The 72,089-nt window shown below is 35.5% G+C and overlaps 1 protein-coding gene across 2 annotated transcripts; it reads right to left on the bottom strand.

Annotated features, from left to right (window-relative positions):
• Nucleotides 1-23,721: 23,721 nt before the first annotated feature.
• Nucleotides 23,722-28,187, bottom strand: LOC120351929. 2 transcript variants are annotated; one of them, XM_039430845.1, is made up of 3 exons: nt 27,823-28,187; nt 27,244-27,307; nt 23,722-26,143 (listed from the first exon to the last, which is right to left on the bottom strand). In XM_039430845.1, exons 1-3 carry the CDS (start codon nt 27,982-27,984, stop codon nt 24,363-24,365), a joined length of 2,007 nt encoding a protein of 668 aa, XP_039286779.1. In that variant the 5' UTR covers nt 27,985-28,187; the 3' UTR covers nt 23,722-24,362. The 2 variants fall into 2 exon arrangements, with proteins under 2 accessions (XP_039286779.1, XP_039286783.1); XM_039430849.1 differs by lacking the exon at nt 27,244-27,307 and having other exon boundaries at nt 27,823-28,133.
• Nucleotides 28,188-72,089: the final 43,902 nt, after the last annotated feature.

Genomic DNA, 72,089 nt, shown 5'->3' on the forward strand with positions numbered 1-72,089 from the left:
CACACTGTTCATGTCCTGGTGAAGAAGATGACGATGATGAGGTTAATCACATCTGCAAACTTTGTAAATAAAATACTTTGTGAAAATATCAATCAACACTTATTATAATAACTTACAGTACAATAAATTACAGATTTTGATACCAAAAAGCTTGTATATATGATGTTTTTTTTCAAATTTCCTTCAATTGACCTTTCTAATATAATAAGGATTCTTTCCAGCTCTCAATATGGATATTTTGAAAAATAATTACAAGAGCACCATCTTACCCCACGGGATACCCCATCTTACCCCATATCTGGGGTAAGATGGGGTTTTTGTAATACTTTTTTGAAATTGCTCTATTCTTTATAAAAAGTTAGATATTTTTATGGGGATAGGCTATTTTTTTATCATAGTAAATGATCTACTCTAAACTTTGGTATAGAGTTTGATTTTTTAGGTATTCTGAAAAAGATGTGAAAAAAAGAAAATCCTTAAATGCCCCATCTTACCCCACCTTCCCCTAGTAGTTCTGTGAACAGTAGACCTCACGCAGTATTCTCATCCACAAGTACCTGATTGAAACTATAGACCTTAAGGAAATACAGCAATAGGAATAGACTGGCTTCTCCACACATCTGTGTAATCACTTGTCAGCTAATTTATGATGAATAATTATTCTATAGTCTGATTTTTACTCTAATATTGGCGTAAGAAGGAGGCTCCTTTTTCCTTTTATATTATCTTTGAAATGCAAAATTTCTCACTTCGCTCAGTCAACTATAGTAGTAATCTACTGGAAGTTGCTATAGTTTATCAAGTAAGAACCACGCTATCTACGATTCCAGTTTATGGATGTCAATTTTGTTCTTATTTATTGTAATTTTGGAGAATATGAACAACTTGATATTATCGTAGAAGGAATATACCATAAGATGATTTCCCATGGTATAAGTAGTATGTCCTTCCCATGGTATAAGTAGTATGTCCATAAAATTTATGTCCCAGATTTCAAGCCGATTTTTGGTCAACTCAAGTCGATTACTGTCGACTATATTGTCGACTATTAGGCTCCTGTTTTGGCCAGGTGGGAGTGTAAGAACGGCACAGTATGAGAGACTACCAGCGTCACATAGCTTCACGAAAAATCTGGTGTGGTACACTCACACAACTTTCTTTGCTCATTGGACTGTAAGCCTCATTCTTAAACGAGAATAATTCAGGGGAATAACATAATGAGGATTGGCGGCAACATATTTGAAACTATACGATCAGACTACTGTATATGTGTATATACTAGTAGTTCTGTGAACAGTAGACCTCACGCAGTATTCTCATCCAGAAGTACCTGATTGAAACTACCTTACCTTATCTTATGGAAATACAGCAATAGACTGGCTTCTCCACACATCTGCGTAATCACTTGTCAGCTGATTTATGATGAATAATTCTATAGTCTGATTCTTACTCTAATATTGGCGTATGAAGGATGCTCCTTTTTCCTTTTATGTTACCCTTGAAATGCAAAATTTCCAAAAACCTTGTATATACGTCGACGCGCAATTAAAAAAGGAACATACCTGTCGAATTTCATGAAAATCTATTACCGCGTTTGCCGTAAATGCGCAACATGTAAACATTTAAACATTAAGAGAAATGCCAAACCGTCGACTTGAATCACCACGCTTTCTACGATTCCAGTTTATGGATGTCAATTTTGTTCTCATTTATTGTAATTTTGGAGAATATAAACAACTTGATATTATCGTAGAAGGAATATATTATATAAGAACCACGCTATCTACGATTCCAGTTTATGGATGTCAATTTTGTTCTTATTTATTGTAATTTTGGAGAATATGAACAACTTGATATTATCGTAGAAGGAATATACCATAAGATGATTTCCCATGGTATAAGTAGTAGTTTATGTCCCAGATTACAAGCCGATTTTTGGTCAACTCAAGTCGATTACAGTCGACTATATTGTCGACTATTAGGCTCCTGTTTTGGCCAGGTGGGAGTGTAAGAACGGCACAGTATGAGAGACTACCAGCGTCACATAGCTTCACGAAAAAATCTGGTGTGGCGCACTCACACAACTTTCCTTGCCGTTGTGAAAATTGATCACCTGACGCTAGTGTTCCCGCGCATCTCAAGTCTACTATTCAGTGATTTGAGCCAGCTGGTGACAGGGTAATAACGCTGGAGACACACATGAGGTCTGCTATCTCTTCATAGTGAATGATTTTATAGAATCAACAATAATTTGCAATTGAATAATCACATTTTCTCGAATTTAAAGCTTATTTTCAATTTTAGGTGAAAATGTTACTGAACATTAATTGTAGAGATTTTCATGCTCAATCTACTCCACTTGATTTTTTTTTTTTTTGTTTCAATTGTATCTGAAGCCTGATAATTGGGATTCTATTTGCATTGAAGGGGCGGAGCTCCTGAAATTTTTACAGATATGGGACTTGTGGCAGTTGATAGAGCTTATCGATGACTATTTTAGGTATGAATTTGATCAAAATCGTTGGAGCCGTTTCCGAGAAAATCACGAAAAATCCTGTTTTTGACAACATTTTCGCCATTTTAGCCGCCATCTTGAATTGCATTTGATCGAAATTGTTCGTGTCGGATCCTTATAGTGAAAGGACCTTGAGTTCCAAATTTCAAGTCATTCCTTTAATTGAGAGATGAGATATCGTGTACACAGACGCACATACACTCATACACACACACACACAACACACACACACACACACACACACACACACACACACACACACACACAACACACACACACACACCACACAACACACACACACACCACACACACACACACACACACACACACACACACACCACCACACCACACACACACACACACACACACACACACACACACACACAACACACACACACACACACAACACACACACACACACACACACACCACACACACACACACACATACATACATACATACCAATACCCAAAAACCATTTTTTTGGACTCAGGGGACCTTCAAACGTATAGAAATTTAGAAATTGGGGTACCTTAATTTTTTTTCGGAAAGCAATACTTTCCTATGGTAATAGGGCAAGGAAAGAAAAAGAACTACTAGGACTATCGGCTTCAATTAACATTGAAATTTGGAAGATAACGCTTATGCGCTTATAAACGCTCATAATACCATGAGATATCTATTTATGTCATCTTTTTTCAATGATTCAACAATTTGAATAGGCTCTAATTGAGTGTTTACATGGCTACCTGTATCAACTGAATCGTGTACATTTTTGAAAATAAATTTCAAATTTATTGGATTTATCTTCATAGACCAAAGACTAGCGACATCATCATTTACTCCTGCAAATAATACAAAGGGACATACAATTGAAGAGATTATTGGGGGTGCAGCTTGGTACAAACGCAGGGAGCTTTTGCAGCTGTTCAACGTGTTGTTTCTATTCTTCACAGCTTCAGAAAATTAAATGCTGAAAATAATGCTCCTGATGAATATATTTTCGATGATCTATCAACGAGTAGATTAAAGAGAGTGAAAAACAAACGATTATGATGTGTCTCTTGAATCAATGAGAAAAGAATAATGGTAGTACTCTTTTCTCTATGCTTAGATCTAACATCTTACCGACTCGACTAGCACCTCCTACACCATCAATCTAAATAAGTGTCGAACAAGAAAGCATGACATGGTGCCTCCATGCCGTGAATGGGGATGACCCAGACCATTGTGCTGTGCTGCATTCACACAACATTCGAAAAATATAAATGTAGCAGCCGTTTCTTTGTGTGCTGTGAGAACTAGACTATATTATTTGGCTTTTCTACGAATTGGCGTTAAACCATCATGTTGGCGGCTCCTTTACTTCTTACCTGGAGCTTCACTGGAAAATGGATTTCTGCAAACAAATAAAGAGGCTACTGATAAAAGCTCTCCTTGAAGGATGTCAATAATTTTTGCTCTTCTACACTATTTCTTCGCACTTCCAAGCTTGAATGAGTTAACACATCAATACGATTTTAAAATCACTTAAAGAAGCAAAAGTTTGATAGGTTAATTACGTATTAAATTAATTGAGTTGATTAAATTAATTAAATTACGTTAGTTACGTGTGTGGATGATTGTTTTTCTCATGCGCGTGATATAGAGTATGGGGTTCCACAGGGCTCGGTACTCGGCCCGTTATTGTTTATCATAATGGTGAATGATATTTCTTTATGCATGGAAAACCAGATTGTAAGCTACGCCGATGACACATCATTGTTCTTCAGTAATGTTGATTTGGAATTGCTGAGGACCCAGATGAGCAGTGCCTATGAGAATGTATCGGCTTGGTTCCAGGCTAACTACCTTTCTTTGAATGTAGCGAAAACGCAGACAATGATTTTTAATCTGAGAAACGTGACGAATGAAATTGAAACCGTTAAAGTCCTTGGTATAATGTTGGATACCAAGCTAACTTGGACAAGTCACATTGATTGGGTGTGTGGACGACTCAGCAGGGTGGTGTTTCTGTTAAACGACTGAAAAATCTTGTTCCTCATCAGTATTTGAAGATTTCATACTTTAGGTTTTTCCAGAGTGTAATGATGTACGGGCTTATTCTCTGGGGTGGGACAGCTAAAGTGGGAAGAATTCTATTACTACAGAAAAAAGTACAGAGAATAATGACTGGTTCAGACTACTATGCGCATTGTCGTCCTCTTTTTAAATCACAACATATTATGACAGTGTTCAGTTTGTATGTTATGCTCCTTCTGATAAAAGTAAAAAATGAGTTGCATACTTTGAAGTGTAGATCAGAAATGCATAGGCACGACACTAGACAGAGTAATTATTTGAATGTTCCCTATGTAAGATTGAGAAAGTTGCAGTCAATCTGACGTTCTATCAATAAGAGCGTTCAATAGATTACCGTTGTGTTCCAGGAATCTGAGTATATCTGTTTTCAAAACAAATGCGAAAAGGATGCTTTTAGAGAACCCACTGTACAGTGTTGGAGAGTTCTTTGATCTCCCTTGTGATATTGTAAATAATTTCTTCCAAGCTGACTGATATATTTAAATAATTACGAGAATTGTTATGTTATATATTGATTGATGTTTATAGGTATGTTGTAACCTGTATTTTTATATATTGAGATGTTTATATGTGACATGGCCTACTGTACTATTTCAAGTATTTATCGGCTAATAAATATATTTTTATTTATATTTCTATTTCTATTTTTTGCCAATATTCATACTAACAAGTGCAATGAATTAATATTATCTCCACAAAGTCTCCAAAAATATTCATCAGTACAATCTACGCAAAGTTGGAAAACTTATTTTCCAGCGTACATCCTTTTCTAGTAGAATATCCCACAGCTTGCACTATACAATGTATAACTCCATCATAATGATTTGAAATCAGCTCCACTTATGTCTCATGAGATATTTCATAGCAGGACGGTAGATGCCTATCGGTGGCTCTTTTTTCGAGCCAATTGAACTTTCCAGACAATAAATCCTGAGGAGAATCAACAGTATTATCGTCGTCATTATAATCTGTGCGCCGGTTTCATCTGCAGATAACATGGCAAGTGATGTGCTAATCGCTGTAGGGGAAAACACACTGAATGGCGGCCTTAGCGGTGCTGCGAGTGCGTGAGAGAGCGAAATGACTGTGTAGCGCAGGGCTGCAACCCCTTTTTAGGTTAGTACCGGTCAGGGAGTCGCTGATAATAGGGAATGGCGGAGGGAAATCGGCGTTTTCCTGCGACAGTTCCGGCCTCGGAGAGCAAAATGGCCGCTCTCGTCTAATTTACGATCGGATGCGATATTTAATTGTTCTCCATTCAGTTTTAATGCTCCTGAATCATGAACCCCTCGCCATAATGCCTTGCCAACGCTTGTTCATTCATATGAATCTAGCAAACATCTTTCAGCATTGAACCCGTAAAGCATCCTGTGATACTCTGGCAATTTAAGCTCGCTCCGCTATTATTACAGGTTCACATCCTCCATTTCAGCACATTTACTTTTTATTGCTTCAGTGCCGAATTCTGCAAGTTTCAAGTGTGTAGAAGGCTATTTCTTATGTTGCCAACTCACTTGAAAAGAACTGTATAGTGATCGGTGTAGTTTAAATGATCGGTTTCAACCTTATTAAAATACATCTTTCGATTTCCAATAGCTTATTCTCAGAGGATACTACGGATTTCATGGGTGGAGAGAGTGACCAATGTAGAAGTGATGAGACGCATACGCAAGGAAAAAGAAGTAATTATGACAATTGAGAGAAGAAAACTGCTATACATGGGACATGTTATGAGAGGAGAAAAATATCAACTGCTTCAAGTTATTATGCAGGGGAAAGTCCAAGGAAAGAGATCCGTAGGAAGGAGACGAAACTCATGGCTGAAGAACCTTCGGGATTGGTTTGGATGCAGCAATAATGACCTATTTCGATCTGCGGTCTCAAAAGTAAAAATCGCCTTGATGATTGCCAACCTTCGAAACGGAGACGGCACCTAAAGACGAAGATTCTCAGAGGAAAATATTGTCCACAATAAATTATATATAATAAAGGAAAGAGTTGGCTTATACACGTACGGGATAGGAAATTCATGAATGACGCATTATCACGCCTGAACAACTGGACTGATCAACTTGAAATTTTGTGTGTAGATTCTTAATTCACCAAAGTTTTAAAATATTGAAAATATTAGTAGGTCAAGTTTTCAGTTTTTCCAGTTTTTAATAAGACCCTTTCGGAGCACGGGTTACCTGCTAGTTAACAATAATGAAGATTAAAAAGTATAGAAGCTCTCTTAATGTAGCTAATCTCATCCAATAAATGTTCATTTCCTTATTCTAAGAAATGGCAAATTTCTCATTCGGATTTCATAATTAATTGTGAAACATCTATTTTTCAATCAACTTCTGATTAGGCCTTCAATAGAAAGTCATGAAATTCAGTCTTGATCAAGAAATGCAGTTTGTCCAAGGATTTTCCTAGCCAAAGACTATCAATTGCAAGAACATATAAATAATAATAATAATAATAATAAATTTTATTGCCAAAAACAATGCATACAAAATAACACTTAATCATCTAGAGCATAATCTAATAATACAATTATGAATATTATATACATTTAATTCTCTTGACAATAAATACTCTCATGCAAGGGAAGCTTCCCTGCACGCATGGAGGAGTTGCTGCAGACCCTAGAAACTCTCTTATAGTAAAAAAATCATTTTGTTTATCGAATTCCTTACATAATGTATCCAGTAATTATAACTAGGAAATGAAAAAAAAGGCATTGAGAAACAAAAATAAAAGTTATACAACAAATAAAGAATAAGATGAAAGCTAACAACAGAGAAAATAGTAATTAAAATAACTTTTAGAATTTGAGAAATGTGATCTCTCACTGAACAACAAAAAACATAGCTTCGACCGCCTCTGGAAGAAGACCGAATAGCCACTCTCTGATCAATCTACTGTACAAGGGGTACGATTGGCAAGAACTTACATTGTCAGGCAAATTATTGAAGAATTTTGGACCTAAGAACAAGGAAGATTTTTGGAACATGGTGGATCTTGGTCTTGGCAATTGAGCTCTATTGCCATGTCGCGATGAAGATCGAATAGTATCCACAACTGCGCCAGCATTGCCACTCCTATTAAAGAACATCTGCAAAACTCTAAAAACGTACATATATCTAAGTGGCAGAATATTTAAATTTAAAAAGAGAGGAAAGGATTCATGCAATCTTGTTTTCTTCATCATTATTCTCACAAAAGACTTCTGTAATCCAGATAGCGGCTTCACATGAGTATGATAAGTACTACCCCAACAAGTAATAGCATAGTTTAGTCTGGAGTGCACAAATGCAAAATAAATCTGCCTCATGACACTCAATGGACACAGAGATCTCAAAAAATAGAATTTGCGCATGAACATGTATAAATAGTTTTTGAGAGATAGGATGTGCTGCTTAAAACTGAGCTTTTCATCGACCATTAAACCTAAATATCTTACAACATCCGTTTGTGGAAAACTGCTACAAGGACAATCAATTGAATGATGTTTAATGGAAGTGAGCATTTGAAAACCTTGAGACAGTGAAAAATTAACAATTACAGAATTTTCAATATTCAGACTTAGCCTATTACAGGTGAACCACAATGACAGCATTTTAACATCGTAAGTAACACTCTCCATCAGCAATTGAGTTGTTTTTTCACCGTAGGTTAGAGCCGTATCATCCGCAAAAGCTGTAAACTCTCCTTTGAATGATGAAGAGTACAGATCATTAATGAAGATAAGAAACAATATTGGCCCAAGGACCGAACCTTGTGGTACTCCACTATCAATTTTCCTCAGTGAACTTTTTGACCATTGAGGAAAACATATTGATGCCTTTCTTCCAGATACGATGCAAACACTTATGTACCAGTCCTCTTATTCCAACCCTTTCCATCTTCCTGAGGAGAATATCATGATTAACCGTGTCAAATGCCTTTCTTATATCAAGGAAGACACCTGTGACTCGGTTTTTATCATTAGAGTTCAAACTATTATGAACCAGCATCATGAACCTCCGAAGTGCCATCTCAGTGCTCAGACCTTCCCTAAAACCAAATTGGACATCAGAAATCACATTCAGCTTATCCATGAAATAATCAATCTAATTTTACAATTTTTTCAAACACCTTTGAAAAAACTGACAACAAAGATATTGGTCGGTAATTGCCAATCGAAGCAGCTTGTCCCTTCTTGAAGATGGGAGTAACTCTAGCGATTTTCATATTTTGTGGAAAAATGCCCTCTGCGAATGATTTGTTGAAAATGTAAGCCAGCACAGGAGAAATAACATGTGAAATTGTCTTGACCAGAGCTGTAGAAATAACATCATCACCTGTCGCTGTACCTCCTTTCAGTCTTGAGATAAATAATTCTACTTCTTCACAAGATACTGGAGACCAAAAGAAAGAATTTGAAACGTGATTGCATTAAAAACTCTATCATATGCTTCCTTTTGGTCTGTACTGGGAGCAATAAGGGAAGTCGACAATGAATTAGGCACATTAACAAAATACTCATTGTTCAGCAATAACTTTTGGTTCGTCAACAGTTTTACCATTAATCTGGAGACTCTTTACACAATTTTCGCCTTATTATTGCCAGCTAAAGAGTTAATGACTCTCCACTGAGCTCTGGAATTATCCTTGACCTTCTCAAACAGCCTACTGTAGCTGTCATGGATAAGCTGTAGCTGTCATGGATAAGCTGAATGTGATAGCTTATCTCTATTCAATATTGCCAGACATAGCCCATCCGTCATCCAAGGTTTCAGTTTCTTCAAGCGGCGATCACTAGGAAGAGCAAGAGTTGCAATCGAATCATTCATCAATTGCCAGGATTGATTACAGAATATAAACTGAGTAGTTCATGAGAGAAAATTCATCAGAAAAATTAATATGAATACGGTATTTAATATGAAAGTTCTGAAGCACAAGCAAACTGAAAGGAGCGTCTGAGAAGCTTGAAAAAACTACCTTATTAAAATGTCAATAAAAACAAAAAAGTCAACATTTCTAATTTGAAGTATTGTTCTAATTTTTTCCCCCTTGAGAATGAATTTTCCCATTCATTTTCAAATGCATTCTTGATAATAACTCTGGCTAAATGGGGACGTGCCGACCCCCATTAAGCGTACACTGATGACGTAGATTTTGAAGTTTTTCTCCATGCTTTGCAGCAAAGTAATCGAAATGCTACCAAATTTGGAGAATCGGTCCTTGAGATACGACCTCTCCCAACCGTTTGGTTGATCAATCTATTGATCAGGAGTTTTTCGAAATGGTAGGCTTCTGTGGCGCACTCTTTATTATATTTCCCTATAGTTTTAGAAGAAGCAACTATGTTATTTTCATATTGATGAAACCTATCAATGTTCAATTCTCCAATCAACGATCGGATGTGATATTTAATTATTGTGTTCCCCACTCCTGCTGAATCATTAACCTCCCCCCCTCCCAAGGGGTGGAAGGGTGAAACAAGACTTCACCATAATCCCTTGCCAAGTCTTGTTTTATTCTCTTAGTGTTAATGTCAGATTCTCGCCATCTATACTTAAATATACTTATTTTCAAGTGATTATACCATTGTACTCTCAATTTAACCAATGAGTGGACCACCAACATTTTAAACCAATGTGTTGGTAGTTAGGATGAGTGGAAGATCAAATTGAGGCTAAACCCAATCTGAATGATGACGCCGAAGAGCAACATTTGGAATTGAACAGGAACAGTGCCTCCTAACAAGCGCAGAAAGATAATTGCCGTGACCGCAGAGGTCTAATCGTTGTGGGCATTGTTGGTCCCTGATGAGTGAACGCACATCAGGGTGGAGGGTTGCCAAGATAATCAGCAGTTGTTTGTCTAGTGTTAACAGCAACAATGGTTTTGTAGGGTAGCGCTCGATGTATCTTATTCCGGGGTTAATTGATCGGAGGGGGATGATCTCAACCGCCCCACAAATCTGGAACGTAGATACGGGCCATTGAACACGCTTTAACATCGTTCCCTTCACAAAGGAAGACCGAATGCAACGTAACTAAGCGGAGAGTATCGGCTTTACCCCCCTCCCACCACCCTCGAGGTCTGATACTCCATTAATTCTGCCTTCCATCCCCATCTCGATTCTCATCCCCCGGGGATTGCACTGAGCACGCCGCCAGCTAATCTTCGCCTATCACTATCGAATTACTCGCTTCCCGCTCGATAGACACTCCTTTCATTTACTTTCTCTACTCTGTACTTTAGTTGACTATTAGTGAATTTAACTAATGGATAAATATACTTATTCTGCATTGATGAACTGACATGTTTGAACGATTGCACATTCTTTGTAGTCTTCTGACTTGTACGAATATTATATCCACTGTATCTCATTAGACATTCAATATAATGTAGGCCTATGAACTACATTCATTTCAAACCTCGTCCTCATTCAATAATTTCTCACGTTTGTCATTTATTGGAAGATATGTTTGTATTGTGAGATCAGAAGCTGGGGCAAGGTGGATATAAAATATAATTTTCAATTACTATAATGGCTTAGAATCCAGCAGCAATTCTCTAAACTCTGAATGATTTGGATGGAAATTCACAGTAGATTGATGTTCCGCACTTCAGTATGACCTGGAGTACATCGTGGAAGTTTGAGTACCAATATCATCTTTACTTGAAGTGTGTACACTATTTTATTAGTACAAGCTACTTTGGGGCGAAAGCTTTCCACCATTAACTGCAAACAAATAATACCTACTGAATAATTCAACTGCATTCTGGATGTTGAAGCTGCCTGTTGTATACATTATTTTAATGATCGAGCTGATCTATTGAAAGCAAACATCACAAAATGTTAATGCTTCTAGATCCTGATAGAATCAACAACTCCCTTCTTTTAATATTCTTGTATGACGCAGTGAAACTAAACTAACGGCTAGCGGCTATCCATTGAAACTAAATTGTTACATCAATAAATTATGAGGCGCTCAGTCGCTCTGTAGTAATGTATGCTTTATTCGTATATCTTTACGGCTAAGATAAGAGAGGGTGAGTTTAGAGAAGTTTACTGCCAAAGCGATCCGAAAATTAAGTTTGTGAACCATTACTATAATGGCAGCTGTCACCACCTACAATTTAGACGGCATTTTTGTTTACATGATTGGCGTTGTCATTCACGGCTTGATGCATCCTCCCAAACGAGAAATTTTGCGGTGATAAGAGAGTGAGTGTGTGTACTTTTAGACTGAAAACTAATCCCAAAATACGTCTGAAGATGAGCTCTCTTCACGGTTCATCAAAAAAGACATCTAAAATGAGTTTATTAATAGACAAATAAGTAGTGGAGGCTACTTTTAAGTGGCAGCTGCGTGGTAGCTATATAGCAAAGTGAAGTCTATTGCGTATTCTTAAACAACACGTCAATATTCACATAACAATCTGTCAGCTCCAGCTTTCGACAGTCATCAACCTCCATCATACTATAACAGCCAAATACGAGAGTCGAATCCTAAAATCATTGGGTCTTTCAACACACTCCATGAGTCGTACACAATTCAACGCCTCCCACCTCAATCTAATTGAAACGTCAAATGAATCAATCGGAGAAAATTGAGATACTTATTTCCAATTCCAGCCAGAAACTCACTTTTTCAAATCTCTCATTCATTATCTTTATCAAATCATCCATCTATTCAGATTGGCAAAATTGTACATTGTAATAGAATGTTAGCAAATCTAATTATTCTCATTTTGTTTTAGGGACCAATTAGTGGTTATTTAAACATCCTAGTATTCAAGATTGTACATTTTAATAGAATGATAGAAAGTCTTATAACATTTCCATGTTGTTTTTTGGGAAAAATTCGTGGTTGATGGAGTTCATGAACTCAAAATAATTGGTAATCTCCTAAATATTTAGTTAGGTTTAGTAGACAGCATAGGTCAGATATAAGTCATTCAGTATGAATGATGATAAAAGGATTGAGCAAAAGACATTGAACCATTCAAATTTAAATCTTGTTCATGAGGTACGTTTCCTGAATTTGGAAAATAGTTTTAAAGACGACAAATGATCTTAATTTGACTTCACAGACAGGTCTTCCAATAACAACAACTCAAGATCAAGGAAGGTATCAGCACAAAGTAAAAGAAGTGTTCCTTCTTCGTGGTACCAGACTTTGAAGATGATTTGTTTGTTCCTTATCAAATGCACATTCCTCTCGGGGTTGTCAACGAGCACACATTTGTCAAATTAAGAGATGGTCGACTTAGTGGGCCATCGACACATTCGAGCAACTAATGCGTAAAAGTGACTCTTAGCATGTGACTGCCTGTCACCCACCACACCGAACCGCATTAATAATGACTTGGAAGAACACGTCTCCAGGGGTCAGACCACCGGGAAAACTCAAATTGTTGACCTCTGTCAAACTACCACTTTTAACCAACACGCTTATCCCAATTCAAACGTGTCTGAAGATTCAATTTAATTATTGTTATACATTTCACAGGTATGTTGATGCTGATGTTGAAGATGCTGATGCAGAGTGCAATGAGCTCAATTGCAACAAACAGATATTTTTATCGAACAATGTCACATACAGAAGAATAAATGGTGATACCATAAACTAAATACATGAATTCCATTCCTCATGCACACAATACAATTCAAGAGAAAACATTATAGAATCATTTTATTATCATAGATAATCCATGAGATTTGTGAAAATTTGGATTAATAAGGGATGAAATATGTTAGTTAGGTAGGTTAAAAGTGTAATATTAGACATTAGAGTATTAAAGTTGCTTTTATATTAAAGTTGTCAACAAAATATTGTCTAGTATGTAAATAGTAAAGTAATTTGTTGAAAAATCAGTTGAAAACTCTGGTGTAAATCAAACTAGAAACTCTTTAGTGCAATTTTGCAAACTACATAACTTTGATGAACAGACCTCTTAAAAAATTAGAATTTCACAATACATGATGGGTTCTGGGTGAATATCTAGGGTAAGATACCCAGATACCCAGCTTTGTGTAGTCCGCTCTCTGGAACAAATCACCACCTCCTGTTTATGTCTGGAAACACTTCTACTGAAGAATAGTACTGTAAGATTGTATGGGATATTATCCATATTTTTAAAGAGATATTGTTCAATTTGAGAAATATTATTCCCGTCCGTGTAAGTAGATATCCAATGGTTCAATATTCTTTATATTTTCATCTGTTTATCAAAGACAGAGTTGAGATTGCAATAATGTATAACATTCCTGAGCATCTCAACAACCTAGTGGTCACAGATATACTGAACAAGGTATACAGATATACAAATAGATATACAAGGTCAGAGATATTCTACACACACACTTACTGAATCGATTTCATCCCTTGTTTGTGCCTAAACGATCAGCGGGAGATCCTGTCAATTCAAACAGCAGAACTCCTTAGTCATGATCTATTGATTAACAGAGCTGAAGCCTCTTGGGGAGTAACAATCATTAGACAAATATCAGAGAAGCTCCGATCTGATCATTTACTAAATTGATGGAGTTTTTGGATGGTTGTTGTCAATTTTCAAAAGGAGTAGGATAGAATGCCATTGTTGACGTGTTACTGTTTGATAAGTGATGTCCTCTCTGCCACATAATTATGGAGAAGGACTTACTTAGTACAGGCAAGAGGACTGCACAGAAAATCAATCTTTAAAAGAATAGAAACATGATATGTGGCTGCAAAATGTTAAATAAGCTTATTATAGAAGGTTTCTCATATTTTGTTTAATTTTGTATGTTTTTTATTTTTTTAGCCAAATTTTTGAAGGAAAGAAACATGCTATAAGGTTGTGAAAACTATACCATAGGATTATAGAAGGTTGCTAATATTTTGTTCAATTTTATTTGTTTTAATTTTTCCAGTATCACACTACGAACTTCAATTCTATCTTGAGTGTACGCTGACATGTACTTTACGATATTTTATGCATTGCATGATTTTGTAGTGTTTTTTGACGAAAAAACTGAGCTTAATATTAATCATTCAACCTACTTCAGTGGATTGATCCCAGTTCATACTATCATAGAAAAAAGGTAGCATAGGTTATAGCTTGTATCTTCATATGTCTATATTCTTATCTTTTCCCGTAAGGTCATGTCAGAGGCCCTGAAATTGATCATTTGCGACCTGAACTACATAACTACCATACTTAAACTACAAAACTACAAATTCTATCAGTATCAGCATAGTACTATGTACAGATGCCAGCGCACAAACCTAGGTTTTGCTGGCATTGTCAGATTGAAAACGAGCTATCTTTAGTTTGAGAATCTATGTGTTGATTGGAATCTTATTATGTATCTCTTATCTATTATTTCATGATTCATACATTGTATCGTTTTCAATTTGATGAAATATATTTGAATTTGAAAACTCTGACACCAGACCTGAGCCAGCAAGTTCACTCGTTATCATTATTATTATTTACATATGATTATGAATAATTTCATTAGCAAAGAAATGGAAGCAGATTTAATGAAAAATTTCAAAAATGTCCTTAAAAGTATCTTGGATATTAACCACCCGGAAGGTGTGGTTTTAGATGCTTATTAAATCCTAATAGCTTTCCATTTGCCTTCCTAACAGCTGTTAAGTGTCCGTCTTCCAAGTTTCGTTTTACACGCTTTGGGGGTGATGGCGGCAACAGGAGATCACTCATCCTCTCAGGATGTCGACAGCGGTGAGGTCCTTGCCGATCTAATTTATTGCTTGCAAATGCCTCAAAGACAGACCTACTAATGCTGCTCCGCCCAAATACACAGCAGACGTGCCAATAAGCTGAAAATATGTGAGCCACCCATACTAAATGACTGGACTAGACCACATCTAGAACCCAGAGCGTCTTTTCAGGACCTACCCGGTTGTTCTATGATTCTATCTAGTATCGTTGCTAGTCTCTCATGAGTCAAAGAAAACTCTACGTTTCAAAGAAAACTCAGTATGAGCAATGTGATCGCTCCATTGCTTCTAAACAATTATCCAAAGTTAGTTTTAATCAGTTTCCTTTCTGGCAATAATTGACAGTTTTTGTAGGAGGAATATGTTATTTTCAAGAGATTATTATTGTTTGCTTAGCATGTTGCAAAAGTCTTGTAATGGTGTATAGTGAAAACAATCTCCCACGTGATTATCACGTAGCAAAATCAAGCGACAAGTTACAATTTGAAACCATATCAATCTTCCTATATACACTAAGGCTCAACTCACACTTATGTGACTCAAGTCGAGAAGAGACTGCGACTCTAGTCTCTTCTCGACGCAGCATGTGTTTTCAAATGGTGACACTCAGACCAGTCGATTCTAATCTCCGCGACTGTGAGACTGAGTCGAGCGTCGACTCGACATATATGTCGATCCTCGACTTTTACGTAGTACCGTGCATTTTTAATGAAAGTAAGGTTATGTTTCATGAAAGTGATGTTTTAGCATTTTAGATAAGACAATAATACGAATTAGGTAAGACAATATATTCATAATAATTATTATGAAATTCATTACATGCAAATTAGTTACGAATTAGATATTATATGTTTAATAAAGTATGGTTAGAAAATAGAGTAGCATGGAACTGAAGTAAAGACCGTGGGGTCCCATCTGACCGAATCCCAAAAGGTCGAAGAGTATACTTTCCCATATGGTCGAATCCCATCTAGCCGATGAGATTCGATCAATTGCGACGAACTACAACATTTTTCTATCAATATGGGATTCGACTGTTTGAGAATAGGTCATTGCCAAATGACCGATTCCCATTTGGTCGAAATTATTATTTTGTCGCAAAAGATCGAAAATTGAAGAATCCCAAATGGTAGAATTGAAACTTATACTTTCCCAAATGGTCGAATCCCAAATGATCGAAAAGTTTTAATAGTAATCTCATTTGGCCGAAAATCTCAACTGTCGCAAAAGGTCGAAGATTTGATTTTCCCATCTGACCGATTCTCAAACAGTCGAATCCCATTTGATAGAAAAATGTTGTAGTTCGTCGCAAATGATCGAATCTCATCGGCTAGATCATAATAGTAATCATATCTAGCCGATGAGATTCGACCATATGGGAAAGTATACTTTCGACCTTTTGGGATTCGACTATTTGCGACAAACTACAAAACTCTTCTACCTAATAGGATTCGACCATTTGCGACGAACTACAACATTTTTCTATCAAATGGGATTCGACTGTTTGAGAATCGGTCAGATGGGAAAATCAAATCTTCGACCTTTTGCGACAGTTGAGATTTTCGGCCAAATGAGATTACTATTAAAACTTTTCGATCATTTGGGATTCGACCATTTGGGAAAGTACAAGTTTCAATTCTACCATTTGGGATTCTTCAATTTTCGATCTTTTGCGACAAAATAATAATTTCGACCAAATTGGAATCGGTCATTTGGCATGCCACCGTAAAGACAATGAGCGAAAAAGTCGTAAGGTCGAAAGACTGGAGTATCCTTGACTGGAGTTGTACGAATTTGAGCCGATGTAGTGTGAGTTGAGCCTTACATTATGATCTGATAAAATACGAAAAGTGTAAGCTTAAGGCTGTGCAAAGGCTAAAAATAAACTTTCTACTCGTGATATTTTTCCAAGTTTTTCGATTTGTATATCATCAAGCTATCAAAATGAAAAAGTTTTCTCAGGAAAACATTTTTTTCCGATCATTACATTTTGAGATATGAGCGACTGAAGTTTGAATTTTCGGGACAGAACATTTCAAATTCGGTACGATATAAATCCATGAGATTTAGAGGATGGATTCTTCATGGTATTGTTGATCTAGTAAAACAAAAATTTTCTGAAAATATCAATTTTTGGAAAAGTTATTCAATTTACCAAAAATAACTCAACTAAAAGTTATTTTTAGTAAATTGAATAACTATCTTAAAAATTGATATTTTCAAAAAAAAATTTTTTTACTTGATCAACAATACCACGAAGAATCTATCCTCTGAATCTCATGGATTCATCTCTTACCGAATTTGAAATGTTCTGTCCCAAAAATGTAAACTTTAGGCGCTCATATCTCAAAAATTAATGATCAGAAAAAATGTTTTCCTGAAACAAAAAGAAAACTTTTTCATTTTGATAGCTTGATGATATACAAATCAAAAAACTTTAGAAAATATCACGAGTGAAAAGGTTATTTTTAGCCTTTGCACAGCCTTAAAGTTACGAGATGCAGTCGAGAACACTCAATATTTTTTAATAAATAAATAAACATTATTATTTTGCATACAGCAGATGCAAATTTGAACACAACACTTTTTGCTGATTTGTTTTCCAATGATAATTGACTTCTATTATGAATACTATTGCGACATAATAGTTAGCCTCTAGTTAGTTTTTATAGCCAAGTTCTGGAGGCAAATTGATTTTCAAACTAAATTAGAAAGTTTATCACTTTTTTCCTGAGTATAAGCGGGTTGGTAGCAACAAAACAGATCCTACCATTCTATTCTCAAAGTTTTCGTAAATTGACTTGGCTTTCTTTTCCATCTTTGCTGCTAAACCCTTGCAAAGTAATCGCTAAGTAAGAAGAAACGGGGAACTTTCGCTCGGCAAGCAGAGGGGACGAAATTGATCCAATCAAAGAGCAGCTCTGTCGGCTCCTAATTTCGCTCCCCTTCTTGTTTGCGCAGCAGCTCAGCAAAGTTTTTGTTGGAGTCGGGGGAGCACATCTTTAAATTGCTCCGCTTTTAGTGAAAACTCTGCTGGCATCCCCGGGGGGAAACGAACTAACCGTTTTCTTAGCCAAGGCACGATTCCACTTTATCTTATAGTTTATTATACCGCAATCCAACAGTCGTCCAACACTCTTACGCCATTCGCCATTCTGTTCAACTGCTTCCCATCCCCCACCTCTCAACATCCTACACTTGAGCATTAGCGTGATTTGAATACCGCTCCTTCCTTTATTTTGCTACTTAGTGCTTCTGTTATGACTCACAAACTTGCATTATGCTATTAGACCGTGATGGTATCAGTTCAGAATCGTAAAGATGATGAACATTGCATAACGTACATAATATCTGTTATCTTTTCGTGATTATATGAAGAAACAGAAAATGAATGTTAGGTGTCGTCTGTGTAATGGGTAAAGGAGGGGAACATATTGATAATTTATTATTTATTTCGATTAACCACAGACTTTTGTGATTAAAGTAGTTTTATGACAGACTTTTATGAAGTTTGTTTTTTGATATCAAGCCCTTTCTCCAATAAAAAGATCATTCATTTCGAAATTTATTGATTCTTGTAGGGACAGTATTGTTCTAAATTTATTGATTCTTGTAGGGACAGTATTGCACTTTCTATGGAAGTGCATGATATATTCTGTATATAAGCTCACATGAGTCACAGAGTGTTATGTTAATGATATCCATGATTAGATAATATGTCAGTAAGATAGATAATGGTACGGGTAATGAGGTGTTCCCTCTAATTAGATAGATAATTGAAATGATAATGAGACTGATAATGGCATTCCTGTTGAAACTATTATCGCGATATTAATAATTCATGAATGAACTAATGAAACTATTTGTACTGTATTGATGTTATGTTGTATTGTATACCGTTAAAGGAGTCTGTCCATTTTTTTGTCGAAATAAAACTTATTATTAAACCATCGAGTCCAGACAGTTTATCAGCGTTTGTTTGTTTCTTCTTTTTCACATTATTACATATAATACCCTCTAACTAGATTTTTTGCACTATTTATAGATTTAATCCCTCTACACTACATCATAGTCTCCCAGTACTGTATGTGTAAACAGGGCGATAGTGTTACCTGACTTGTTTTGTACTCCATAACTAGAGTTCTTAGGATGTAATCTTAAAAAGAAAATCGATAAATGAATAAAATCACTTATGGGTGTAGAGTAACACAAGTAATTCCAAAATTTGTTTTATCCTCACAGCTATAGAGAGATAGAAGTTATATTCGGAGAATGAACTTCTTTAAACTTGAATTTCAAAAAACACTTTTGAAGTGAAAATACACTTACTTTTGTAGGTAGTGACGATCGTTTCGACCTGTTGTTGGTCATCATCAGACTGTGGGAATTCACTCAGATGACCGTCATCTGATGATGACCAACAACAGGTCGAAACGATCGTCACTACAAAAGTAAGTGTATTTTCACTTCAAAAGTGTTTTTTAAAATCCAAGTTTAATTTTAACAGTGAAAAAGTATGGATATACAACAGAGGAACTTCTTTAGTTCATTTTAGAATTTTCTTTGGAAGCTCAATCACCAGATCGTAGTTGATATACAACAATACAACCACACATTTAATAAACAATATACGATATTTTCCTTGTTTCTGTCTAGCAGGTAACCCGTGCTCCGCAAGGGTTTAATCGAAAACTTGACAAACTGGACCTACTGAGATCTTGAAGAATTTAGAATAGGCCTATAACCATCCACATTAGTTCAGCTGAAGATGTGGTAGGTGTTACCATGAAACCTGGTTCTGTAATATGAATTAATTTTTGAATGAATAATTTTTTTACCATGAAACCTGGTTCTGTAATATGAATTAATTTTCGAATGAATACATTTTTTACCATGAAACCTGGATCTGTAATATGAATTAATTTTTAATAAATTTAGTGGTATTGACAACTTCAACGCCTTATTCTTTCATCCTCAGTCAATTAAGCATCTATATGCAAAATTTCAGTTTAGTAGTTCAGACGTGATGATTGCGTCATTCGTGAATTTCCTATCCCCTACATGTATAAGCCGAATCTTTTCTTCATTATATTATAATATTTAATGCCTAGATGAGATTTTTGCTTGTGCGTGGGTAATGGAAAGTGCGTTTGTAAATTGAATTGATGAGATGATTTAACGTCCATATCACCGGCGGGATTCGAACCCAGACCGAATTTTGTAACGCTCCTTACCACCAGACCAACCCGGCTGGCACTTTTCGCACTTTTTACGCCAAACACGCTTCTTTAATCAATCAGAAAAGTTGAATCAGCTAGTCCTAGAATAATTTATTATAGGCTGCTGAAAAAAAAAACACTTTTAAAAATCAAAACTGGCCGTTAATGATTCGTGATTAGCAATATCAAATAAAAAAAATACAATGTTAATGATTAATGACAACTTCGTTAGCAAATAATGTCGAAAGTCTAAAATAAAAGCGCAGTTTGGTAATAGAGTGCTTGAGTGTTGCCAGAGGGGGCCCTAAACGTCTCCTGATATGCCTCCCGCCCCCACTTCCACTGCCATCCATTATCGATTGCCGACGTGGCAGGGAAACGGGAGGGGGACAATAGGGGTGGAGGTTGATGAGAGGGGTAATATGGGGGGGGGTTCAGGCGTCGCGACGCAGACGCACAACACAGCAGACGCCATCACTGAACAGGAGGGATGAGTGACGGTGCAGTGAGGGGACGCGGAGTAGCGGTAATCATCCCTCTTTTTCAAGCGTTTTCCGCTTGTGCAATTTGAACAGTTTTTATGACGGGGTTCAATTATTATCATAAGAAATTCATCTTGGGAGAAAACCTACTCAATATCGTTAGGGGATTCTTGCAACGTCATTAATAAAGTGAGGATATTTTTTATTTAATTTATGTCTTAGCACAATCTTTAACTATAACTCATTTTAAAGCATTCTTGACTGCTTTTTCTTATACATCATTCAAGTACTATATCCATTTTCAATCTTTGTTTTTAATATTATTAAGTGAAGTTTTTAATATTATATTATCTAAGTGAAAAGTTGAAAAAAACTCATTTTCTACTCAATAAAACTACCTGCTTCCCATTTTATGGTGAAAATTGTCTTCATAGTAACGTAGAATGAGCAAAATCCACCTATGCGTTCTCTATGGCTTTATATTATCGTTTGACTCTCACAGAGTTTTTTTCTATTACAAATTTTTCAGAAGAAAAAACTATTCTCCATTTATGAGCAGTTGTAAAAAATTGGAAAGTTCAAAGAACCTTATTTTCTACCCATGAATACTTGAAAACCATCTTCCACCCACCTGTCTTGATAAATATTTTAAAAAACTGCTTTCTCCCAATTTTATGGAGAAAAATTTTATCATGGAATGAGCAAAACCTATTTATGTTACTCCATGGCTTTATATTATTGTTAGACTATTTCAAAAATATCATGTGAGTGACTCGTGTATGGCAACTCTTGTACTCTAGAATTTAAATTTGTGAAGAGTCGAAACATTAAATCATAACAATCACATTACAAAAAACCTATAGCGTATAAATTATAAGCTTATTTGAGTGATCTTTCCCTTATAAGAACCGACCTACGAATGTCATGATTGGCATATTTTATGGATTTCAGAAGGTTAGGCCAGTGGTTTGAAGGATCCTGTACGCATGGCGTGATATCTGAAAAATATTGGTGATACAGTCCTATAGAAAACAAGACTACAAGACTACGTTATTCTATATTCTACGTTTCTGAGATCCATGAGATCAACAAATTTAATCAAAACTCATAAATCAACAAATATTATTCTAATCAACATTCATATTACGGCTAATATTTGTATTTCAGTTATCAGAAACATCTTTAACATTTCTTTATACTATGTAGGTATAGTATGTAGTAAAGAATACTTATACAATCATAAAAAAGAATAACCGATTCTATATACTTTATCGCATATAATTTTGTAAACTACTCGAAAAAGATAATTTCTTCCAATAATAAATATTGGCTCAAGAATAAAATGTATCTACTACTCCAAATTATTAGACCTCATACTAAAATAATTATTTGTAACTACCAACATTAACAGCTCACTTTCTGAAAATCACTCTTCCTGGTATCATTCCACCTACATTTCCAATTAAAAATATGATCAACGCACTAATTATTTATCGATATTAATAATTCGATAAAATGCGTCCGAAAAACTGTGATAATGCCACACCCATCAGATAATTCCTGCTTTTAATTTGAACGAGATTATATCAAGTGCTGTTTATTATGAAACTGGAAGCATCAGTTTGTGCATGGAAACGCCGTTGCGATAATCTGTAGTTGATTATCGGAACAGATAAGGGGTGATAATAGAAGGGTGGAGAGGGGTGAGGAGAAGCGCATAATCTCTCGTCAGAGCGGCGCGGTTTAATTCGCGCAAGGCGCGGCCTCGGCTGTTATTATTCCATTAGTAATTAAAACGTTCCAAATCTCTTTGGTAAACTCAATTAATATGGAACTTAAATAAGAGTAGGATCGATTATAAACGAGGGAGATTGATTGAATATTCAATTAGAGCTGAAATGGAGCCTCGCTTCCCCCTCATCACTCTATTTTCAGGGAGCGTGAGTGGGTGAGAAAGAGCGAAGGGAAAGAGAGAGTGATCGAGTGAGAGAGAGAGAGAAAGTGTGTGTGTGTGTGTGTGTGTGTGAGAGAGAGAGAGAGAGAGAGAGAGAGAGAGAGCAAAGGGAAAGAAAGAAAGAAGAGCGAAAACAGCAGCGAACTAATTCCTAACAAGTCCTGTGATAACAGACAGAATGAAGTTGGTCTCCGTCATTTGCCATGCAAACCTAATTGTCGCGGTATCCTATCCTCCAGCGTTGAACATGAATATGATGAGCCTTACTACAGCAGCCTGCTTGAATATTAGTTCGCTCAAACACATTAAAATACTCATGATCTTCAAGAATATTATTCTATCGCCTCTACTTACCTATTAGATTACTGAAACTCGAAATCAATACTATTCATACATTTCCATAATCAGTACACTCACTAACAAATAAGTCAATAAAGTCAATAGTTATAAAGTTCATGAAGTAAATAATATAGTCAATACATTATTGTTAATCTATTTCTCTATCCATGAATAACTACTAGTTAATAATTCGTTTTTGAACTATTCTTGACAATACTACAGTCCAGTCCAATTTTTGAATAATCAATTCAAAAAATCAGACTGTAGTATCGTCAAAAAACGCCTAAAAACGAAACATTTCTATTATTGTGATGTTCATCACATTACCAATGAGTAAGTGAACTAACATAATTTTTCATCTTTTTGTGATGCTTTTATCAATGAATATTTGATTTGTTTAACTTCATTCAATGTGGCTATGAATTTTATTTTTCTGTAAAAGATCATATCAAAGCTTATATCAACTACATTAACTATATTACTATGGATAATATGGGCATATATTATGGGTGATTTAGTTCTGTAATATCAAGTGGTTCAAGATGCTGATGATCTTACAATGTTACAAAGTTCATTACGTTTTTATGCGGGACTGCTTCTATGATCTTTATTGAGCGACTGTATTATGTCTTAATTTTAATTTTCTTGATTGACAAGGGATAACAGATGCTCAAGTTTCTCACTTTCCAAGGCTCTCTTCAAAAACATCAGACTACATTTGTTCTACCTTCATATTTAGAAGAAACCTTCACAGTTCTAGTATATCTTAGTAGACTGCTGCATGTTTTGCGGGAAAAGTAAACAATCTGATTTGCATCAGATTGAGCCTTGCATAACGCTCTTCTTTATACTTCTTTACGCTCTTATTTACCTTCTTTCTCCCTAATCGGCATTGCTTCTTTGAAAAATATTCTCAGTAATAGTTTGATAATAAATTCTTCCATATAATTTCAAACTTTTTATAAAAAATAGTCTGGAGAGTGATACTTTAAATTGCTGAGTTTTATCTTGGATTTATCCGATAATAAAACGGTTCGGTCTTACTATTCATGATTATACAGATGAATTGCCATTTTCGTCCATCATAAGAACTGACTTTTTGCAGTTTGAAGGTGTGACATCAGCACTGGAGTTATTATTATTTATTTCTTCTTTCGGTTTCGTTTTTGAAACATCCTCACGACTTGAAAATGTTTTAGTTTTTGATAATGAGTTCAAAATGTTTGTGACTATCTTAATTTTATTCAGATCCTGAACGTCTTGATTTCTCTTTTTACTGCTGTCTCTTTCAATATTTTCGTCATCTAAAATTCCTAAACTGTCTCTCTCAGAGCTTGGAATAGTTTCTCTCTTCCTTTTCTCCTCTATTTCGTTCATTTCACCTTGTGGAATCACACTTTCTGAAACTTTTCTTTTCAAATTTCTCAACAAAAGTTTATCGCATTCTTTCATTTTTGACGTAAGTTTATTCCGGAGGATTTCATATTCATTTTTCAATTCTTCTGAAGCATTTGCAGGAGTTCTTCGCTGACGTAGATCACAGGAGCTCACGAAAGAGCCCAAGGAAATTGGCTGATTATTAAAGTTTTTGACTAATTTCTCATTCACTTTGATCGGATTATCACCACTTGGAGATTGATGCGTATTTAACCATTTCTGTGAATTGTCACCATGTAATAAACTCTTCTTATGATCTTTTAGTCTACCAGTCATGTTGATGATCTCATTCATAATTTTTTGGCTGACAACATCATAACTCAAAGATTTTTGACGATTTTCAATGCACCCTATTGCACATAAACTCCGGCTTTCTCCAAGTTTTACAGCCTTCCGATCATGATAATTCTTTTTTAGTTGTTGACATCTTATTGGCATTCTTCTACTATTGGTGGTCCTGTTCGATCGACGAGTTTGGATATTTGAAGAGCTGTGACACTTTGGACTGTCTAAACGTTTTGTTTGAGTAATTTGTTTGGAAAGATTGATCGTGTTATGCGATTGAGAATGACTATCATTCACGCTGTTGATTGTTGAATTATTTTTAGCAATGATTTTCTTTTGCGGCTTGAGAGAAGTCGTCTTTCTGTGTACACATAATCTGGGAAGCATTTGCCACCTCTTCACCTTCTGTACGCTAAATTTTTTGCTATTTTCGTAACTTGGTAACGAATCATCACTCACACCAAAAAGTGATAATGAGGAACTGCCAACTGAATTCTGATCTGAAATAGCATGTATAGATTTGATTTTTCCCACTTTTTGTATTACCTTATTCTTAGAAGCTTTATTTGCTTCTTCTAAATTTCCTCCAGTAAGTCGCTGATTGAAGTTTTTCACTTCCGGTCTAGTTTTGTTCTTTTGAATTGCTATTCTTTTAGAAAATAAGTTTTGAGATACCATGGGCTTGGAAGCTTTCCTCTCGTCTTTTTTGACATTATCCACTTTTTCTTTGGTTAAATTATCTCGAATTGGAACTTCCAATATCGGCTCTTGATTGATATAAATTACCCTTCCAATATCATCATATTTTCCCTCTCCTTCAGTTATTTCTTCATCAGTCACTTCATTTGAAGACTCCCTCAAGGTGGATGTGGAAGGCACAGAGCTCACATCATTGTACTTTTCAGTGTCTCTCAGTAAACTGAAACGATCAAAATCATTCACAAGACAGTAATTAACCAAAATGTCTCTTTCTAATCGTTCTGAACTCATAATTTCATTTTTGATAGGCTGTTGTTGATCAATTCCTTTTACATCTCCAATAGAATCCAGGTTGAATTTTGAGTTTACAAGTGGTGATGATAATAAATCTGAATCTATTGTAGTTGACGACTCTGTAAACATTCATAGAAATGGTTAGTTGTGGGAAATCCATAAAAATCTGATAAATTTGTGGAATAACAACATTCTTACAAAATATAATTCAACAGGCTGAAACAGAAGAACCGTTTCTCATCCCAAGAGAAGTTGCTTTTCTTTCATTTCTTGGGAAAACCTCAACGTACACCTTCAAGTAACTGATCTTGAAGTTGCATAGTGTATGTTTCAAGAATATATGATTCATCTAAGATGAGGTTTTTGGAATGCAATATAATATTTGATCAAAATATTGACAGATAGATGAGAATATTAATTTATAATAGACAAATAGAATATCAATTCATTGAACGGATCAAAATAGCTTTGATCTTCTACACATCAGAATAGAGAACAAGATGGATGTTATCAGAGACAAACGAATATCTACTTCTAGTATTCCTAGTATTCTATATATTTCATGGTATTCCTTTTTTTCTAGGATGTTCTAGAAGCTGGCAGGGCCAGGTTGTCGATTCAGTAATGTGATGTAATGATAGGATTGTCACTAAAAAGGTGTTAAACTGCTCCAAATTACATGCGGTTGGGTTTTATACCATACCAAACAAAGTTCAGTTAAGTGTAGGTTTTGATTCTTGTAAGTTCAATGGTACAAAAGTGTCAAATCAATGAAAACAATTGAAATAAATTTTAGCGTTATCTCTGCGTTTTTGACAGAGCTTTTAAGGCATGTTAGATAGAGTGTTGGATAAGGCAGCGGTAAATTTTATTATTGTAAGTCGTCCTATGAGATTATGGTTCATTCTATAAACAATAATTGTTTAGACTATAATATCACTCTAATAATAATAATATGAGTATTAATCGGGTATATTTCAAGTGGATATTCGAGTAAAATTGTTATGATAAAGTGATATTTTATTGTACCAAGGTACTTAAATATTGGGTAATACTGTATCAGGAATTTTGAGTGAATTTGTACTGATTGTCTTGAATTTATGATTTTAGTTGTAAGTTGTATTGGATGATTCGTATAAATAGGCTACTTATGTAGAAAAGAGCAATAATATTAATGGTTAGATTAGTACTGTAACTGTTATAAATCATAATTGATTACCAGATTTTTCAAATTCCTTGTTCTTTTCTTGTCCATTATTAGTAACTAATTTGTGTGGTTTACCCTGCAAACAGATATTTTCTCATAGTATTATTCAATTTCCTCCTGCTTGTATACGATAACAAAATTGATAAATTGAAAGCATAGGATAATAATAATTATGAGTCAAGTAAGCCTACAACCTCTGTTACAATTGTGACAGTGATGTAGCTTATTCAAATATGACACTCGTAGAGTAATTAATAATTCATAATGGATAAGTAATAATAATGGCAATACGAAAAGATATGCTGAGCATTTCAGTTTTTATTGACAAATTAATCAGTAAATTCATGTCTAAAATTTCATACAAACAAATTTAGAACTTGAATATCTTTAATTCATGTTATAAGGATAAGATATTCAAATAACTGTAATCTATAGGCTTATATAAGGAAAAGAAAGCTAAAATTCCTGGCTGAAGGGATAATCAAAACAGCATTTCTAATTGATTACTTTGTTTTTTTAATTTTGAAAAAACCAAGGCATTAATAAGAATCCAACATAACCTAAAATAATGAAATATATAAATCATCTCACCTTTAGCGAGTTCACATCGATTTCGCTGACCTTTTTTATCAAGTAGATAATAAAAGATAGTATTGATACAAATATTGCTATTACTGTAGTATCGTTTACTGTAGAGCATGTTACCAATGGCTTCCTTCCTGAAACTGAATTTGTAACTAAGCAGTATTTCATAATCTGGAAGTTAAATCTTCCAAAATACTAACTTTCTAAAAATGTTGCGAATGCCAAACATTCAAACTTCATGATGGTTTTAAAACATGTAAATTTAAAAATAAGAATAATTCAATTTCGAAAACTCTTATATAAATAATTCTAATGTAGATTCATAATATCACATGATTATGGTAGCTGCTGGAATTGTCGTGAAAAAATTCTATCTAAATTAATTAAAGCAAATTATGATTTCTAGGCGGGCATCTGTTGAATCATGGCTTACTTTAGATCTATCTATAGTAGGCTATGGTTGAATGCTACTACCAATTTTTTATGAAACGCTGTTAAGGCGAGATGTAAAAAATTATTTAATAATTATTGCAAAACAAGTTTGCTGTTGTCATAAGCGTTGTCATTTCAAATGGATAATATTTTCTCAAATTTTAAATCAAAACGTCATTTAAATTAGAGTCAATGGTGAAGTTTTTATTCTCCTCTCATGTCATTCCTGATCTTGGAATACTACTAGACTTATATCAAAAAAAAATATCCAGACACATGTTTTCAAAGCTATTATGATACCCATATCATTTTATACAAGTACATTATTTTGTATAGCCTATGCATGGAAATTTCCTACGATCATGTCATGGTAGATTATGATCATGCATTATTATTTGAGGAGAAGAGCATGTTGGTTACTGGAAGGGGATGCTATTTCAAGGAAAATAATAGCATTATTCGGTGTCTGCGCGAAATTGCCTTGAATAGGGGAGCGAATTGGGGTTGTCCGTCTTCTTTTATTTGCATCCGCCTCAAATTTAACGTTAGGTAGGCAGCCATTGAGGGGAGTTGGGTGGTGAGGCCCGTCTTCCCCAAGACGCAGCCATTTCCAGCGAAATCAGAACTGTCGTACTGTTTTATGAGTCTCATTTTTTCTGACAAAAGCTTCCATATTCTGGGTCGTTACAATATTGTTAAGTTACACGAGCCGCAAAGCCTGACGTTTCTGTAAACATTTTCGCTGCAACAAACGAGTGGATTTATAGGCTCACATATCCTGAATAACCCACCCACACTCTCAGCGCCATTCTAAGTTGCTCGTTCTATCTTCAATGTCTTCTCATTTTTTCCGTCATCTATTCACAGTTACATCTACTTCCATTTCTTCTTTCCACTTTGTTAGCCATCACTCATATTTTTCTCGAGCTCTTATTGTATCCGTTCCAGTTGTTTCGCGCGATTTCTTGTGATCATCTGGAATCTCCAAGGTGAGAGTGTCTTCGATTCGGGAAAATTGAAATAAAATAATCCACTATAAGTAGATTATTAGTAGATGATTCAAGAAAATTGGAAGAAGAAATCATTGTTTCCATCCCACAAGAAAGAAATAAACCAATTTTATTGGCAACGAACTCGATTTGTTCCAAAAGTAATGAGTGTTCAAAACTTGAACTTGATTGGCGTGAGCTTTTGTTATTAATTATCGATACACAGACAAAAGTACAGACCTCGCTCTTCAAATCTGCACTCGCTGAAACTAGACCTTTTTTCAATGTCAGAAATAAATTTATTTTTTAATTTTATCTCGCAGAATGAATGAAGGAAGACTTCCTTTGAAAGTATGGAATTGGGTACCAGCGAACAGGAATAGGCGTGGAAGACCGCGAAAGAGATGGGTATCCAATGTCCACATTGAAATGGAGAGTAGAGGTCTCTTTGAAGGAGACTGGATAAATAAGGAAAGATGGCGATTGGGGTGCGAGAAGCGACATAACTGAAGTTGCAAAAACTCGCTATATATATATATATATATATATATATATATAATATATATATATATATATATATATATAATTTTATCTATCATGGCATATTACTATTTCTAGACGGGCATCATCATCATCAGATGGATACTGCAGTCATTTATTTTATGGAGCTCTCATGAAACAGAAACAGAATGACAAATATTTGTAGAACAAATTCACATTCAAATTCAAAATCATCACATTCACATTTAGAGACAATATCTGTGTTGAAAAGAATTCTACAGCTATTTTGAAGATTATCTACGCATTTTCAACATAGAAGTCAACCTATAGGCTCCTAATCTCACTTTTGAACAATTGAACAGATCTCTCTCACAGACGACATGTAGTACCAAAAAATCATTTTCTAAAAGGATTTTGTTGGATTTCCCAACAGAATAGAAGTGCTGAAAAATGAAATATTGCATTCTAAAATAACACATGTAAAGTCTTTTGTATATTAAGAGCTTGCATTGTTTCGAGTATATTGAAGATTATGTTTCACTTTTGTGTAGTTGAGAAGTTGATATTGTGGTAATTATTCATATTGAATGAGAAAGACTAAGAAATTGTCAAAAACCACAGATTTATTGATACTTAGAAAGACCGGTTTCGGTTATTACACCATCGTCAATCTCTGATAAACTAAAACTAAATACACGAGCAGCAGAAGATTATGTTTATTGAGCGTGAGTGATGAAATGATGAATGGTTAAACGTAGGTTTAGAATCACCAGAATTCAGTAAGAGGTACCAGTATGCCTCAAACTTAGCACTAGCAAAGTACCGACATTCATCATTTCAATTATGCTCCACTCTTCAAAGTATGCAATCAATAATGTATGTTGCGAGCTGAGACGGTTTTTTCAAATTTTCAGAGACTCTCAATTAAGAAAATATTGTACCATGCTTTATGGTGCGAGTGTCCTGATGAAGAAATTATGAGCATTTTTCTTATCTCGAGTTGAAAGTAATTGAGTGCCGAAAATAGCTTATATTCAGCTGGTTATTTAGAGAGCTATTCTTATTTCTCATTGTTCCAAATATGAATGAAAAATCATTTATTGTTCAATTTCCATGAGTGGTAATATATGGCATCTTAGCTCTAGTGAATGACTTTGTCAGTTTTGAGTTAAGCCACTTGAAATGAATCCACCACTCAATCCAAACAAGTGGATTTGCATTTTGAAAAGTGATCTCCTATTAGTGGACTGGTTGCTATCTGACGAGGAGAGGAGATGAACTCATCTATGAGTTGAACGTGCGCACATATTTCCCCTGATAATGCCATTTTCCATGGACGAAGCCCATTTGTTTTGAGACCAGAAGGCATATCGTTTGTATGCGCACTATAAACGCATTTATCTGGCCATTTCGAAAGCACTCCCTGGTGACTCTACCACCCCTACCCCCTTCTCCCACTGCACCCTTCACTCACCAGGGGCAAACCCATCATCACAAAAACGAGAAGCATCACATTCAACAGCAAAAGTTGTAAAACTATCATCTCGGTATGAAAAATCGTCGTCTCCAAATTCAGCTGCCTCCAATGATATGCTCATCATTGCAACATTATAACATTGCAGTCTTATCATGATGAAGTACCTATCCTACTCTATAAAGGCATTGTAAAAACTAAAATTATCGTTTTTCCCAGATCCTATTATGCTGATATGCTGAAATTATCATGTTTGCTGTTACATTCTGTATGAAGATAAGTACATGAAAACACAAGTACTGTAATTGATTTGATGCATCGACTATCAGGTCAATTCACTGGATTAAAGTTGAGAATAAATTCAAGTCCTCGAAAACGATCAACCTATAGCCTGGATAAAGCATGAAACCAACAAATAGTGGTAATTCAACTAAATCCATGATTATGAGTAATGTCCTGGAATGAAAACTTGTTACTTCATTCACAATATAAATAATTTTCTCTAGAGAAAAATCCAATACTGGAATCGACTCAGATCAATGATGTGCAAAGATGCTCTGGAAATCATAAATGAAGCTTAAAAAATGGAATTTGATAGGATGGAATGATAATCCCAAACAAAACACAGAAAATGAAATTAATTTATTCTTTATTTTAACATTGTAACATATTACAATCAGATGAAACAAAACATGGATTTCAGGGTCTTCCTGAAATTATATTGAAAATTGAGTTATCGATTGTTCGACCCCCTCCCTTCGAAGTGGACCAAGCTGCACAACTGGTCCAACTAGACTATATCATACTAATACGAGAAACTTCATATTACAGCACATATTCAAGATGATGTTGATTGAGCTTGAGTTATGAAATGATAAATGGTTTAAAGTGGGTTCCGAATCACTAGAAATCAGTAAGACTGATAAAATTTTGATTAGACGTATTGATGATACAATAATATGAAGGTCATGAGAAGACTACAATGTAAGTTGAGAAGTTGAAGTTGAAAACCCCAGAAATAAAGGAATGCTATATGTTCTTCAACAACAACAATTTCCAGCTTTTCCTTGCCTGAATTTCCTTTACTGGTAGGAGGTAAAATTCAGGAAAATCATAATCTGACTGCTAAATTGGAATTTTCAATGATGTAAGTACGTGATGTGCAATTTACTCATGATAATTATGTACTTACTACTTGCTTTCACGTACTACTCATGAAACAAGTACATTTGTTTTTATACTCAAGTGAGAATTGATGCTTCATTAGTCAGCTTCCAGAGAGAAACAAACAGGGTGGGATGCACTATATAATCTTTGCACCAGGATGCATTATAGTATAATGCAAATACATGAGTGAGAAAAAAAACCTGTAACTTAACAACCACTATTGTCGCCGCAAAACAAATAGAACACGATAAAAAGAAGAAATGGATAAGGGTTTCCACTTGTACGAAGAAGGGGAAGAAAGAACGAAGAAATGGAGACATAAAGATGCCAAAAGGGAATTGAAAAGGGATTTACAGCATGCAGTCCGAGTCTACACCATTTTGGAAGAATTGCATCCGCAGAAGATAGCCTCCTTCTATTTCAGAAGAAGGATTTCTATCACAGCTTCTACTAAACCGATCCAACCCTTGGATTTCCCCCTCTTTCTTTCTCTGACTCCAGAAGAGATCGTTCCTTCTCTCTCCACACTCGATACTCAATCTCGTTGCTAGCAAACACACCCAATTTCCAAGCGACTCAATACCAATATACGGGGCTAAACATTTCAATCTCGCTCTTCTCATTTCCTGCATGTGTGGCGAAATTCGATTTCCTCTGAGTCAATTTATTTTTTATCCTCCATTACTTTCGACAATATAAGTGATCATGCTGAATTGATAAGAAAATACCGCTGGGAGAGACAAAGTAATAAAAACAAACCCGATCTGCTATTTTCATTCGATCACCACATTCTATCAGCTCCTCTCTTATCCAGTTGTCTAACTAGGCATCAAGTAACAAGTTCTCACTTTGGACCATGTACATAGTTATTATCTGTAACTGACTGATCATGCCTTCTCATTCTCAGTTGAGAAGAGTTTGGAAAAATTAAAAAAATGTTTGACTCATTTGCTGAATCAATGAAACCAACCCACAGTTGACTTGGAAAGTGTAGCTTCTTGTTTTGAAAATAATTTTCTTAATAATGATAATTATAGCTCTTATGTATCTGTTCAATTCCTATTTGATTTACCAAAACACATAAAACATTTTAAGAATTAAAGAAGGAATAATAGAAAATATTATATAGTACTGTATTGATTTTCGCCTATGATACCTTTGGCTACCACGGAAGCGGTTCTAGTAACTCTTTATTTTAACCGATTTCTATTGTTAGGCGCTTTTCAGCATGTAGTGATCAAAATAGTTGGTATCTTTATTCCGGCATACCCGAAAATATTTATAGTAGGGAAAATTTCTTAATTTAGATGGAAAGACTAGGAATATGCTTTAAAAGATATAGGATACCTGTCGAAGTCGATATTATTTATTTATTTATTCATGGAGACAACAGGTAAAACCCCATTTTGCCTCCTCCACACTATACAATAATTTCCAACATAATACAATTTTCAATGAAAAGAAGATAGAAAATATGAGAAAATAATAAATTATAAAAATAGCTAATTATAAAATTATGAGAATGAATAATATGTACACTATTGCATGATAATTATTGTACATTTCACCATTCAATGTGAATTTTGAATCATAAGAATGTATTTGTCAAGATGAAGCAAGATGGGATAGATGGAGATTAACAATTTTTCACAGCACCTTTCTTCCTACCCTCGTGTCGTCTAACCGTAAAGAAAGTTATATTGCAAACAACAGATTCAATCATTTCGATGCAAAAGTTACTACTTTTTACAACATCCAGAGAGGGAACTGAAGAAGGTGTGATTCGGAGGGTAACTTGGAATTTATCTGGCCGACCCTCTGTCCATACTTATTCTATTGAACGGTGGTGTGTCGTAAAGCATGGCATGGCGGCGTGGAATGTGTTCGCATTAAATTGAGCACCGGACTATGTTCGGCCGAGATGATCGTCAATATGGGAATAGTTTAAACAAACAAGACCGGACAAGAGCTCGAAATGGAGGGACACTTTTATACGAGCGGTTGGCTATCCGCCTATCCTCGGGGGATAGATACTGTTAACTGCCCCTGCGACGCCAATACTCCCCGAAATAATATCGTCACCACTCCACCACCACACAAACAAAACAATCATGTCACACATCGATATCATCCGCCACTAATCGGCTACACATGTGTGTGATGTGCCATCTGAATAGCAGTTCATCTAGCTGCTCTCGGGATTAAAGTCGCCGCCCACCTCTGCGCAAAATTGCTGTTCTGATGGACAAAATTAACATTGAAATGAACGTGAGCCCCCCGGAATTAAGCCGCGCCTACATCCACTGTTATGTTATCATTCATTGTTGAATGTGAACGCATCAGTCGAAAGTAAATTGTGAGAGTTCAATTAACCAACATGAAGATTGCTGAACAACTAAATTGATTATGTTGAATATAAAATCTTTAGTAGTTGGTACCATGGAATTTGTTACTTTGATACATGATAGATCAATAAGAATATCAGTAGGCCTACTACGCCGGATATCTAATCTACAATATCACATAATATTGTGATCAACACTACATAATTACCGTACATAATTATTGTAATAATAGCTTTAATATATGTACCTCTAGATGCCAACCTTGACCTGAGACTTGTGCAAATGTAATAAGGCTTTAAAATGAAACAAACATTATTGAATCGTTATCAATCGTATTTACTCATAAAATACTTATATTGACAAATTGACAACATCCCAGTGAAAATATTCTCTGCCACTTGGAATCTTTGCATCATTCACTTAATTCATCAGGCTGATTTAGGAAAATATGCAAGATAAAGTCACCTATGTTAAAGTGTATTACCTAACAGGTTTTGATTTGGTCATCCTCCTTTTATCAAATTGATGGATGGGTACTTTTGATTTACTACAGTATTATAAACTCCTTATTATTATTAACTGGGCATTGTATTGTTGACAGTTCACCTGTTGTACATCACTACTACGGTAACTTTTTACTTCTTTTATGACAAGTGGTCAGACATGGTCAATAGCCCCATCCCAATTCACACCTGCCCTCACCGCAAGATTCACAATATCCAAGATTATTTCCAAGATCCCCATTCAAAATTCTTCAAATTAGCTAACAATACAAAAATAGTAGGAGGCAGATAGTATCAAAGACAGTAATAATGACGCACTGAATTATATTATAAAGTTCTTTTGGCATCTTCAGGCGATTTATTCCTTGCATTGTCACACGTCTGACTTTTCTAGAAAAGTGAGTTGTTAGAATGATTTCCCCCATCTAAATGGATTTCTGATTCTTCTCATCGAAGATGGTATCTCCAAATACTGATATCACCAAAAACTACAGGATTCTAACTTACAGGGCTTCAGCTGCTCATCTTTTTTTCAGACTACTAAATCAATCATTTCAAACTACCTGTTTAGAATGATCTTTAATCAAATTTGTATCGTTTTTGGCTACTCTTTAGAACACAATCTTTTTCATGAATTTTTCGATAATTTAATATTCATTAAGTTTTCAAGCTTACTCCTAGCGTCAAGACTTTGTAAGGCTTGAACAAACTTCTAGTCTACTAAGAGAGCTAACTTCAACACTAACTGAAAATGTTTCTATTTTCATTTGTCTGGTAGAGAGCGAATTATTCCTTTCTGAACCGATAAGAGCTACAACTATCACGATGATGAGAATTAAAATATGGAACAATCAATATTTTCCTATTATAAAACACCTGGTGCATCTTCTAGTCACTTTCAATTTTTATTTTCAATTCAGCCAGCTACAAACACAACCATTTTTGACGTTCGATTTTTTGCCGTCCTTATGAATTCTATCAGATTGAACGGAACTTGATAAACATAATCTGTATGACCTCATCTGTTTAATCTAATTGGATTCATAAGGACGGCAAAAAATCTTACGTCCAAGAATCAATGTGTGAATGACACATTAACTAGCCGAAGAGTAATTTAGGATGTTATTACAGGATCAAATGACAGTAAGCATGCGGGAGAGTTCCATGCTGGAGAAGTTTCCGTGGACCATCTCAATTTCCCAAGGTTTAGTCGTAAATAGTTTGAATCTGACCATACATTTCCTTGCATTCCTTCACATATTGTATAATTATAGCATAAGCGTGAATATGGGTAATTTCAAAGTACCCAGGTGTAGTTACCTCAACTCTAATGGAACAGCCATACAAAGTTGTTTATAATAAAGGCCATCATCCGGACGAGCTATTAAATGTTAATGATGCCATGTTTTGAGTGAAATTGTGAAGTTGCGAGACCATTGAGCCAGGTTGACAATCGTAATGGGATACTGACTGGCTATGGACTGCCGCAGAGGGCCAGTTATGCTAATCAAATGATGCCAGGGCACACTCACTTTTTCAAAGCCATTTAATGCCCTAAGCCTTGTATTTATATCTTTCTGGAAATGATGGCTTCTGAATTGTTATGTAGCAGTTATTAAGCGTCATTTCCACCTTAACTCCCAACTACATAATTCTGAACGTATGTAAACTTTTTATGATAGTAGCCATCATCCACTATAAAATATGTCAACATTAAAAAACTTTTATTCCACACGGGGGATATGAAGATGTTGGAATTACAAGGCATTTGAGAATATGAAGAGATTCAGATACGTAAAGATTATATTATTATTATTAATGGATCATAATGTTTTATAACTCGAGAGAATTGTCTTATTATTTCCCAGTGTGAAAGTATAATATTTGAAAAGAAGCATTCGAATTGATTGGTTTTTCTAATCTATCCATTATCATCATTGTCAGTCTCAGAATAAGGAGTAAATCATACAACAGCAAATCAATGATATTCTGGTTCATCAAGCGATTTTAAATTGTTTTAAATTAATATGATGGTTGATGGATGGATGTGTTCCTCTGTATTGTTTGCATTCTATCAAATAATGTACTGCTTCGAAAACATTATCATATCGATAATGAGAGCAAACTTGAATTTGCAGGATCCTAAAATTTTAAGAAGTTGGAAGTCAAGAATTAAATTTTCCAAGCTGTGAAAGCTGTCGTATGAGAAGACGTTTTCAAATATTCCTAATCTCAGGGGTGCAAATACTCCCCAGGACAATGGACCCACCCCCCTTCATTTAGGAAAATAAAGCACCTAATCTTCACTATAACCCAAAAAAGTCGTCAGTGGTCATATTGAACACTACTGAACTTTTTAATTGATTTTTTGCCCCCTTCCCCAAAGAATTTCAAGGATGCAGTGTGCGTCCAAACCCACCCTGTGGGCACCCTTGAAGAAATTCTTCCTTTTTACATTGATTTCCATCTGGAGCACCACTAAAAATATGATTATTGCCCAATTCATTGATTTGTCTTATTTTTTGTTATTCACAAGTGCTTCAAACAGCAGTACATCCTTAGCACTCTTATGATAAATGTTGATGCTAGTGATTCAGGTTAAAATGAATTTATGCGGGCTTTCGTTGACGAAGCACGTTACTGATTCTTATCGAGTTTTAAAAGGTGAGATTCTTGGTCCTTACTCGGCTTTGGATATATTTCAAACATAACGACTTGATCAGGCGACATGATACCAGCTGGCAAGGAGACAATCTCGTATAACTTGTCTCGCTAATGAATTATTTAAAACGGAGAGCCCAAGTTATCTCATGCATCTGGAAAACTATCTTTCATCTCTGAATAGACCGTAAGATAAATTTCTCTATTACATCTTGAGGACTGGTATTAGTTTGTCAAGTTGGGAAGGGTGTGCTGTTGAAGCCAATATTCATTCATTGTGTCTATGAGGGTATAAGCAATAAAATTCTTATTCAGATGTCTGTGTTTCTCAGAACTCCATTCTAAAAATTGTTATTATACGGCTCTAGTAGGCCTATGATGAGAAGTGATGTAAATCGACTGATTCCTCTTATCGAATCAAGAGAGGATCTTCTAAATGATGGAGAGAACTATTTGAAAAGTGCCTATTTTTAAAATTCTTTATCCTTTGGTGTAGGTGACTATTACATGCTGAATATGAGAAAAAAGGAAACCAATACATAGACTGAAATTAATGAGGAATTGCATTCATTCAAATGCTAATATTTAATGAATAATTATTATTCAAATCCAAATTAAATGCTGTAAATCACCGCGAAGACTTCTGCTACCACTTGTTCAATAATAATGAACCATACACTCACTCTTTAAGATTTTCGAATTAAACTATTTCCAGTTCTGATGCAATCCTTTGAATTGATGCATCCCTATTGAGGCATATTCATAATGTAAAAAATGCCCAGACATGCTTATCAGAGTAATGCTCAGACTTGTTATCAGAGAGGCTGTAATCGAGTGGATTAGATGCTAGCTTCTTAATTTAGAGGTCCGGCTTCAAGTCAAGATATTTATTTCGGTGCACTCCCATGTTTCGGATGGACACGTTGAGTCGTCGGTCCCAAGTGCCTAAAAAGCAGTCTTTAGGTAATGTCATAGGCCCTGAAATTGATCAGTTGCGACCTGAAAACTCTGACACCAGTCCTGAGCCAGCCATGTCACTTGATTCCATTATTATTATTATCAGAGAATTTTCCTATTGGGATTGATGATATTCAAAGAACAACAATAGATTCGGAAGGTCTTTGCTGGAATCAATGGGTTTATTTCTAAAGTTATTGAATATTATAGTTCAATTATTAGGCAATTTAAATGTTCATTGGGTGTTTCTCATTAGTGGTTTTGTTGGAATTTTAATAAAGGGACATCAAATTCTTCCAATTCACTTATTGTACATACGAGTCAAGTGACGATAATAACACCGTGTTAGAAGAAAATTGTGATGGCAATTAAATCCACAGCATTACATTACTTGGTAGAAAAAGAAGGTATAGAAAAGATTGTCAAACGATTCCTCGGAGCAACATCACAGTTCAAGTGAATCGTTGAGCGTTTATTTGACTTTTTATTTGTTGGTTTCCCTGCTTGTATCTCTGAATTGACTTGTAAGTCGTATCGCCATTACAGCCATTAGTCTGTTGAATGTTAGGAGCGTAGGCTGTAATATCATAAAGGCTGCGCCGGGCCAGCCCAGTCAGCAGGCTGGCTCGCTCTGTGGCAGAATGCCTGTTACACGTACTAATTGAGCTCGTTCACATAATAATCCGCCTTCTTTAATTCACTCATAAAAAGTCGCTTCCAACAAAATAAAACAGCAATAAAATAAAGGAGAGGCAATAAGATGTGCAATAGGTGGAGAGGAGGGTTGTCTACAAGAGACTCGAATCTAGTCGGGGTGTCCATATAAGATCTTGTTGGTCACAGTCACCCTCCCCCCCATCATCCTCATTCAAGCACTATTAAACATACAACTTCTCTCCTCCCCACCCCTCGCCTGAAGAACGAACGGTCATCAGTGGGCGACTCTCTCTCTCTCTCTCTCACTTTTTCCTTTTTCCTCAACACTCCTCGATGCTGTTCCTCGCTTTTCTTGACGATCTTGCAAGGAAATAACATGAAACGTTTTATTTTCATGTTAAATAGCGACAATCTACATAAATACTTATCTTGTTATGCTACAATTTATTTCAGGGTTTGTCACTTGATAAACATACAGTTTACATTCTGTTATAGCCGTGTATAGAGATAGGGGATAGGCTGCTATTTAGTGTTCACAAGAGACTCAGTTCGTTTAGAATATGCGAATATCCCAGTTTTATTAGCGTATTCCACTAAGAAAGCAATATTATTTTTTGAGTACGAGCGATAATGCTTGTTTACACTGTGATTTGATAAAGTCAAGAGTGGCCACCACTTTTCAGTTCACAGCTTTCATGAAGAAGAATCAAATGAATCATGTTCTGGAATTCACTGTTCTTTACGATCCAAATCAAAACTCAACAAGCTGTTTACTGAATCGATATCAGTAAAGCGAGGCTGTCAAGCAAGATGTAATTCGAATCATTCCATACTCCAATAAATTAGCCTTGTTATTGTATTTACTTTACAAACATTCTTTAAGGAGCATCTGTTTGATATGCTCACGTCCTCACGCATACCATGAAGCCTGATGATCGTTGACGAAAGTAGATAGGTTAAACTTTGTTAATCCCTGCAGTCGTGTACTCGGCTTTCAAGTTGTGGAGTTGGAATTGTTAGAAAATGTGCCGGTTGCACAGAAGCCGCTCAAATTTTAACCGTGATTAATTCTACGAGAACCAATCAGAGAATCCGTCTTTTCAAACGCCTTCTCTGATTGGTTCAGAATATCTGGAATTATATATTAATTGAATATATATATATATATATATATATATATATATATATATATATATATATATATATATATATATATAAATTAATATTAATACGGTATCTAAAATATCTTTTATTTTAGAATATCTAGGCCCTGTTGCACAAAAGCCGGTTAAATTTTAACCGTGATTAACTCTACGAGAATCGAGAACCAATCAGAGAAGGTGTTTGAAAAGACGGATCCTCTGATTGGTTCTCTTAGAGTTAATCACGGTTAAAATTTAACCGGCTCTTGTACAACAGGGCCTAGATATTCTAAAACAGAGATGTGAGCAAATGAGAGTAGTTCCTGTTACCTATAAACCTCTAAGTCTAAAACCACCTAGAGCCAACTGTAGGTTGTTCATTCATCTCTCGTCATCATTGCTCACGTATGAGCCTAAGTCAAATGTGGGTATCATCCTCAGCAGGAGAGAGAATATTTCTGTGGAAAATCGAAGTGATGATTTCAAAAAAAAAATAATGTCGGATACTGGATATTGAATGTAAACATTCTGTTGTTCCCTTTGAATCATCAGTTCACAACCAAATACCGTACATTTTTTTGAGGGTGATGCCTACATGAGATTTAGGCTTGTGCGTGGGTAATGAGGTGAATGATAATAAGAGATGAATGAAACTACAGTTTTAGGTGGGTTCCGAACCACCCAGAAGCGGTTTAACAACTAATGTATCAAATTCAGAGGAGTTGGCTGAAGCGGTCACCCTTAGAACGGGAGTAGAAGGCGCATGATCTTAAATTATCTAAGCGATAGCTTATCATCAGCGAGTCATACCGCTTTTGATAATAATATGTACTGTCCAACAATAAAGGCAAATCAATATGTAATTATTTGAAGTTCAATATTGTTAGTCCAACCACAAATCAAATACACAACCACCAAGTACCCTAGTTTCCTATACATTCACGTTTTATTCAAAATAAAAGGTTGAATTTAAATATGATTAGATTATACAGCTTGTGTTCCATCGCGATCATCATCGTAGATCATACTAGAGGCAGCATCAAGGCAATCAGCAACAGCCAGTTTAAAGTTAAACCGTGGTATTTACCGGCGAGTAAACAAGCTGATCATTTGTAAGCAGAAGTGGATGAGCGAACAGGTGAAGGGGTTGCAGCGGTGACGCTGAGCCGGTGACATGTGTCACTGTCACCGGACGCAATCACTTCATCTGTGACGCGTTTCGCTGCCGTTCTTTGCTCCTCGCTAATGGCCCGCCGCATTCCACGCCTCGTCTTTCCTCGCCCCTCGTCTCATCTATTCCCAGCTGCAGCAGCCCTTTATTCCCATTATTGTTCACATTTTTTTTATTTGTTGCAACTTGCTGAAATTATTCGTTCGACCGACACAAAGCTAGCCGCAGCAGCAGTAGCGGTTGATGCCCAAGTCCTGACTAAATAATTCGGCAAGGTGTTTGGGTAGTTTCGACTAAAATCAAGTCGCAAAGAAGCTGTTATTTATCTGAGGAAACCCCATTTGGAATGCTTTAATGAGTTAATCCCTGGTGATTATTGTATTTCCTAAAGACATAGAACATTAATTCCATTTACACAATTACAACATAAAATAAATTATTCGGAGAGAATGAACAGGATAAACCAAAACTATTGCTCTCTCTAATTTTTATAGAAAAATAGTCCAAACTGATTCTAATAGTTGATTGTTTGAGTAGTTCTTGATCGTTTTGATACTGATCCATACAATAATTATTGGATATGTCAGCACAGTATGGATGATACTAGAGTTGAGATATCTGTATCATTGGGGTCTTAGTAGAGTTGAGATTCTAACGTGCGCTCTTTACTAACGGAATTAGGTCGAGTCACGTAAAACTAGAAAAAATACAGTAATTCACCGCGTACAAATCTTTGACAATGGAATTTTGATAATAATGTCGTGAGCGTAAGCCTAATTACGTTGGAATCTAAAGGTGCGTACAGATTTACGCGCCGCGAACATGAGCAATTCAGTTTTAATCAGCTGATGCCAAGCTTTTTATATCTATGTCTTACCGTTTCTGTAAAAATACAGATATAATCAGCTGATTAAAAGTGAATCGCTCATGTTCGCGGCGCGTATATCTGTACGCACCTTTAGATTCGATATTCTTTCTGATTGCTTGGTAACTGGTATGGCTTGTATCATGTGAGCAATAAGTCGATTGATATAGATTTAGAAATCTAGATTCTCTTGAGAGTCTCGATTTCCAAAATCAATTCACTTGAAAATCTTGATTTCCAAACTCAAAATTCTAAACTAAAATTCCAAAACCAAGTTTTCTAAACTGGATGATCAATCCAAGAAATCATGATTAATTATAATTTCAACATTGAAAACTTGATTTAGTACAAAGTGAGTTTCAAGTTTCACTTCCTTCCATACCACAGGTCACGTCCACTAACAACCCCTAATTTCTTACTAAAAATCACAACCTACACATTTCCTAATTCGACTTTGAACTTGAAAAGTGTGTGTTGAATTTTGGATTTTTATTTGTCGCCTTTTTGTGTCTGCGTTTGCAGCGTCGGATCGCGCACCCCACACATTCGTATTCATTTATGTGCGCCAGCCAGTGTTTTATGTGTTTAACTTCGCGGCATTACAGGTGAATTTCGAATAACAAGATTAGAACACAAAGAGTTCGCTTTGAATAATTCATGGCTGAGCTCAGCCTCCTCATCCTCTTCACTTTCCATCAGCATCAACACACATCGGTCAAATTGAACACTGCTTTCCACACATCATTCATGATGCTCTTGCTTCGCTCTCTACACCTTCTTGCGTCCTCTTCTTTCTCACCTTATTCTTCTTATCATTCCTTCTGATCTTCCCATTCTTCTGATCCCGCTCTTTCAATGGTTCAACAATTGTTATCCTCATGTTATTCGGCTAGCTTATTTTATATTCTATGATGATTTCCTTCTAGTCGATTCTCCATAGACTCATTTTATTCACTTGTAATAAACAATCCTTAAACTCTCACTATTTGTTCACTTCTCTCCATATTCTCCAAGTTTTCCTATGGTTCATTCCTATCATCCAGAACTAATCAATTCAATTCTTTTCAATTAGTTTCTAGTTAAAAATCAAAACATCAATCACTCTATTCCTTTCATTAATAAATCCAACCATTTATCCACAATGATCATCATATAATATCATAAATATCACAATCACAAACAAGTCCAGTATTTATTTATTCAAAACAATATGGGAGCACACGGAAGAATCCCAAAAATTGCTCCCCAATCAAGTAAATTACAATAAACGTGAACGCAATACAAAGAAATTGATTCGATTGAGAGAGGAAGAAATACAAAGAAAAATAATATGAAAAATATAATACTTTTTCATCTTTTTCACTATTTTTCCAGTTCTTCAGAATTCGGCCTTTCTATAATAGCTCTCCATCTACTTCTCTCTCCCTATGTGTATTTCAAAATAATAAACGGACGACCACAGTAATAATTAAACTTCATAGTTTATATCTTGAACTGTATACTGTATACAAAAATATATACTATAGTCAATAATATACAATTTTCTTGTAGTAATATTTCGGCCAAAAATGTATGTTGCAATATAGCAGCTCACTAACATTCAATTGGTACACTTTTCTTTTTACATTTTAATCATAATTGGTACAATAATCCGAATTATTGTCATCAACAACATTATCAAGTGACAACATATCACCGTTACGTGGATGACTGAGTACATGATTAATTTCCCAATCTCGAGATAGAAAATGTGCAACAAATTATTTAGACAAAACTGATTCCTTTTGCAAGAATATGAAATTATACGTCAGAATATACAAGACGAGAGGAGGAGATAGAAAAACACTTCTTGCAAGAACATGGTATTGATAATGAAGGTAGAAGGAAGGGAAGGAAAAAATGGATGAATCCAGGGGAGATATGGAGAGGAGAGGCTTCACAACATAAAAGAAACTGAGAAATGTGTGGAAAAAGGAAAATGGATGAAGTGTGGAAGAAGGATAAGAGCTGGAAAAAGGAGATGGAGTAGACAAAAAGAGTTATTAGCGTTCGACGCGGCCTTCTAAATCTCTTGTGCTGAAAACATGGCTGTGAACAAGATTTTTGTGATGCCAGTTTGGAGGTGAATTCGCAACTAGATCGGACAGACAAAGGGTGGAATGAGAAGATGAGTGTTGGAAAAGTAAAGGAGGATTCGAGGATGAAGAAGAGTGGAATATGGTGATGAGCAGTAATGTTGTGACTTGAGTAGGCCATTAGTTGTTCTTGTTGCCACGGCAGGACAGTCTGCACAACTTGAAATAAGTGCATGCCTCTTCGCCACCTCTCCTCATTCTCTTCTCTCCTCACCACCACCCTCTCACTCCTCCAGCACTCCATAATCTCTACTTGCCGCCTCAATTTTCTGTACAAACAAGCGACAACCAGGTAACTGACCATAATCGATTGGTTCTTGTACCCGTTCACAATACGCTGGATGTCAATCTCCAACATAAGGTCTCAAATCATGTTTCCACATTGCATCACACAGATATGTAAAATTACAAAAAATATTGTATTATGGCCGAACGTAGGGAGGTCTATGTTTCATCTCGATTTGCTTTTGTCTGTCTGTATGTAACGCGATTACGGCCATACGCGTTGATAGAATTCCATGAGATTTTGCAGGAATATTCCTTTTACAACTGCGCGTCGATGTATACATAAGGTTTTTTGAAATTTTGCATTTTAAGGATAATATGAGAAGAAAAGGAATTCCTCCATACTCTGATCTTCTATATATATAAAAGCGAAATGGCACTCACTCACTCACTCACTCACTCGCATAACTAAAAATCTACCGGACCAAAAACGTTCAAATTTGGTAGGTATGTTCAGTTGGCCCTTTAGAGGCGCACTAAGAAATCTTTTGGCAATATTTCAACTCTAAGGGTTGTTTTTAAAGGTTTAAAGTTCGTCTTTTAGCATGTATATTCTTCTTCTCCCAATCTCTTAATTATAATTGAAATTTCCATATCATATGTTACTATAGAACTATAATCTAGATAGAGTACCTCTTCGAAACAGTTGTTAACTGGCAACTAAATTAATAATTTTGTCAGGTTGGCATTAAGTTGAGTTGACTTTGTTAGGTTGGCACCAAGTTGAAGATTTAAATGCATTTATCGCGGAAAAATTGATTGGGCACTGCTACTTCAATCCTGGGAATATTATATTACTAGCCGTCAGGCTCGCTTCGCTCGCCATATCCGTTTAGTCAGACGTTTAGTCTGGACCCCCGACTGGATTGTCCTAACATGATAAAAATTCAGGCGAGCGAAGCGAGCCTGCTAATCTCATTCTTGGACGATCCAGTCGGGGGTCCAGGGGGTGGAGCCCCCTGGCTAGACGGATATGGCGAGCGAAGCGAGCCTGACGGCTAGTATCACTATAATATTATCATCTACTTTGAAGATAGGATCAATCAGACTATAGAATTATTTATAATCAATCAGCTGACAAGTGACAATTCAAATCAGCTGACAATTCATTATTCATAGCATGCATTACACAGATGTCTGGCCGTGTCAGACAACATATGTCAGTGAGTTTTGGATCTTGGAGAAAACAAATAGAAGTTTTCATGAGAAAATTATGATACAACTGTGAATTGTGATTCAACTGAATCAACTAGAACAGGTGACATCAGATAGTTGTGGATGAGAAAACTGCGTGAGGTCTACTATTCACAGAACTACTAGTTAATAAAATACATGATTTTAAAATGGGTCTTCTTCTTTTCCTAGTGCCTATCCGTTAACGAAACCAGGTAATCATTCGATTATCAATTAATAAATGTTTATTATGTAATTTTAGAGGAGATCGACACTTCTCTAAGGACATTCAAGCTAGAGAATCGAGGTGGTTGTGAGATCACGATTTCAGGGATACCCTGAGAATAATTATTTGGCAAGCGCGCAGCTGAGGTCAGTGATGAGAGATCTTCTACGGTGATGGGTTTTTGCGGGTATTGGAGCTGTCATTTTATTTATGAGCTGGCTTCTCATAACTCGTTTGGGTCGGCTGACATATTAGCGGTGGAACACGATCCATTTGCGAGTGGAGATCCAGGCATGCCGCACACGCCATTCCTATGCCCATTCCCACCCGTTCCCTCTTTCTTTAAATACGTCATAACATTGCTATCAATAATTTTTTCAATTTAATTTTTTATTCTCATCAAAGCGAACCGTGCGACAAGAAGCGCCAGGTCACTCGATATTATTATCTATACTCTCTGGGTGAGCCCTCAGTTATGAAACTGTGATGCTGCAGACAGCAGAAAATAATATTCTATATTTATTACAATAAATTATGCATTTTAGTTCTTAGTTTCTAGTAAAAATATAATTCTTGTGATTTCGGAAGTCGCAGTTTGATAACAACGATCGTTGATAGAAATTATCCATTGATCATCAAACCTTGCGATTCAAGAAGATGTAACTTCATGTCATCATTAAAATTCAAATTTATTTCCTTTCTGCTAGAATACGAAAATAATAAAATAGAATTGTAACCGGAGATATCTTTGTCTCTATTTGATTAATTTTTTGATTTTTTTTCTCTCTTCTCAAATGGAGAGACGTGAGGATATTATGCACTTGATGATATGCTGGTCTTGCTTCAGATTTTCTAATGGACCAACTTCCTGAATTAATTATGATAAATAGCACTTACGACGATTAGACCTGACAACTTGCGGTTGATGTTGTATAGCCTATCTTAGTTTGACATCATTGAGATAATTTTTTTCCACATTTTCTGCACTTTGCTTCATTCAAATTGGGGTTTTTTACGATTTGTGCTGATAGACTCATTGTACAATTTATTAATACAATCAATCAGGATTTTTCATTCAATTCACGTATCATTTAATTCACGTTTATGTTCTATTTCATAACATTCCAGCAAGACTATTTTGAATATTAGTGACCTACCATATTTTATTTAGTAAAGTTATCTCATCAATCCTTCTTCACGTATTTTTTTTTCTGGCCGTTATCAGTTCTTCGATCTTATGTCATTGCAAAGTTGTTTTTTGTTACTGAATATTTATTAAATGCCCACAACTACTTATCAATTTATTGTTGTCTGTAAGGATTTTATTATCAGTATTATTTTCTGAAATTCCTTTCAAAGTGGAATAAATATAGATTATAGTATTTCAATTTCTCTTTCAGGTATATATGGATTTATGGCTTACTAAAATGAATTATTTTGATAATATTAATCTATTTATCAATATCTATTTTAATCGAGGACCCATTTATAGTTAGGCTATGTCTGAGTATTTCATAGTAGTGTTGTCGGTCTTTCATATATTTTTATTCATAATTTCACTTTATTCGTATTTCACTTGTGTAAAATGGATCGAGTCTTACTTGTCGAATCGCCAACAGTGTGTCAGGGCCAATAATGAGGTCTCTTCATGGAGAAATGTAACCCGAGGAGTCCCCCAAGGCTCTGTTCTTGGGCCTCTTCTGTTCTCTCTCTACATCGATGACATCGCAAAATGCATAAAACACTGCAAATTCCATCTGTATGCTGATGATCTTCAGATCTATAAACATTTTTCTGCAGGTGAGTCTGATGCATGTGTCGAGCAGATGAATTCTGATATTGATGCTATTAGTGGCTGGGCATATAATCATGCATTGAGATTGAATGAAGGTAAGACACAGAGTATCATTGTGACTCATAACCGATTCAGAGCTCAGAATGTTCCAAGGTTGAGGTTGAATGGCATTGAGTTGGAGTATTCTGAGAGTGTTAAAAACCTTGGTCTTGTTATCTCTAAAACACTCTCATGGCTCAATCAGGTTGAGATTGTTTGTAAGAGGGTGTTTGCTTGCATCCATAGCTTGAAACGATTTGCCCTGTTTCTTCCACTCAACATCAAGATCATGCTGGTCAAGACTCTTGTGCTGCCTCACTTCAGCTACTGCGACACTGTCATGAACGACATGACTGTTGAGCTCTCTAACCGACTGCAGCGTACACATAACTATTGTATTCGATTTATTTTCAATGCTAGACGATTTGATCATGTTACACCTTTTTATGTACAACTATCTCTCCTAAAATTGAATGATCTTCGTACTTTGCACATATTGACTCTGCTTCACTCAATAATCAAAACCAAATCTCCATCTTATCTGTCTGAGAGCTTCAGATTCCTGTCTGAGATCGGTGAACGTGCAACAAGGCATGGCAACTTGCTGCTAGCTTTTCCCATTCATAGAACGACGACTTTTGAGAGATCATTCACTGTCACTGGTTGTAGGCTGTGGAATAATCTTCCTGCTTCTGTCCGGGCCATTGATGGGCGTGCTCGCTTTGGGGTGGAGGTCAAGCGGATTTTGTTGGCGGGTCTGCGAGGGTAGCGTGTGGTTGGCGCTTGGAACTGGTCTGGTGGGCTGTGTGAATGTTGTATGAATGATTATATTAATAATTCTTTTTTTTTATTATTGTTTCTTGAATTATATCATTGATTTTTTTTAGTCTAAATGCAGATTGACTGTTTTGTTCCAACTATGTTTCTATTTTGTAGCTATATTATTTAATGTATTTTTATTTATATATTAAGTTACACTGTATTTTTTTTTATTCAATTGCATTTGTTATGTTGAGGTTGAGTGGTAGAGAGGACTTAAGAGTCCTAACTCCGCCTAATAAAGAATTTTTTTCATTTTCATTTTTTTCATTTTCATTAATCTTCCAAAATATAAAATATATAAAAATACATGTGGTATGATAGACATTCTTGCAGTCTATACCACCGCTGCGCACCAATGTAAACGTAGGGGGGGGGGGTGTTTCTACTCTTCTATAATGTTTACCAAAATTATGCTAAAGTTTACTGCTATTAAATCATCTACCGGTATTTGAATCCTTGATTGGTTGGGAGCTTTTAGTGGATTCGTTCATTCAAATGCACAGATTATCATCATTATCTGATTGTCACCTATTTCAGCAACTAGCAGCTACGAGTCAGGAACTTCAATGAAAAATACTAATAAAATTCAACTTCAGGTTTATTGAACTCTAAATAGGTAGAACGAATTAATAAAAGTCAGGTAACATGTCAAATTTTCAAACAGAACAAAGTTATTCGGCAATTTTTTTTTATATTTGTAACATTTTATTGTGTTTATTTGTTTCGTAAATCTTTGTATTTTGTTTTGTCTTGTTTTGTGTGTTTTTAATAAATTGAAAAAAAATCGATTCAGGTGAAGAAGACATACTCAATTTTTAATCTATACATTTTGGGAACCTGCTAACTTGCTGCATTTAAATTTGGGCCTCGGTCATTCTATCAAACTAAATTTTCAGCTTAATAAGAAAAACAACAAAAGTTCGGCACTCACCATTTTAACAATATTCAAACTTGGACTCTTCAGAAACACTCACATACGCTTTAATAAAACTCACTATACTTGAACTCACACGGACAAATAATTTCCTGATTCTACTCCTACTAACTCTACTCCTACTAATTTTGTTTCCTATTCAACAAGATAAAAATTACTGATAACTAAAAACATAACAATTTGTCCCTCTGAAGGGGAAATGGGCCCATTCAGAGGACCGAGGCTCGCACACCGTTACATGTTTTCCCAGTTACGTCTCAATTCGAACTGAGGCCTTTTCACTGAAAATTATTCCCCTCCACGAGCGTTGAGCATAACTTCCAGTGGAAAAGCCAAAGCTGCAAAAAGGTCAATGCTCGTACAATTTTCAAATACAGTGGCTTTTTCGACATGAAATTGAAACTGCACTTGAAAAATACACGAAAATTGCTTTAATTTTGACAACTGAGCAACAAGTTAGCAAATTCAAACAAGACAGAGTCAATTCTCACACTAAAAACACAGGGTTCAACATACAGTTAGAATCAAAGTTCATTTTAGTTCAAAAACCTGAAAAACAATATAAGATACACAAAAACAACTACAATAATACCCACTCAATATCACACTAATACAGAATAAAATCTTACGAACTAACATTTTACAGAATAATTAGGAAAAACCTGCAAAGGCATAAGCCTGAGCGCAGAAAAGCTAACAAAAACTAAAAAAATCATATTCCTTATTAATTTTTGAGTTAAGATCCTTGGACCTTGATTGGAGTATTCTTATTGTAGACATTGAATACTGTAGTTGAAGATCATTGCATATTTCAGGCTTAATGATGATTGAATTTGTTTTTATCTTGTAAAACATGATATATATGAGTGCTTCAATTATATCGACCGTATTTGTATTTATAATTTCTATTTCATGTAATTTCTAACAATATTACATCGAACATACGATACAGAATGATTCAAGAGACGGTCGTTGAGTCAGGTGGACAGGTGTTATAAACTTAGGGAACAAAAGAAAATCTATATTCAGGTTATTAGAATAATTTGGTAGTTGGAAAAACTTCAAAGCTTCAACCGTAAAAGAGAATGGATGTTAGGAGAGTACATCGTGGAATGTGTTTTTGTCTGCGATCGTTAGTTAGATTGTGACACCTGATAATAGCAATTCACGAAATCAAAGCACGTCTTGATCCCAACAGAATAATTTAGGATAAAAGCCGTTCAGAATGAGGAATCTGATAAGTTTACATACAAAGCAAACAGGAGGATGATATTTTGGATGCGGCTGTGTTTTTTCAGACGCAAAGGTGACGTGTTTATGTCTCATACATTCAGAGACAACCTTTTACAATGTCTTCATTTTTTGTCGATTTTCTATCATTGGAGTTCAGGAGCTATAAAAATTTCAATCATCGAGAAAAAAATCAGACAGGGTTGGGAGCCAGAGTTCTTCTGTAGCAAACCGTGATGATTGCATTCTTTTCCAAACATTAATCGATGTATTCACTCCAGAATACAATGGTGGGTGATGAGATTTAGTGTTATATGAAAATGTGTCATTGTGAAAACATTTCAATTGAAACTCCTATAAACGTGATGTTTTTTGAGTGGTAAGGGCCGGATTTACCTATAGACCAAGTATTCCCAGGTCGGGGCCTATGGGCGCAAGCTACCAGGGGACGCACAGCAAACAGAAAAATGATGAAAATATCTAGAGATTTAAATAAATAGTCATAGCTCAGTATAATTTTCAAATTTAATTAATTTAAAATCAGGAACAAATAATTAATTATAGTGTTGGACTTTTTTCAATTGAAAGATAATCGACAGAATGTAGGCTGATTGTTCCAGATTCGAAATCAAACCAAGGATTGAGATTTCAAATTTCAAAGTATTTGAGATTTGAATGAAATTTCAATATGAAACTATATTCTCTACTAGAAATAATAAGTATAGTAATCAGACTCAATAAAATAAGCCAAAGCAATCACTATTTTTTTGGAGCATACAAAATTCATTGAATAAACTTCCATCTACCGGACAAATACGAGACACGAGACTACGTCCAACTCGGTTCAACAACTGTTCCACCAATCACAAGCTACTAGCTTCGTTCTAGTGCACGCCCTTCAATCCTATTGGTCGATGATAAATGACCAAGTCTCCGACTCCACTTTGTGGGAGTGAGTTAGCAATTCAAACAATCAAAAGTGACAATACTGCAAATAGTGAATGCGCTTCAAGTTAGTGATGGAATATTCTCTATAATCAGTAATTTGCATTTATTTTATGGAATTGAATACTTAGGGCCGGTTTCCGAGCTCGGGATTTAGCTAAGTTCTACTTTAAACAGCTGGAGTCAGAAAATTGGCTTTCCGAAATGGGGCGTAGTCGCAGTCCATGTTTACATTGAATTTCGAAAAACTAGATAATTGAACACAAAATAAAATAAAAAGAAAATAGTGTGAAGTTTCAGCTATTTTGAATTACTTAGGAATGAATGATTCATCTCGTCAAGGAAAAACGTTTCCAATTATAGAAATGAGAAAATAAAGATTATTTACTGCGACTACGCTCCGTTTTGGAAAGCCAATAATTCTCTGACTCCAGTTGTTTTAAGTCTAGAACTCAGCTAGATCCCGAGCTCGGAAAGCTAAGGCCCTAAGGGATTCGAATCATAATGTCTGTTGAAAACAACAGCTACTTTGTAAGAAATAGTTTGCGTGAATGGGACAGTTACAGTAAACTGTCAAAGATTTTTGTGAGATGGCAGATAAGTGTTAATAAAGTTAGTGTTAATAAATCAAACCACATTTTCTTGTTCCGAGAGATTTGAATCCTATTAATTTTGTATATTTTTAGTCGGTACCTGAGAATTGAGACTAAATACAATAGCTATAAACTTTTGATAGCTATACAGTGTACACTAAAATAGCATCTATATTTTCTGAAAAATGATATTCTTCCATTTATTTTTTGAATTTCAAACTGTAGGTATTGTTTGTGTTTTCGTGACAAATGAAGCGTTCTATTCTATTCTCTACGATAACGATTCGCTCTACATTGGAAACCCTTCTCTCACCCCAGCCAGTTTCGTCTCACTCCTTGACAGTTTTGTGTCGCTTTGCATTGCGATTCTTCGTTTTCGGCGGCATCTTCAAGCAGCCGGAGACAGTTGTGCATCAACAGTCGTCCGACAAGGAATGCCGTCAGGAATGTTTGGAAGCATTGATTTGCCCAAACATCTTCTGCTAATTATCTTTGTGATAACCGCATTATTCAATACATTTCATTGCCTTGCTCATACCAGCGACTGTCATAAATTAGCGGAAATCTGTCAGCCTTTCCATCTTCGCTTGACATCTGAATTAGGCTGCTTTCGTTATTAAACGAGATTTTTTTCAGAGAGACCGCTAATCGCTGTAAGATGAACAGGAATCAGTTCCTTGGGAACCATCTCCCACAGGTGGAAACTGAGCTCTTGGAGTTATGTGAAGAGTAGATGAGTTCTCCATTCCAAAGGGTCAGTTCCATCCTTATTTTCTCGTTACAAGAGCTGGAGGTGTAATCTTTACAATCGGCGTTTCCTGAGTTAATCATTTAGTTTATCCTCTATTGGAAATTTGATGAACTTCCCAATTTCATAATGACATTTCAATAGAAACAAACAAATCATCCGAAATTCATCAGTTATTTATGAACGTTCCTAATTTCACTGTCCATTGAAAATTTGAAAAATATTGTTGAATATTGATCGTTTATTGGTTTATATAATATTGATCATAATATTGGTTTGAACGTTTTTCTTAAAATATCCTGAAATGATCTAAATCACGGTTATTCTACATATTAAAAATCCATAAACAATTTATCTAAGAACTTGCATAGAATAAATGCTAGAAATCGTACTTTGGGAACTACTTGAAGTCGTTGTTCATGAAATAATGGAGATTAAACAATTTTCTCGTTCAAATGAAAATTATGGTTTTTTATCCAAATTCCACTATTTTCACACAGCTTTACTCAATTCTTCTGTCGACTTTTGTACATATTTATTACTGAGAAAATAAATAAATAAATTTATCCATTCATTCTTGAATCGACTTTATCTATTTGTAATTGCAATTAATTGATTCTTTCCTGTTCAATATTCTCAGAGCAATTTTAAAAGAGGCGTCAGTTGATATCGATATCGCTTCGATTTGTTACAATTTCTCTCCAACATTCTCTTCTACTCCAATTCCATCTCAGAGTATAGTTCTCTCCACTTTTCTGTCTTTTTCATTTCAAAGCAGCTTCTCTCATTATAGCTGAAATACTTTACCCTAATGGAGTTGTTCAAGCTTACGTATTTGTTGTCGGACGCAGCAGTGAAGGTAATTGGTCTGTGGAAACAAGAAAAAAAGGAATTCTGGAGGATAGAATTTAATCATGTAATAGAGTCTCAGTCTGTGTAAGAAAGAGCACAGGAATTTGAAAAACGTTGTCCATTTGAATTCGTCAAGGATTTTATTAGGATAAATTCTATAATTAACATTATGTTCTGTTGATAGAATGGAGAGATAGGGTGTGAGCGTGTGTGCGTGAGCATGTTTTCTCAAGCATCGTGTTTCTAAAACTCCAAATTAGTGAAGTTCAGGTTTCAGTTACAAATGAGCGGATGCCGTACTGGCCAGGCTCGGGCCAAAGAAACAATCGCCGAGGTATTTCGAGGAGACCGCGACACCTGGTCGAGATTTTATCTCCTCGTTCCTGAATTGTGGTGTCTCACAAAATCCAGCCTCCTTCTCACTCACTTTCACATGAATGGTTCATTTTATACCCACTCTCTCTTTCCCACTTATCACACTTTTCCTTCTCCTCTCTGTCCCTCACTTACACTTCCTTTATCACTTCATTTTCTCTCCTCTCAACTTCTACCACATTCATCCTTCACTCTCTCTTCCTATCCTTCTCCAACATTCTGAGATCCCGACCCGAAATTTCCGACTAAAAGAAGAACGAGGACAATAAAAGTTTTGGTTTCGATATATGTTGATGATGAGCTTAGTTTATAGCCTGCTATCATAATACAAACATCTATTTTATGTTGAGAATACCAACAACGGTCGATGTGACACACACTTTTAAAATTGTTAAACATCGAATAAGATCATAAATATTCACACAATGATAGTAGTTCTTATTGAACAGACTTGCCATGATATCTGTGAGTGACACGTGCTATAAATCCTGCCTCCATTTCTTTGCATCAAATCTTTTTACACGTGCAGATTTTGTGAAGAGGTTAGGATATAGAGATCATGTAAATGAGTGACACTCTGATCCATTCATTATATTTTTCAAAAAATTCTACTGGAATTTATCATCAGTCACTTGAGACAAATTCGCTGAGTTCTGATTCTTCAAATCTGCTGTCACTTTAATTCCATTTTCTGGAATCAGTATAATACGGATCACTCGATACATAATGAACAAGTTTTGAAGATGAACAGATATGACAGATTTAAAAGAATTGCCTAGGCCATCAGCTCTCTTCTCAAATTCACTACCGTCTCATTTATTATTGCACTTTATCTAGACATTTAGTCCAGGAAGTTACGAAAGAATCGAAGAGATGAAATTTATTATATCTACTTTACATTATTTGATTTTTCCCAAACTGAGAAAATAATGCATTATTAGACGATTCTTCATAAAATGAGAATTAACTCTGCTCATATTTTTATAAGTTTTGTTACAGTCCCACACTATAACGTTACCAATATGACCAGTATGACTGTCACCAGTTTCCCACAAGTTTTGCAATATGAATAAATCTATTTGTAAATTTAATTAAAATTTACGAAAAACATAGAATAATCACAAATCGAATTTCCAGATTCTCTGAGGGACATACTATATGAAGGGTTTTTACAAGTCTTATCAGACTGCGTTTTTAGAGTCTGTAGGGCAGAAAGCTCTCTGATTGGCTGATTGGGTTGGCGTCTGAAATAAAGCTCAATGTGTTCTGGCCCTTAATGATGTTTGAGCTGAAATCTTAAGGTACGCGCCGCGAACATGAACAATTCACTTTTAATCAGCTGATGCCAAGCTTTTCATATCTGTTGTCACGTGGTAAATTAATACCACCAAATATTTTAAAATGAACCAATGAAATGTAATAGAACTATAAAATTGGAAAGAAGGTTAGACCTAGTCAAAGGATAAATCAACTCAAATCAAGTATTATTAGCGATTAGGAGTAATGGCATTATCAACAATGATAAGAAAACATGTATAATTGTGATTTAATAATTATGAGAACCCATTGGTAAGATCAAAAAATTATAAAGCGGCTTACTTATTATTGGCGGATTATAAAAAAAAAATAAAATGCATGAACATTGAGGTTAGAGTTATTTGTTTACATTTTGAAAAGAATTAGTCGATCTTGGATAAATCGATAATTATTAGAATCAATACTGAGCGAATCAGCTGATTATTCGATCAACCCATATGACAGGTTGAATTATATAAAATTTACTCATAAAGGATATATTATGTATACTAAAGGAAGTCGATGTGTAGAAATACGAACACCCATTATTTCTGTATAAATATTTATTATAATCTAAAAAAGCATGATAAATCAGGAGTATACAAAACTCATATAAAAACTAAATGTATTAACATCGCATGTTAGGATTTATTTATGAAATCAATTTAAGATAAATACTCCATATATTTGTATAAAAACTTTTCTATTTAATTTTTTTCTATTATAAAGTCGAGGAAGCCCTGATTCCCAAGGCAACCAATTGTATTGAGTCTATTAAATTGAAGGCCAATCAGAGAGTAGCTTACAGAATTATTCGTGGAAGAGACAAATTTTTCTAAAAACCTCCTTCTTCTGGCTTAAGATCCCGACCTGAGAGGATGCACATGGAGTTTAGGGTTCTTTCTTCCTCTTTTTAAAAATTTTAAAACTATTAAGCCAAACCCTTTTTTAAATGTAAAGTATTTGTATTAAATGTCAATTATCTGTGAACTCAGTGCTGTCAAAGAGTTCGTAATTTGTAAAGATTCCCATAAAAATAGCTTTAATTCGAAAGAAACTTATAAAAATCTGGATCACGCGTTAGCCCAGCAGTGACGAAAAGGAGCCTACCTAATTAATTATTGGAAATAATTAATTCAATCCACGAGACCATCTAGAACTTCAGTTCAGTGAGTGATAAGTCGAACGAGCTCGTTTTTCTACGTTCAGTGGGGTAATTAATAAAAAAGCGCTATTCAAATTAACTTGAATTAAATTAAAAATCACCACGTGTTGAATAATATCACATAGTTCATAAGAACATTTTATAAATTTATTTAATATATGTAGGAAGCTTACTTCCACGCACGGCCCGAATTCATACAAATCCCTGAGATCTCATGTTTGAATATTAATTTATTAATTATAAATTTGTTAATTGAACCAAGTATAGTATATCAAACCTATAGACCGAACAGGTTTTTATTTGCAGAATTTTGTATTGATTGGAAGTCTAAGTACCAGTATTAATTATAATATATTTATGAATTTGAAACTCACTATTGTGAATATTAGTAAAGCCTGTGATAATTATTCAGATTTTTGAAATAGATTATTCAAGTGAATTATAGATATATCGAATATTTTATGCACATATTTTTTATGGGAATATATTTTGTGTTTTATGTCAGCATACAAATCGTAGAAATTTATTTTATCCTAGTTCATCTCGTGATATACAGTTTGAGCTGTTTTAATATCAACAAATATTTAGCAGCACTTAAAATTATTGAATCAAGTAATATTAACCTTATTCAGAGCACTCAATATTTATCATCCTTTGATGATATTCATCTCATCTACCAGAACAAGTATATTAAGAAATTATATTAATAAGGTTCCAGTTATATCATATAAGGATCCAGAGAGCTTCAAGAACTGGCGTTGTAAGTTCTAAGGAATTTCAGAAGGGTATATTGGTGAATACTTGTATTCGCAACGAGCGTTTTAAGAATCAACTAGAAACAACTATAGTTGGTCCTTATTATACTCTAGTGATACATGGTTACTGATAATCAGTCATCAAATATTCTTTTGCTTTCCTTATTGGTATTCTTCAAGAACTTCATAGAAGCAGCGGTAAGAATTATCAATCACCGGTCACTGAACCTTATGGTGATTATTTGTATTTATAAAATTCATGTTTCTACCACTGAGCTAGAGCTGAGGTTTGAACCCAGTAATTTTGCGAGCCGGACGGCCTTAATTTTTTGTGAATTTATTCGCAAAAGAGGGAATTTAGAGACTGCTCTTATAAATACGAATATCATCGCTCTATCATGAGAGGTAACCCTCCAAGGGCACAGAGCACAATCTCACACTGTATCTTACCGTTTCTGTAAAAATACAGATATAGTCAGCTGATTAAAAGTGAATTGCTCATGTTCGCGGAGCGTATACTGTACGCATCTTCAACGTTTCTCAATATATACAAACTCTGATAAAGCTGACGCCATGAAACACTGATATTGATTAGATTGATTTGAAGGTGTTAATTCAGATCTACACCAATCAATTAATTTCAATGAGAAAGTTAAAGCTCATAAAATTCCAAGATCAACAATCACAGCTCAAGCTTATTATGACCTTTTTTGTTGCAAAATCACAAGCAAGAACGGCATCTTCAATCATGGCGCTCCCTTCTCAGCAAAATCGAAGCTAACGAGTCTCGACATTTATATTGGCCAACCAATAGCACTAGTCGACTGATTTCACAGCTTAACAGCTGTACAAACTAAACCGAGTGTAATAACAAGCATAAAATTCGAGAGCATCGGGGATGAGAGCGAGAAAAAGCGTTAGGAATTGAACGATTGGGAGTTGATGATACTGTTGGGGATGATGATCAGCCCAGTTGGAATTAATCGGTGACAGCAAGCCTGGTCCCCAGGGCCAGTATAATAGGAGGCTGTCTGTAGAGAGGGCGATCTATTCATTAGATTTTACAGACCAAGTCCACGTCACATAAACCCTCCAACAATAACATCCACGACACCAGAAGTCAATGGTTTTGCAATTGGCATGAAAACCACTTAGCGATAGGGTCGACTGGCGGAAAACCCCTCCCACCGCTCTCTCTCTTCCACTCACACCATCATCCCCATCCTCTAGAAATTGCTGAATATTGTCGCGGCAGCTATTAATCCTGTATGATGTCATCTCAACTGTTAGCATTATTGTCGTGCGTTATTCCTTTGTTAATCTACATTGGAAACGCTGGGGCTTGCTTCACTCATTGGAAGCTGGTTGACAAATCGCCAAAAAAAGGGTGAGGGGTAGAATCTCTATAATGCTTTCCAATCTATTCTATCACAATCCGACTTGATCATTCCTCATTCGCTACACGGAAATAACAATTCATAATGTTATGCTTGTTGTATCTTCGAAATTGGAAAAGCTACAGCCCCGCATGCACACATATCGATTTTTGTTTGTACGGTATTTTGCCGTCCTCATAAATTCTATTAGATTGAACAGATGATGTTTGACAAGTTCCGTTTAATCTGATAGAATTCATAAAACGGCAAAATATCGTACGAACAAAAATCGATGTGTATGTGCGGGGCTCAACAGTATAATTTATGATTGAAGCCTTCATTCACATTTGTATTATTTGTGTGAATTTGTTTGCAAACACTTAAGAGTTGGATTTCTTGATTCAACTTATTTTTCAACTAGGATTCTTCATCTAGTGATTTATCTCTATTGAATTCAATCATTCCAATGATAGAATCTATTTTCAATGGAAAAATTTTATTAAAATTTATTCATGACTGTATTTCACATTATATTTTTGGAGTATCTGGTGCTATACAGCAGGTACGTAAGTTGTGCATTATATTTGTAGGTTATGATGTATATAATTGAAAAATTCAATATTTTTTTGTACAAATACATACATGCAATATTACATGATATGAACACAAATAAAATTATCAGCAGTACAAAAGAACTTGAATATAGGATCAATACGAAATAGGAATTATCAGTATCTCATAGAAACGCCAAATGCATGACAGTTATAAATCGTCTCTAAACGTAGATTCACGAACAGAAAAATCCTTCATCCCCGGAATGTATCTTTTACTTATTTATGAGGCCACCGATGACAGATGATGTTTGAACATTTAATGAATCGATGAAAACAAAATGTCGATAATGAGGTGTTTGTAGACATGGGACCGATATCCAAACATCCTACATAATATTGGGCCAAGAAGGAACGCAGTTGATCTCCCGGGCAGATTAGGGAAGGCCGGGTGAGGAGGGGTCTGTCCTGTGCAGCTATGCGCCTATTAAGACACACAAATGGTAAATGCTTGAGAACAGAAACAGCAAGGCACGACACAGTTCAGGGTCCACTATCAGAACGGCATCTTCGTAGCAGGAGATATCTTCATTCGAGAGCCCCCCGTCACCCCTTCCCAGCTATCCGAATTCCTTGCTCCGGAATCCAATAAATTTCCGAACAGACCTTATTCATCTGCTGAGAACAGGATTATAATCTTACGAGGCACTAAATTAAAAGGTTACCACTATATTGTAAGGACCTCTTCCCTTGGCAAGTTTCCCCCTTCTAACCAGGGACGTCTCTTAAGTCAGTGGCTGTCCTGTGCACCGGCACTAATCGAATATCACAATAAGAAGATAAACAACTGGCAACTGAGCTAGGTGTTTATCTTGTGGTTGGAACGACTACAACTGTCAACATGCAGAAGATCAGTTAAGAACTGGAGTTTGCATTGGTAGATGTAGTACTATATTTTTGAGTATTAGCGGGAGAATTTAGAGGTTGTAGAACTGTAGAGGTCCCATAATCTTATCCCTGGCCTCAAGCACAACAAACACAACCTCAAGTACCTTTGCAAATCCAGAGCATGTTGGAATTGGTTATTTGATGATAATTGTGAATATTAACTTCGAACAAATATGCTAGTATTATGAACTGAGTTATCTATTATGAATTTGAAAATTGATATTATATCATAGTGTATTTATAATAACATCCTTCAATATGGTGAGTACGACCTTGGCAGCTTACAATTAACGAGTGTTATCAAGCTTGAATGTTATCATAGAGAAAAGATGGCATGAGCTGATGTTTTATTTTAAGCTATATCATATTGAACCATCCCTCTAGATAATTCGAGCAAATTTGCTTGAAGTAGTTAATTTATTACTACTTGAAACATATGACAACGTTGCTCCAGAAGTATTCATTATAACATTTTTCGCAAAGCTACTATTTTAGTGATGTTGAGAAGCTGAACAGTATTCACTACAATATTGGTAGATTTTATTTGTAGTATTTTATTTTTAATAACATTACATGAGCTGTTTTCCACATTTATCTCTTGCTTTCTCTCTCTTTACCTGCCTATTACATGAGAAATTGCAGCTGATAACGTATTCTATCCCCCGTTTTCTTCCATGCTCACCACACCATTAATTTAGTAATTGTTTCTTGTATTGTTTTTTTATTTTGTAACGGCTCTATCGTAATTGTTTTAGTATGTGTTTGGATGGATTAAATTGATTAGAATTGTATCACAATCGAAAAAATTAATAAAAATCTGATCTATATAATTTCAATCAGTGTTATTAAATAACTCAAATATTGAGAGATTCAGAGTAAATCAATAATACAGTACTACAGAAAAAAAATGGCAGAAATATCAAAACTTGTCTGACATCATGGAATTTACATCTTCATGACATAAGATCGTCATTTTTGTCACATTCTCCTATACTGAAATGTATTGTCAAGGAAATCGGAATATTTATTACCTAAGAAATTTCAGTAGATGATCTTCTCGCATCACACAAATAATGCGAATAGCCTACCACTTGATCAAAATCAGTACTAGCTATTCATTTGTTAACAGCATTTCGTAGGTAAAATCCCATTCTCCAGTAAACCATCAACATCGTTTTAAGAGTTTCAGGGTGCATTGTGATTGATAGAGTCGTATCGTTAGGTCTGACCTTTCCAAACGACAATAGTTTAGGATAGAGTCATCTCTTGTCCAGATCTATTCAGCAGTAGTTTGGCGAATAAAGACGCGCAATCATAGAGGGATGAGGGAGACTCAATATCTGGGAGATAGTCCATTATAAGGACATAGTGAGTGTGGTAGCCTCGCCTTCTGTCATTGTGTGCGTCATTGAGATTGCGCCAACAATGTCCCAGCGGGGAGGGACTCGACCCCTTGCGGCATTTATTGACAATGTAATTTTCCCTCGAATTGTGTTCGATTATAAATGGATCATTTCTAAAGGACGCGCACGGAATGTGCCTTCATAGCTGCAGCATCCCTGTCTCACTCGTGTCTTGACCAGTTTCTTCATTCTGCAGATTCTTTGGTCAGTTCATCATTTTCGAATTATTATCTCCGTCTCACAATCAGAAAGGAACGTCAAACTGATACTATTTATTCCCGTCATTACAGACCATCAATTTTCCAATTCAATTCAATTTACTCATAACAAACAAAAATACAATGAGAAAAAACAATACACAAATAAACAATTACAATAACAAATAATAAATAAGACAATATTGCTAAAATGGTGTATCTCAACTCATATTATTGTATCTATTCTAATTAACTATAGTGATCTATTCTTAATTTTTCTGTAACATTAGAGAACAAGAGAGGTGACCTGGTCATGTATTTATGGTTTTGGTCAGTATCATGATATTTCTGGAGTACATTTAAACCTGATTCAAAACTCGCAATTAATTTCAATCATGAGGAAAGTCAAGTACTATTTATTTTGTTTCATATAATGATGTAATGGATGTGCCTCTTAGGGCCGTATTCACCATCACTCTTCACATGGACGAGTTTGATCAGCTGTTGGTTTAAACCTATGTAACGCATTATAATAAATGAGACCAACATCATCATGTGAATCTGGATCTATCTGAGATAGATGAGTGAATATGGTGATAGAATTATAGCCGGGTGAACAAGAAAATAATAATTTTTATTGGATTATTGTCTCTCTAATACCAACAATAATAAGATGTTCTTATGTCATAATAGCACATCGAGACTGTTTGAAAGCTTTTGGGATTTTTGTAAAGTATAATTACTTTTGTAATCAAGGAACCTTTCAATTTCTATAAATATTTCTAATGAAAGGCTAATCAATCATTTTAAACAGTTATTCATGCAATGATCATTGTTGATCTTGTCCATTCGCATATCTAACAAATCTCTCATATCCAACTATACGTATCATTTGTGATAGGTCAACAAATTTCATGGATGAATTTTCCGGAGACATCCAAAAGAATTTATAATATCTATTTATCATTTTCTGATTCAATTCTTTCAATCATTTTTGAGTGAGCCAACGGCCAAGACGCGATGCGCCCGATAAAATCTTTTCTGTATAGTTATTTAACCGTCACTAAATTTGTTCGCGCGTCCACATTGGACGGACCAACGATTTCAGTCAAAAGCCGAAAAACTTGCGACAAAAAGTCGCCTTTCTTCGCTTTTTGTTAAGTGTGCAAAAGCGGAAAGAATCGAAAGATCGGGAAAAATAAATAGCACACGCTATTGCCTTCTGTGCACTCCTCATATTCTACTTTTTCTCTTCATCATTCTCTTCTCCTCTGGTGCACTATTGTCAGACTCGGTCATCAATTTGTTACTACAGACATTTCTTGGGTCGTCCTCTTCTTCATGCCATTGTTCGCGCTCACTGCTCAGCTATTTTCGCCGATCGACGCCCAGACATTATTTCCGACTTGCTCTAGTCGATAGAAAGATCGTTTTCGTCACTCTCAAACTGCGTTTAGCGCATTCCTGTCGCTCGATTTCATCCCAACAGCTTCTGATTCCAGCTCAACGATTCTTGATATTGTACGACCATTCAGAACCCAGCACACACCATGAGGCCTTGCGTCGCCAGCAGAATGGACCAATCGCACTGGAAAATTAGTAATACAATACTCTTCATAGTTCCAGTTGTTGACTCTAGATGTATGTTATGGTAGGGATCAAGAAATCGTACTCCAATCATAATCCAAGCCTAAATAGACTAAATGAACAGGCTTCGATCTGTGATTTCATGCACTAGGACTACAGCCAGATAGTATAGAATGTTATTGTAATGCATTTCTATACTCTTACTTTCTATACTTTCTGACAACAGCCGCTTCCCTTCTGTAATTTTCGTTCAATTATATCTCCTTTCCTTTGCATGCTTTTTATCATTCTTGCAGCAACCAATCCGTATAAGACTCACTTACAACTTTAGTTGAAATGCGGAAATATTGCATTGATGATGAACCTTCAGAAGTTTGAAGAATTTCTACAACTTTCTGTAGGTCTGGAATCGACAACAGAAATTCAATATTTAGGAAGCAAATAGTCTATTATCAGAGTCAGCAGCTCTCATATTCTATATTCAATCATTGATACGATCGCTCATCCCGTTCAAGTTATGTTCGTGAGATGAGTGACTAGAAACATCTCTTCCAAACACCATGAAAACATGTCACAGGGGATGAGATTTCCAAGATTTTCATGATATCTCTGTGTTTTGTGTTGAAGTTCCACTTCTTTTAAGTCGATCAATTATAGGCCTACATTGAATGATTGATTAATGATAGCTGTACATAGTAGACTGCAATTCTTCTAAATTGATGAGTTAAAAAAAGGTTTGATTTGGTCGCCACATAATTATGTTTACCTGTACAAGTAAAAGCTATATAGCTCGTATAAAATACAGTAAGTTCTTCTTAATAGGAGTAGTATTGGTAAAAGGGTTGGAGATGACTACCACAGTTTTATATCGTCATTGTTTGTGTTTTCCACATTCCTATATCTGGAAACTTGACAATCACAATAACAAAAATAACCGGGGATTAATATAGGTATTTCAGGGAAGATATATACTGTTTGTTGTGAAATAAATTTTCAGTCTTATTTTATCTACTGTGATAATTGCGTTCTGAATACATAGTTGTTTCTGTGGCTGCTGATGTTATAAACCTCTTCCGTTGAAAGATTATGATGTAACGAAATAACAGGCTACTGAACTGTTATAATACGGGAAAAAATATAAAATCATAATAAAGTATGATGCGTGAGAAAATTGCGTCTGCAATGAGTTAGTAATCAAGTAGTGTGATAATTTTTCAGTTACATTTCATTGAAATTGAATATGAATTCAAAATCTGCTTCACCATCACCATTAATGATCACGACATTTCATCATCACCACGACATATAATCACGAGTACCTTTTTCATCTTCTTCGCCAACCTTGACTAAATAATTCATAATTCTACTGTATTCAATTGCACGTAGTTAAATGAAGATATTCATCAAGTACTTATTAGCTGACATGTTTATTTGCTAGATGATTTGAAGCACCATTCTCATTAAGAACTTACAGACAGGTCAGTCTAAAGGTCTAAACAGATTCAGCATACAAGGTAGAAAAGTAAGAGGCCTATCGCTTCATCAGGAGAAGCATCCCACGGACTCGAAATGATGATGTCTTCTCGCTTTGTCATTAACATCTTGATTAGTATCTCTTCTCCCACTGCTTCTCACTCGTCTTCAGTTTCTTGCTCTTTTTATCCACTCAAGACAATCCGTCTTTCATTTTACGAGTATGCTTGACCGTGCGTTTACTTTGTATAATCTTCCTCTTCGTCTTCTGCTTTCAACAAGGCTATCACAGTCATCTGTGCTCATTTTACAATTTGTTGAGCAAATACGCGCTAAACAAGAGATAACAGTTGATCAGCCACTGTATAATTATTTTGTTGCCTTCATAAACAGAAAGATCATGTTCTAAATCATTCGTCGAATAAGCTTGTTATCATTAGAGCCACGTCATTATATTGCTATGAAAAATTGATGACTGCTTACGAAGAAAGTGAGAGATTTAACAGGAACCTTGTTTCTACTAATTAAATCTTAATGAGTTCAAGTAATTCTGTACAATCTTATATCATCAATTCACGTAGCATGTATCTGCTGTAATACTCACTCTGTAATACTCACTTTTCTCTATAGAATTACTGAAATTATTGAATTATCGAGTACCCTTTTTCATTTTATCAAATCATAACCAGTTCCAACTCATTGGAGCAATTTCAAGTGTGAATGTGGATTTACACTAGTTGTAAACTAGTTGTGACTTGATAAAATGAAAAGGGTATTTAATAACTTTCATTGTGCTTCAATCTGCTGTGATTTTTGCTTGTTCTCTTTTTGTTTATATTTTGGTATTCACTCATATTTTTATGGTATTGGTATTTGATCATGAATGGTCCCCCTCTCCCAATCATGCTCCTCCTTTTGTTCTCATGAATGCAACCCCCCCTATGTAAGGACATCTTTATTCTTTGAAATTTCAGTGTATAACAGAGGGAAAATTGTGCTATAACTATTCTTTGTATTCATTTATTCATTGATTTACTGAACTATTTATTTGAAAAAGAGATTGAATTGTTCACAAGATATGAGTGATATTTGGATGAATATTATTTGGAAGCCTTCATCCTGGATATGTAGATGTCTTTCGTAGATGTGTTATTTGTAGAACTCAAGAAATTGTTTTATATTATAATCTCCTCTTTCGTAATGATTTTTTTTTTTTACTCCAGAGCGAAGTTCGGTCCCCTGATATTTGTAATGAAACCATAAAATTATACATATTTATGATGTCAGTGGTCAGTTCTATGATAAAGCATCACAGCTGACAAATGAGTAAAATTTATCCGAGACCAATAAATTAATGATAATTATTCACCAAACGCCAATACTAAAACTCGAAGGCAAGATGAAGCATCGAATAAATAATATTGGGTTTTCGATTGTAAGCCAATATCAATGAATGGAATTATCAGACTTATTATGAGTTGAGACCAGCGATAAGATTTGATTTATGTGGAATGGTCGAGGGTTCCTTGAGGGTGGAGGGAATGTTTCCCGACGACGCGATGAGCGATCAACCCTCGAGGCATACACGATTCTTTCTCACTCTTCCATTCTCGTTTACAGTACCATTCATTTTCTTTTCTCAGTTTGAGAATGACATCTGGAAAGCGAGTACTTGGGGCCGATTATTGGTCGTATTTATTTGCTCCCGCAACACCTTTAATTACCGAACTGTAAATCATCGGAGCTGTGTCAACAACTCGGTCCAGTAATGGAATCACCGGCTACGAGTCTTAACTCATTTGCAATGGTAATTGTTTTGGCTGGAGGGCGAAGGCTCAGATCAGGCTGCTCCCTTCACACACTCTCCTCGTTGCCTAACCAATTAGGATGCATCTCAGAGTGCCTTGCTATCAGATCGAAGAGCAAGCAGGAGGAGAAGGTCAGAGAATAAAGAGAGATTATTATTATTTGCTGTTAGGAACCAAGCTGGACGCGTTGCCGTGGTTAATTGTACATCACATCTCACACCGGCCCTCTGCTGCTTGCTTGCTGCTGCTGTGATCAAATAATGATCAGTCACGCCCTATTGCCTACGAACAACTATAAATAAATATATATATCTCCTCCTCTCCACCCCTCTCCACACTATCTCTTCTTCCTCCTCATGGGCCACAAGTCCCGCCCTCGCAACCGTTGTCAATACACAGCTCGTTATTTTCTTCCGCTTGATTTTGTTACCGAGCTTCTATCCTATCCTATATCCCTTGAGCGAAAAATTAATGATCCTCCTCCATAGGTTAAGCAGTACTTCAATAATGGTGGCGATGATGGTTGCTATTACTTACCGTATGCAGCAGCCTCCTCTACACTGTGTGATCGACTCTATTTTTATCGCTTTAAAACACTCAGAGACAATCCCCTCTCGCTCCACTAGTCAATGCAGCGTGGATGCTGAGAGGAAGTGTAGTTTACACTTCAGTGTAGTTTACAATCTTGATTGGAATTCACTTGTTCCAATTTGTACATCCAATCAACTTATTTTTTGACGGTATTGAGTTCTATATTGGTGCACATTGGTACGATTGCTTCAGCCAGGATTGAAATGCTTAGTATACAGTCAGCTTACATGTAAATCATTTACGGCCAAAGAAAGTTATCAATGAACCAGTCTACGATCATCTTTCTGTCTTCATCAAAGTCGATTGGACGTCCATGTTGCTGGTCTCATCAAATTTACAATTTCTAAATCGATTGAATAACTTCAACCTTCTTAAGATTCACCTCTTATAACATTCTCATTCAACCCGAGTTTTTTTTAAGTTTGACGAACCCGTCTGGTATGAATATTGTATTTAGATGAAATGTACAGAATCAGTTTGAAACAATTTGTTGTCTCTACCTATTCCGTTTCGACTAAAAACACTACTCCCATTGAATCGAAGTGAAATTGATATGCTTGTAAGGTTGAAATAGGCTGTCAACCGAGGTACTGCCTGAATAGCTCCCTCTGCTACGACCGTGTAACTTCAGCCCGAGAGCGGGAGATGCGACCCAGGGGGCGACACCAGCCGCTGCTATGCGACATCCCTCAACCGATAATGATCACACTTTCCAAGAAAAGTGAGAAGACGATTGGATATGAGTGAGTGCAAGAGAGAAGATTGACTGAGAGGGACTGAGAAGGCTAAACGGCTAATAAACACATGAAATATTCTCCTCATCTTCATTTAATATTTTCCGCCACCTCATTCTATAGCCTAAAAGAGAGCTCAGTTGGTGTGGATGAAGTGTTATATGCAAATCAGTGCTTGCATTCTTCAACTCGTGGTGAGGGGGAATCCACGGAGAGGGGAGGGGGTCCCAGCGGGTGACCCATCTCCAGAACAGCCCAACATAAAAATCGTATTAATAATTCAAATCGGGTTTAAGAGAGAGACAACAAGCAGGTAACCTCGGGTCGAGATTCCCCCGTAGAGCTATCAAACAAAACCTATTTCGAAAGGCTTTTATATAAGAGCTGTTAGGGTAGGCGTACCAATTGCCTGTTTAAACAGTGATAAATTACAGTTTTATAATGATCGTACAAAATAATTTGAATAACGGCCGGTATTTACGCAGCGGACACTTCTGCTTGTCATCCTTTTGCCACACGAGTGTAAGGGATGTGGGGTGAGATGGAAAATTGTTTTATACGCATGTTGGAGGGAGAAGGGGATAAGGAGAGAGATCAAGATGGAGAAATCAAATGGTGCTAATAGTAGATCGGGACCGGAGTATCCTATTACTTGGTCGCTGCGCTGCGCTGCGCTGCATCCTCACTGTGACAACATCCACATCCACATCCACGCTGTTGGAGTGCGCGCCTTAACAGGTCTTTTAGAGCCAACATTAAGAGCCCACATAAACAACTCTATTTGTTTACCGACCAGTTTTCGATCTCTATTTTGTTGTAGCCCTTGCACCTTCTTCTTCCTCCTCCTTCTCTTTTCCCCATTGCATGGCAAACCCGTGTGGTGATCGTTATCCTCCTATTATTATACACGTGCTATCGTACAATATGTCACCCGAGCTACACTCCCACTCCCACGGGCACATCTGCAGTCCGCTAAAACTGTTATGGGAGCCTCTCTCCATCCGCAGCAACTGAAATATTCAACAAATGAAAACATATTTCTCGACCAACACGGACCCAGTGACTATCGCTGCTAGAAATCCTGCGGTTGCCGCACTAACTCAGGAACCGTACAATCCAGATATCCTCCACCCGCCACTATTGTTATTGTTACTACTGAACGTATGGCTTGTACACCACGACTCACAGGCATACGTCGTTCTTACTACGCTGCGTCCCAGCCCAACAACTTCCATTATGGTCGATGTCTTACTATTATCCAGAATTTGTCAGTTGAATATGTATAGAGCCAGGACTTATGAGTTGAATTGGTTTGGAGGTATAAGTTTATATTGACAGACAACTACCAATGCCCCGGTTTAGTAGATGACTTTGAATATCTTTAGTTAAGACTTGAGATATGCACACGAGTAAATGGAATCACCTAAATACCTGTACTTTTAGAAGCATGCAATTATGGAATATCATTTAAAAGATAATATTCCTGGTGTCAAAGCTTCCTAGCTTCGAAGTCAATCAAGTGGATTGGTGGATTGAAAAAAAAATTCCCAAGTAATGGGAACTTACCTATAAGGCTTTTCATCCGATGTTATACATTATATATTTTTTTCAAATCAATTTCATTTATTGCCAATTAGAATATTCAAACATATTACAAAATCTTTAAAATATGACATATAATTAAAAATATAAATAAATAAGCATAATTACTCATATATATATACTTGAATGAAATTAAAATAAAATATAAAGTCTAGGCATCACCAGCAAAAAGAAAAACTTTGCCCGCTGGTGAGAGTTGCAAAACAGTAAAAGAAAAACATAATATTTCGAAATAATGCAGAAAGTTAAAGTTAAATTTAACTAATAATTACAAAATTTTATAACAGCAGAATCATAAAAAATCAAACAAATATTGTGCAGAGAAAAGACTATAGAATGAAAATGAAATAATCTAAATTAAATTGCTATATTTAAGGTAAAGAAATATTCCCTCTTAATCCACTCATTGACGCTCTTTTTACTAATTTTGAAATCCAAGTCAAAAGGTATTGCATTGATCAGTTTACTGCTTGTGTAAATTAGCTGTCTTCTGATCAATGAAAGTTTAGTAGGATAAACTTGAAATTCCTCTGTTACACCCGGTTTGAAACTTATATATACAAACTTTAGAGCTTGAAGTTTGGTCATGCATATTAAATGTAGTAAAAATAACCAATAATGCAATATAATTAAAATAAAAAAACTTGAAAACAGCTTATTTCTACCATTATTTAGAAGTTTCCATGTATTATTTTATTTAATCCGAGATGTAATGTTTTCCATTGCATAAAATCACTTTACTTATATGGGCTACTTAACACAAATTATTAAAAACAACATAAACACTTTTAGTACCCTAGTTTTGAGTTTTTAATAATGGGTACTATAAGTTTTTATGTTGTTTTAATTAATTTCTATAGCATATATCTACAATGTAGTCCTTAAAGCTGATCATGAGGGTCATCAACCAGAAGCCTCCACGCTATTCATCAGACCAGCTATTCAATGAGTTTGACGTGATGGATCCAAGACAGCTTTACTCCAAGGAGATACTATGCAGATTACACAAGAACCCAACAACATTTCAAACCAGAAACCACAACCACAACACCAGATACAGGAATCTTCTCATCACTAGTGTTGCAAGGAAGGCACTATACCAGAGACATTTCAATCATTTAGCACCAAAATTATATAATCTACTTCCTGCAAACTTTAAACAGATTAATCATCCTAGAAAGTCCAAAACAATAGTACACAATTGGTTGATGAGCAAAGGAAGACAGAACATAGAAAACATTATTTCAAACAACAACTAACCACCTAATGACTTACTAAACACTAACTTATTAATAATACGCACAAAAAAAACAACAATACCTACTCTTGAACATGGTACGCCATAGTGGAGTAGGTCAATTTCCACACAGAAAAAACTAAACAAGTAGAGGACACATTATAAGAATTTTTTGTAACTAACTATTGTATGTAATATTGTAATTTATCTAATATTTTGTGTAATTGATGTTGTAGTTTTAGTTTTTTTTGGGAAATAAACATTTATTTATTTATTTATTTATTTATTTAAGATTCCAACTTTTGGTGTAAAACTAAGATGAAGATTTTAGGCCTTTCTAAATCTTACATTGTAAATAGTGAATGATCAGGAGTATGGTTATCCATTGTCGAAGTAGTCACCCCTCCAACGGGAATAGCAGGACTCTCAACTTATCTGGGTGAAAATTCGACTGAGTCACTGTCGATGTTGTAGAACCGTTCCATAATGAAATGAAAACACACATAAAACTGTAGAATTTGGCGATATATCTTC

This window comes from Nilaparvata lugens, chromosome 1 (assembly GCF_014356525.2).
Source record: "Nilaparvata lugens isolate BPH chromosome 1, ASM1435652v1, whole genome shotgun sequence".
Lineage (NCBI taxonomy): Eukaryota > Metazoa > Arthropoda > Insecta > Hemiptera > Delphacidae > Nilaparvata > Nilaparvata lugens.

Excerpts from the sequence above, each read along its gene's own strand:
- LOC120351929 (XM_039430845.1), bottom strand. The coding sequence starts at position 27,984 with ATGAAATACTGCTTAGTTACAAATTCAGTTTCAGGAAGGAAGCCATTG. Across the intron at positions 27,308-27,822 it reads TCGATGTGAACTCGCTAAAG|GGTAAACCACACAAATTAGT; the intron begins GTGAGATGATTT and ends ATCTGTTTGCAG. Across the intron at positions 26,144-27,243 it reads CAAGGAATTTGAAAAATCTG|AGTCGTCAACTACAATAGAT; the intron begins GTAATCAATTAT and ends GAATGTTTACAG.